The sequence below is a fragment of the Dromiciops gliroides genome, chromosome X (assembly GCF_019393635.1).
Source record: "Dromiciops gliroides isolate mDroGli1 chromosome X, mDroGli1.pri, whole genome shotgun sequence".
Lineage (NCBI taxonomy): Eukaryota > Metazoa > Chordata > Mammalia > Microbiotheria > Microbiotheriidae > Dromiciops > Dromiciops gliroides.
The window spans coordinates 80,367,247-80,436,363 of NC_057867.1; the positions used below are offsets into that span (position 1 = coordinate 80,367,247).

The 69,117-nt window shown below is 51.1% G+C and overlaps 3 protein-coding genes across 5 annotated transcripts; 2 read left to right on the forward strand and 1 right to left on the reverse strand.

Annotated features, from left to right (window-relative positions):
- Positions 1–477: 477 nt before the first annotated feature.
- On the forward strand, positions 478–17,326 carry SLC10A3 (solute carrier family 10 member 3). Of its 3 annotated transcripts, none has more exons than XM_043974126.1 (2): positions 478–560; positions 7,241–9,015. In XM_043974126.1, exon 2 carries the CDS (start codon positions 7,411–7,413, stop codon positions 8,839–8,841), a length of 1,431 nt encoding a protein of 476 aa, XP_043830061.1. In that variant the 5' UTR covers positions 478–560; positions 7,241–7,410; the 3' UTR covers positions 8,842–9,015. The 3 variants fall into 3 exon arrangements, 2 of the variants coding, with proteins under 2 accessions (XP_043830061.1, XP_043830062.1); XM_043974127.1 differs by lacking the exon at positions 478–560 and adding an exon at positions 1,182–1,304; XR_006353928.1 differs by lacking the exons at positions 478–560; positions 7,241–9,015 and adding exons at positions 1,193–1,304; positions 16,780–17,326.
- A 1,495-nt stretch (positions 17,327–18,821) lies between these two features.
- Positions 18,822–26,312, forward strand: UBL4A (ubiquitin like 4A). Its single transcript, XM_043974128.1, has 4 exons — positions 18,822–18,993; positions 19,288–19,393; positions 22,173–22,381; positions 23,561–26,312. The coding sequence occupies exons 1-4, from the start codon at positions 18,946–18,948 to the stop codon at positions 23,669–23,671; spliced, it is 474 nt and encodes a 157-aa protein (XP_043830063.1). The 5' UTR covers positions 18,822–18,945; the 3' UTR covers positions 23,672–26,312.
- Positions 26,313–32,331: 6,019 nt separating this feature from the next.
- PLXNA3 (plexin A3) lies at positions 32,332–60,328 on the reverse strand. The gene is made up of 33 exons (XM_043974770.1): positions 60,213–60,328; positions 56,676–57,355; positions 53,945–54,484; positions 53,490–53,672; positions 51,691–51,819; positions 51,497–51,597; positions 50,021–50,144; positions 49,747–49,903; positions 49,563–49,662; positions 47,661–47,775; positions 46,665–46,865; positions 46,125–46,221; positions 45,652–45,842; positions 45,419–45,564; positions 44,948–45,068; positions 44,343–44,479; positions 43,343–43,513; positions 42,989–43,082; positions 42,660–42,899; positions 42,413–42,556; positions 42,068–42,302; positions 41,735–41,877; positions 41,313–41,569; positions 40,968–41,034; positions 40,640–40,786; positions 40,354–40,513; positions 39,751–39,854; positions 39,300–39,396; positions 38,630–38,820; positions 37,782–37,951; positions 36,632–36,844; positions 35,813–35,963; positions 32,332–34,355 (listed from the first exon to the last, which is right to left on the reverse strand). Exons 2-33 carry the CDS (start codon positions 57,318–57,320, stop codon positions 34,260–34,262), a joined length of 5,667 nt encoding a protein of 1,888 aa, XP_043830705.1. The 5' UTR covers positions 57,321–57,355; positions 60,213–60,328; the 3' UTR covers positions 32,332–34,259.
- Between the last annotated feature and the right edge of the window lie 8,789 nt (positions 60,329–69,117).

Sequence of the window (69,117 nt, forward strand, 5' to 3'; positions counted from 1 at the left end):
GGAATCTGGGCAAGATCCATCTGTGCCAGAAAAGACTGACAAGATTAGAGGTTGCTAATTTTTGCCATGGGCCTCCCTTGGCTCCAGGTAAAACTTCCCATATTCCCTGTTTAATATGATAGGAAAAAAGTTCTAGTTTACTATGCATATGCACCAAAAATAAAATAAAGAGTAATTTTCCATAAAAAACAAAAACAACCCCCCCCACTATTCGGTACCTTTTTTTGGATCTCCAATCCCCAAATGTTTTCACTAGTCCTATTACTTTTGGAACATTTCAATAGGATGATATGGTTATCTTTCTAGTATTTCCCATAATTCCTCGACGACAGTTTTCTTGCACGCCTCGGTGGGATCCCGCTAACTCTGAGCATCTATTCCCGGGTCAGTTTCTATGGGGCCAAAGCAAAGTGCAGGAGCAGCTCGAGGTTGGAGCGCCCCCTGATGGCGGGTGGCTCACTTGCATTCTGCATCGGAGGAGAATGCAATCAGGGAGCAAAGGCTCGAGGGCTGAAGGAAAGGGATCTGAAGAAGGTAATTTTCAAGACAAAGTCACAAAGGTTTGTGAAAATGAGTCGTGAGGGCAGGAAACGGAAGGAGGGTGGCACTGGCCACTTAGGGAGTGCTAAGGGGCGGCAAAGGGGAGCTTTGAAAGCGCTTAGAGCTGAGGCGCAAACATCCAGATGCCTCTGGGGCTTCCTTCTTGGCGAACCCCTTCTGGTAGCCTTAGTCTCCTCCCGTCTAAAACTACATGGTCCGGGAATCGTCCGAGCTCTAGCGCTCGGAATCCAACCCTTACTGCCCCCGAACAATGGAAAGTAGGGAGGCCACGGGCCTCCGTCACAAGCCGGGGCAGTCTCTCACCAAAGTCGGCAAAAGGAAGCAGAAGCTTCTGGGGGAACGGGATGGACCGCGATTTTACCGGTTGTCCCGGTTACAGGCTCCGCCCCCTCCGAAATAGGACCAATTGCATTCCGAGTTCCCGAATCCGTTTCCTCCGGAAGGCTTGAGGGCCGGAAGCACCCGCCCCCCCCCCCTTCCCGGTCCTCTTTCTTCCGCCGGGTCTCAGACCTTCTTTCCGGTCTGAAGCGGCGCGAGGGCGTGGGGGCGGGGCCGTAGGCTTTCAGCCCTCGGTGGGCGTGGCGAGGGTGGAGCCGTAGGCTTTGCGCAGGGGCGGGGGGCGTGGTCGGGGCGGGCGCTGGGCTGCTCTGGAGTTGCCGCTTTGCGCTGCTCAGCCTGGCTCGGATGAGCTCGGCTCCGCCCCGCCCTCCGGCCGCCGCCCCGAGGCTCTGCCAGGATCTCAGGTGAGAGTGCGCAGCCCGGGCCGGGAGGCCTTGGCCTCTTTCATCCTCCGCCCGGAGGAGCCGGGCTTGCCGCCCCCGTGCCCGCTGAGTCGCGCTGCCCGCCGCCGGTCCCCGTTCTTCCCTTCCCAGCCGGGGCTCGGCGTTCGTTCGGCCCCGCCGCCGCCCCAGGCAGCCGCGCTGCAGTGCCTCCCCTGCGCCCCTAGCCCCCTGGCACGGCCCGCGCCACCTGTCGGGAACTCCGTGCCAGGGCCCCCCTCCCTCGGGCTCCTGGCTAGCTCGTTCTCCGGGAAAGCCTCTCTCGTCTTCCTCCAGTTGGGTCGCCGTCTCCTACTGTCTGTGGATCCCCTTCTCCCCTGCTCTCTCTTCATTGACTGGGAGTCTTGTCTGTGCCGGGGTTTCGGTCAGTGCTTCTTTTGGGTCCCTAAACGTGACGAGGCGGCCTTCTGGGGCTCATCTGCCTGCCTGCTGTGCCTGCCCTGAGCAGGAATGGGTGCTGGCCAGCTGCCGGGAGCTGACTTCTCCCAAGGCAGGTGGCTTTCGGACAAGCCCACGATCCTCAGCTCTTCTGCAGGAGCTAGCCTCTTTGCAGTCGCTCCTGCTTTCCCTACCTCTTTTCAACTAAAACAAAGGCCATTTCCTCCAGTATATAAAGACCTCTAGCGAAAACTGCTCGGGCTCATTTCAGCCCAGCCCTCAGTGTTAGAAAGTCTCCTTTTATCCCTCATACAAGAGCTCTAAACCTGTTTAGTGCCCCGGAAATATGGGCGAACAGCTGATATCCACAGTAATCCTTCCTAGTCTTAAGAAACCTCAAGAAAGGACCACTTTGCTTTCCTTCCCGTTTTCTAGCTTTTGGGGGGGAACTTTTCTTATTCTTGCTTAACTGCCACACCATTCCTTTTAAACTGCTGTCCAGGAATAGTTGGAGAAAGTGCTCCTCAAAGAAACCTCACTAGGGCTTCTCTCCTGAAATCCAGCCCTGGGAAAAAGGTGGATGAAGCATGGTGGAAACCTAATGAGGTTTTTCTTTTGTCTTCCTTTGCCACTCAACAAGTTATGCAAGGGATGTCTGTATGTATGTCAACACTGGCCTCACCCCATTTCAACAGCTGGGTGGAAGAAATGAAATTAGGCGATCCCACAACTTTCACCATATGACCCTGTAACACATCTTTTGCCCCTTTATTGCATGATTCCCTTCCCCTTCCCCTTCCCCCAAGTCCTTTCTGATGGGGGTGTAGAGTAGATAATGTAAATTAAGTTAAAATTTCCCTCTGAGGTTTCTGGGCTTGCGACATGTTGTATGTGAGTAGCCCTGGAACAACTACCTATCTAAGGTACTCCAAGTTTCTTTTTCCATAGTGAAGTGCTAAGAATAGGGCTGTCAGAAAAAACTATGGTGTGTTGGTGCAGAGCACTAGCCTAGAAGTCAGAGGTTCTGGGTTCAAGTTCTAGTCTGTCTATAGGAACTAGCTATCTCACCTTTAACAAATCCTTTTTCCTTTCTAGTCATCAGTTTTCTCCTCTGTAAACTGGGAGTGAAGGCAGGGACTGGAATGGACAACTGTTTTTGTTCCTTTTATTTTAAAATATTTATTTTTTTTAACATTAAAAATATTCAAGTTCCAAATTTTCTCCCCCTTTTACTACCCCCTCCACTGAAAAGGCAAGCACTATATCAATTATACATGTGAAAGCATGAGAAAACATATTAGCCAAAAAAAAAAGCAAGAAAAATAAAGTAAGAAAACAATACTTCAATTTGTACTCAGAGTTCATCAGTTTTTCCTTTGGAGGTGAATAGCATTTTTCATCATGAGTCCTTTGGAATTATCTTGGATCATTGTGTTGACCAGATTTGCTAAGTCTTTCACAGTTGGTCATCATTACAATATTGTTGTCACTGTATACAGTGATCTCCTGGTTCTGCTCACTTTGTATCAGTTCATATAGATCTTCCCATATTTTTCTGAAGTCATCCCCCTTTATCATTTCTTATAGCACAGTAGTTCTCCATCATAATCATATGCCACAACTTATTTGACCATTCCCCAATTGATGAACATCGCCTAAATTTCTAACTCTTATTTCAACAAAAAGTTGAAATAAGTATTTTCATCCTTATAGATTATTTCCCTTTCTCTTTGATCTCTTTGGGGTACAGACCTAGTGGTATTGCTGGGTGCAGTTTTATAGCACTTTAGGCAAAATTCCAAATTGTTCTCTAGAATGGTTGGACCAGTTCACAACTCCACCAGCAATTCATTAGTGTACCCATTTTCCCTCATCCCTTCCAGTATTTGATATTTCTGATAGGTATAAGGTGGTACCTCAGAGTTGTTTTAATTTGTCTTTCTCCAAATCAGTAGTGATTTAGAGAACTTTTTCATATTAGAGCATTTTTTCATATGACTATATATAACTGATGTATTCTTCTGAAAACTACCTGTTCACATCACTTGACAACTTATCAATTGGGGAATGGTTCTTATTTTTATAAATTCCCTATATATTTGAGAAAAGAGGCCTTTATCAGAAAAAAACTTCCTGTAAAGATTTTTGGTATTACTTCATTGTCTATGGTACCTTTTATCAAAATATAGTTTACCTGATCATCTCTTTTAATTAGGTCTAATTTTGCTTTTGCTTCATCTGAGATCATGATTGCTACCCCTGCCTTTTTTACTTCAGCTAAAGAATAATAGAATCTGCTTCATCTTATTTTAACTGAGTGTATGTGTCTTTCTATTTCAAGAGTGTTTCTTGTAAACAACATATTGTTGCATTCTGGCTTTAATCCATTCTGCTATCCACCTCCTATGGGGGGGGAGGGGCAGTGAGGGTTAAGTGACTTGCCAGGGTCACACAGCTAGTAAGTGTCAAGTGTCTGAAGCCAGATTTGAACTCAGGTCCTCCTGAATCCAGGGCCAGTGCTTTATTCACTACACCAACTAGCTGCCCCCTCTACTTCTGATATATGGGTGAGCTCATCTCATTCATATTCACAGTTGTGATTACTAACTATATATTTCCCTCCATTCTCTCTCTCTCTCTCTCTCTCTCTCTCTCTCTCTCTCTCTCTCTCTCTCTCTCTCTCTCTCTCCCCCTCTCTCCCTCTCCCTCTCCCTCTCCCTCTCCCTCCTTCCCTCCCTCCCCTATCCCCCCATAAAAGAAGTCTGTTTTCCTTCTGACCACTGCCTCCTTTAATCTGCCCTCCCATTTTTAATCCCCCCTCCCTTTCTCTTATCCTCTTTTCCTCTTATTGACCTGCTGGGTAATATAGATTTCTATACCTATGTCTGTGTGTGTGTGTGTGTGTGTGTGTGTGTGTGTGTATTTTCCCCTCTTTGAATACTTTTTCCCCTTTTTTGTGAGGCAATTGGGGTTAAGTGACTTGCCTAGGGTCACACAGCTAGTAAGTGTTAAGTGTCTGAGACCGGATTTGAACTCAGGTCCTCCTGACTCCAGGGCCGGTGTTCTATCCACTGCACCAGCTAGCTGCCCCCTATTCTCCCCTCTTTGAACCAATTCTGATGAGACTGAGATTCAAGCATTGCCCCCTACCATTTTCCTCTCCACTGTAAAACCTCTTCCTTGTGCACTCCTTTTATGTGAGGTAATTTCTCTCATTCTGCCTTCTTCCTCCTTCTCCCAGTGCATCCCTTTTTCTCACCCCTGCATTTATTTTTTAGATCATCCCAACATCATCCACTCACACCCATGCCCTCTTGTAAACTGCTTCTAACTTCCATAATAATGATAAATCTTTTAGGAATTACACATTTTATCTTCCCATATGCCACTCAACAAGTTTGACAGAAACTGAGCCCTATGATCTCAAGAACCTGATAAATGAATCCAAGTGTCAAATGTGCCCTGTCACCTGGCCTGGTATGAAAGCTTTTCCGAGTTTCACTTCCCAGGGCCCCCAGAATCATGTCATATAAATAGCTGTTTGCCATTCATCGGGCCCCCATCATTTGACAGAACTGGGGAGGCAAGCGAATAAGAAACTTCCCTTTCTCCGGCTGGGAGGGCTGCAACAACCTGAGGGCCTGGCCCTTTCTCTTGCCCCAGCTCAAATTTAGTGCTTTTAGGTCTTCAAGGGAGCCACTACTTTGTAATTCCAGACAGAAGGACATTAGCCTGAGTGGGTATGTCAAATATGAATTTGGCCACAGCCTCTAGCTTTGGTTGCATCACTCCTATGGTCAAAAACACACAGACTTAGTACTAAAAGGGACCAGAGAAGTCATCTGGTCTAACCACCTCACTTGATAGATGAAGAAACTGAGGCACAGACAGCTTAAGTAATTTACCTAGGCAGTAATTGGTAGACTAGAGTTTGAATACAGATCCCCAACCCCATGGTCTGTAGGCTAGAGCTTGGCATTCCAGACCTTCTATAATCCAACCCCTACTTCCGTTCAGCTTTCTTTCCCACTGTTTCCCCTACATGCACTCTAGTCCCATCCCTGCCCACTCTTCTCATGTCATACAACTATTAGTTGTATGGCCTGGTCCAGGAGGAGGAAAATGGGGGCAGCTAGATGGTGCAGTGGATAGAGCACCGGCCCTGGATTCAGGAGAACCTGAGTTCAAATCCAGCCTCAGACACTTAACACTTATTAGCTGTGTGACCCTGGGCAAGTCACGTAACCCCAATTGCCTCACTTAAAAAAACAAAAACAAAAACAGAAGGAGGAAAATGGTAATGATGGATACCATCCTGCACCGGGTGAAAGGGAACACTTCCTACTGTGTCTCCTGGACATGTGGGCCGAGCTGTCAGAGTGACAGCAGAGCCTTCGGAAGTCTGGGCTATCTTAGATCCCGATTCAATATGATCCTGAGCACAGCAACTCCTGGGGCTGAGAACAATGAATCCCTCCTTGAGGTGTGTGTGTGGGGGGGAATAAAGAAGCAGGCAAGGTGGGGAGATGGCCAAAGAGAATGGTCTGAGTTCGAGATATGGCTCCTCGGGATTGGGGGTGAAACAGCTGGCCACTGCTGGTGCCACCAACCACTCGGCTTTGAGGCCAGGGTGGAGATAATTTCTTCTTCTTTTTAAAAATTTATTTATTTTAATTACTTTTCCAATTACACGTAAAGATTTTTTTTGAGTTCCAGATTTCTCTCCCCCCCTCCTGAGGACAGCAAGCAATTTATATAGGTTATACATTACAATCATGTTAAACATATTTCCACATTAGGCATGTTGTAAGAGAAGAATCAGAACAAAAGTGAAAACACAAGAATAAACAAGAACAATAACAAAAAAGTAACAACAAAAGTGAAACTAGTATGCTACAATCTGCATTCAGACTCCATAGTTCTTTTTCTGAGTGTGGAGAGCATTTTCCATCATGAGTCTTTTGGAATTGTCTTGGATCATTGCATTGCTGAGAAGCGTTAAGCCCACCACAATATTGTTGATACTGTGTACAATGTTTTCTTGGTTCTACTCACTTCATTCAGCATCAGTTCACCTAAGTGTTTCCAGGTTTTTCTGAAATCCTCCTGCTCATCATTTCTTACAGCACAATAGTATTCCATTACATTCATGTACCACAACTTGTCCAGCCATTCCCCAGTTGATGGGCATTTCCTCGATTTCCAATTCTTTGCCCACAAAGAGAGCTGTTAGAAATATTTTTATACATGTGGGTCCTTTTCCCTTTTTTACAATCCCTTTGGGATACAGACCTAGTTGTGGTATTCTGGGTCAAAGGTAGAGATAGTTTCTAGGGACATCTGAGCTCTGGTGGCACTGTTCTTGGTAGTTGGAGGCACAAAACCTCATGTCTACAGTGAAGGAAGCACTGGAGAGCGGTGGCTGCCTTTGTCTTTGGCTTCCCCAGCCCGGCACTACAGCCTAGGCTTCGTGATGCACCCCACCTGCTGCTCTCACACTTCTCCATCTCTTCTCTCCCCAGGCAGGGTTGTGCTCTCAGCGTCAACAGCAAGAAAATTGGCGACTTCCACAGATCCATCCTGGAACCAACCAATGACACTTGTTAGGAGGCACTGTTGAGCCCCAGGGGACTGAGGCAACCCTCCCTTCTCTCCCCCTATTTGAGTGGATGGCCCCAGTCCTTGAGCAGAGATGGCATTAGGTGGTAGGAATGGCAGAAGCAGGGAAAGTACTGGCATTGGATGGGATCCTGTCTATTCATCTCCCGTAGATGTGCTCTGGTGTGCAGTACTGCTTGGCAGCCTACTCTGGGGGGCTCAGGGGGTACCAGACACTAACTTTAGCATGGCCCCGGGCACCCAGAGCCCATTCTCAAGCAGCAGGTATCTGAGCATTGGGGAAGATTCAGTCATGGAGTTTGAGTTCCCAGAGAAGACCAAAGGGATCATTGTGGTCTCCAGTTGTTACCCAGGCCAGACCAACAGGACAGCGTTTGGGCCTGTGCTGAGTGTCACCTCTCTGGACACAGAGGTGCTGAGCATTGAGAATGTGACTGCCCAGAGCTGGGACAATAGCCACTTTGTGGTGAACATCCAATCCGGCCTGGCAGGACTGGCGCCACTGCACATTCAGTTACTCGACCTCCAGAAGGTGCCCCCTATGTTGATCGAGGAGCGCCAAGATTTTCTCATCAAAGTCTCTCCCATGGAAGATGATGCTGACACTCACCAGGGTGGACTGGGCCGCTTCTCAGAGAGCCCAGTGCTCTACATGCTCCTTCCATTTGTCTTTGTTAACAAGTGTGCATTTGGCTGTAAGGTGGAACTGGAGGGTTTGAAAGGGCTGGTGAAGAGTCCCCACCCTGTACTGCTGGGCATTGTGGGCCAGTTCCTACTTATGCCCCTCTATGGCTTTTTGATGGCCAAGGTTTTCACTCTGCCCAAGGCCTTGGCCCTGGGGCTCATCATTACCTGTTCCACGCCTGGTGGGGGAGGAAGCTACCTTTTTAGCCTGCTTCTTGGGGGGGATGTGACTCTGGCCATCTCCATGACCCTGATCTCCACAGTGGCAGCCACTGGCTTCATGCCGCTGTCCTCGGCTATCTATGGCCGCCTCCTCAGTGTCCATGAGACACTGCACATTCCTTTCTCTAAGATCCTCCTGACCTTGCTCTTCATTGCCATCCCCATCTCAGCTGGCATGGTAATCAAATATAAAATGCCCCGTGTCTCCAGGGTCCTACTTAAGGTCATCAAGCCTTTCAGCATCATCCTCATCCTAGGGGGCCTCTTCCTGGCCTGCCGAATGGGGGCCTTCATCCTGGCTGACGTCAGGCCCCCAATTGTGCTCGCAGGGCTCACGGTGCCCCTGGCTGGCCTCCTGGTGGGCCACACTCTTGCGGCCTGCCTCAAGCTCTCCGTACCCCACCAGCGGACAGTCAGCTTCGAGGTGGGCGTCCAGAACAGCCTGCTAGCCCTTGCTGTGCTTCAGCTGTCTTTCCGACACCTGCAGGCTGACCAAGCCTCCCAGGCTCCCTTCATTGTGGCCCTCAGCAGCACCTCCGAGATGCTGGCTCTGGTCATTGGTCACTTAGCCTACAATAGCCTCTACTCCGTCACCTAAGGCTTCTCCCCTCTTCCTTCCCTTATCCGAAGTTATCTGATACCAAAGGCCTTTAGTCTCTATGCACTATGACCCAAAGTCCTGGTTTTTTTTTTAACCAGTGTTTTTATACTCCTGCTAGCCATGGCCTTCAGTGCCAAGGGGGAGGGGCCGGCGGGTGGGGAGAAGGGTTCTACCAGGCAAACGCATTTGAATAAAGAGAGAGAGAAGAAAGTTCTGAGCAATGGAAATTCTCTGCTATTTTGTGTTTGGGAAAGGACGAAGGCATGGGAGTGAAGGGGAAGGTGACACGGGTGTTGGCTTCTGACTTGCCTTTTGTGAAGTAGTTCTTTAGTTGCTGTTCCCAAGAATAGTGGGAGCAGAAAAGCCCAGCTGAAGCTGCCAGCACACAAACCTGTCCACGCGGGGTCATGGATTCCTGTTAGTCTACCCAGAGTCCCCGGGGCTGGCTCGTTTCCCCACTTAGCCATGTCTCACTGACCTGCTTATGCCCAGGAAACTTTGTTACTGCTTTATTTGGCATGTTTAAATCTTCTGGGACCACTGTCTAAGACCCAAAGGGGATCTTGGGGACCCATCCCTGTAATATGGGGAGCATAATACCCCATGACTTTGGTGCCTTGAGGAAGGAAAGGCAGGCTTTGGCTTCTTCCCACAGGCAGTGGGCAATGTCTTCAGGGATGAGCTCAGGTTATCAGAGAAATCTGAGGTACAAGCCCTCATTACTTCTGTGTATTCCACTCCTTATAGATGGGACAGTAGGGTCACACATGCACATGGTCATTGTTGTTAGGAGAGGAACACCAGAAATCTCACCTGCCCCATCCCTCTCTTCAGTAATTGTAACAAGGCAATGGAGAATAACAGTTGTCCAATTGGACTGGATCTGCCTGTCTGTGGGTGCACATGTATGCGTGCCTGTGTGTGTGTGTGCGCGCGCACGCGCGCACGTGCATGCCCCAGCTCTGGGGCAGAGAAGGTGGACAAGAGCTGAACAACTCGCTGTGCCACTCTCACATTAACTCCTGACAAAAGAAGGGTCTTGAGGTGTGCCAAGGGATGCAGCCTTGGAAGGTCCTGCCCTGACTGCCCCCAGTGTAGACACCCCCTCCTGCCAGAGTGGTTTGTTTCTGTAAGGGCAGGTGATAGCACCTTGAATTCCTAGGGGGAGGTCAGTCAGCGTTTGCCCATAGTGGGAGGGAATGGGGTTTGCTCTACCCACAATTGGGATCAAAGTCCCACCCTCCCAGTAGGACCTGTGCCCTCCATACCTGTAGTGGAGAAGGAGCTTGGGCAGGTGCCTGGGACTATCTCAGCTGTGGTGGCCACAGTCTGGCCTCCTGCTTCCACCATTCAGCCCAGCCCAGTCTAGCCCAGCCCAGCCTCACCTAGTGGCAGGAAAATTGTCAGAAATATTTTCTGGAAGACTGGCTGACTGTGCTTCCTTCAGTGTCTGACTGTTGAAGGGAATTTGTTTTTAGATCCATTTGTTCTTGTAGTATTTGTTTTTTAAACTCCAATGATTAAAGCAATTTTCATTGGATTTCTGTGGTTCATGAAGGCCCGTTGCATTTTTTTTTTGCAGGGCAATGAGGGTTAAGTGACTTGTCCAGGGTCTCACAGCTATTAAGTATCAAGTGTCTGAGGCCGGATTTGAACTCAGGTCTTCCTGAATCCAGGACCTGTGCTTTATCCACTGTGCCACCTAGCTGCCCTGCCTATTGCATTTTAAACAAGCAACAAAAGCCCTATGAACCTGAGAGACTAAAGCAAATTTAGTCCTAGCCCACAATAATACCCAGTACACCATGATACCCACACCGGGAAAGTGGTGGGCTTAGTAACTGTAGTTGGAGAGACCTGATATTGGCAGTACAGTTTCCAACACACCTGGATTCTCAGGTGGTTCAGTGGACATTGTTGCACCAGAGATAGGAAAACCTGACTTTGCATCTTACCTCAGACACTAGCTGTTTGGGCCTGGGCAAAGTAACTTAAAACTTCCCTGGGCCTCAGTTTCCCCATCTGTAAAATGTGGATAATAATAGCACATACAGGGACAGCTAGGTGGCGCAGTGGATAAAGCACCAGCCCTGGGTTCAGGAGGACCTGAGTTCAAATCCAGCCTCAGACACTTGACACTTACTAGCTGTGTGACCCTGGGAAAGTCACCTAACCCTCATTGCCCCACCAAAAAAAAATTAATAATAATAGTACATACATGTAAAGCACTTTACACACCTTAAAAGTCTTATCTATAAATGTTGTTGTTGTTGTTGAGTCATTCAGTTCTATCCGACTCTTCATGACCGTATGGACAACAGCACACCAAGCCCTTCTGTCCCCCACTATCTCTTGGAGTGTGTCCAAGCTCGTTTTAGTTGCTTCCATGACTCTTATCTATCTCATCCTCTGTTGTGCCCTTTCCCTTTTGCCTTTGATCTTTCCCAGCATCTTCTCATTGTGTGGCCAAAGTATTTCATCTTCAGTATTTGTCCTCCTAAGAAATATTGTTGCTGTTCAGTTGTGTCCAATTTTTCCTGACCCCATTTGGGGTCGTCTTGGCAAAGATACTGGAGGGGCAGCTAGATGGTGCAGTGGTTAAAGCACCGGCCCTGAATTCAGGAGTACCTGAGTTCAAATCCGGCCTCAGACACTTGACACTTACTAGCTGTGTGACCCTGGGCAAGTCACTTAACCCCCACTGCCTGCAAAAAAACCAAAAAACCAAGATACTGGAGTGGTTTGCCCTTTCCTTCTTTGGTTCATGTTACAGATGAGGAAACTTAAGCAGACAGGGTTAAGTGACTTACCCAGAGTCACACAGCTAGTAAGTGAATCTGGATAGGTCTTCTTGACTCAAAGCTTGGTGTTCTATCCACTGTGCCACCTAGTTGCCCTATTCCAATGAATAGTCAAAGTTAATCTCTTGAAGTAGTGACTGATTTGGCTTCCTTACTTTCCAAGGGACTCTCCAAAGTCTTCTACAGCACCACAATTTAATGGAAAACCATAGCTTTGATTATGAGGACCTTTGTCAGCAAGGGCATGTGGCCGCTTTTTCCTGTGCTGCCCAGATGTGCCCTAGCTTTCCTTCCAAGGAGCAAGGATCTTCTCATTTCACATAGACATGTTAGCTCTCATTATTTATTGTTACTGTTATGGGACTGGCTCCCTTGAACGGCTTGGTTTGGTCCATGGCACACCAAGCATTTTTTCTATTTGGTCTCCATCTAGCAGGGAATCCAAAATAGAATAGAGCCAGAGTACAAAATGTCCAATCATGGGACTTCCATCTTCCCTGGGCAAAAACGACATGTGTACATATAATAAGCAATACAAAACACACTGAGTGCCAAAGGATAGAGGGTCAGGACAAGGAAAACTGCTGAAGAAGCCAATCTAATCCAAGGCTCAGGTCATTGCTATTTCCTCTCCTGGACCAGCCAAGAAAGAGCCCTCTTCTGAGCCTCCCTGTTTCCTTCTAGTAACTCATACCAGCAACCATGGAGCCAAGCCCCAAGATGTGTTCTTACCACATCTTTCCCTGCTCTTCCTCACTGTGCTGGAGTACTGATTACTTCCAATTTATATTCAAGGTAATCCTACTTGTCAAGGCCAACCCCCCCCACCTAATCCCATTCTATCCTATTTTCTCAAGCAGATTGACCCCATTACCCTCCCCACTGTTCAGTCTCTTCCTATCTCCGAGTTCCTTCATTATGGCCTACAAACACACTTCTATGTTCCCCATCCTAAAAAAAGTTCTCACAAGATGCTACCATGCCCTCAATCTGTTTAATCTTGTATCTCTCTTCCTCCATGGTCAAACTCCCAGAGAAAGCTGTCTGTACTCATCGACTCTTCTTCCTCTCACTCTTCACACACTTGTAGTCTTGCCTTCCAACTTCATGATTCAGCTGAAACTGCTCTCTCCAAAGTTACCAAATCCTATGGCCTTTTCTCTGTCCTTATCCTTCTTGATCTCTCTTGATCAGCATTTAAGTGATTGCCCTCTTCTCTCTGAGTTTTTATAACACTATTCTCTCTTTGTTCTTCTACCTAGCTCCACATTCTGCCCCTAACCATGATTTTACCTCACGGCTCTATACTGGGTCCCCTTCTCTTTTCTTTCTGTACTCTCTCCCTGGGTGAACTCCCATTAGTCCAATGATCATCTCTGTATAGTTAGAGGTCTCCCTGCCTCCAGTCTTTCCCTATTCCAATCCATCCTTCACTCATCTGGCAAAGTAATATTATTATTTTTTTTTTTTGCGGGGCAATGGGGGTTAAGTGACTTGCCCAGGGTCACACAGCTAGTGTCAAGTGTCTGAGGTCGGATTTGAACTCAGGTACTCCTGAATCCAGGGCCGGTGCTTTATCCACTGTGCCACCTAGCTGTCCCCAAAGTAATATTATTAAAGGTCATGTCTGATTATGTAACCTTTGTGGCCTCCATAAACTCCAGTGACTCCCTATTGCCTGCAGAATAAAAAAAAATTTTTTTAATCCTCTGGCTTTCTTTCACAGGAGAATCAGGAACAACGTAACTCACATCCCAATGTTTGATAAACAAGAAAACAAAAAATTACTCAGGAAAGAACTCCCTATTTGATAGCAACTGCTAGAAAAAGCAGAGAGCAGTCTGGCAGAAATAAGGCTTAGGCCAACACTTTAAATTATATACCACAATACATTCTAAATAGGTACGTGACCTTAATATTAAAGATCATACTATAAGCATTGTTGACGGTGTACCATAAGTCAATACAACCATTCTGGAAATCAATTTAGAATTATGCAAATAAAGTGATTGTTCTGCTCATGCCCTTTGACCCAGAGATTTCATTACTGGGCTTGGACCCCAAGGATGACATTGACAAGAACAAGGTCTCCCTATACACCAAAATTTTTTATTTCTTTTTCTTTTTTTTTGTGAGGCAGTTGGGGTTAAGTGACTTGCCAGGATCACACAGCTAGTAAGTGTCTGAGGTCAGATTTGAACTCAGGTCCTCCTGAATCCAGGGCCGGTGCTCTATCCACTGCGCCACCTAGCTGCCCCAGACCAAAATATTTCTAACAAGACTTTTTGTGGTAACAAAGAATCAGAAACAAAGTAGATGCCCATCGATTGGGAAATGGCTAAAGAAATTGTGCTACGTGAATGTAATGGAATATTACTGTGCTATAAGATAAATACAGAAAAGCATGGAAAGATCTATTATGAACTGATGTACAGTGAAGTCAGCAGAGCCAAGAAAATAATATACACAAAAACTACAAACAATGTAAATGGAAAGAACCACACACATAGAAAAATCAAAAGTCAATGTTGCAAAATTATAAAGAGCCAGTATGGTTTGGAAAAAAAAGATATGAAAAGATGCTCCCACCCCACTCCTTTGGAGATGTGAGAGGTTCACAAGTTATATACATTGCACATGTTTTCAAAATTTTTCAATGTACTGATCAGCTCTGATGATTTTTTTGTCCTATTCTTTTAAAAAATACGATTTGTTATATGGAGTGGCTTTCTGAGAGGTGGAAAGGATACCAAAGGAGATTCAAATAGATTGTTTTTGTTTTTTTGAGGGGCAATGAGGGTTAAGTGACTTGCCCAGGGTCACACAGCTAGTATGTGTCAAGTGTCTGAGGTCGTATTTGAACTCAGGTCCTCCTGAATCCAGGGCCGGTGCTCTACCCACTGCGCCACCTAGCTGCCCCCCTCCCCCGCTTTGTTTTTTAAATAAAATTTCTTTTGCAAAGAAGGAAATAAAATTTAGTAAAGTTATACTTGAAGCTATGTATTGAACTTCTGAAACACAGCACCTCAGAATGACAACTTCCTTTTGCAGGGACGCAACATTCTCTCTCATCCCCATGCCTTCACACTGGCTATTCCCCATTACTTCTCATCTCTGCCTTTTAGAATCTGTGGGTTTTCTCCAGACTTGAGCTGTCTTTTTAAGCTCCACCTTCTTCTTTTTTTTTTAATTTTTATTTTACATATAAGGTATTTTATTTTTTCCGTTACATGTAAAGATAGTTCTCAACTTTTGTCTATACAAGCTTTACAATTTCAGATTTTTCTCTCCCTCCCCTCCCTCCCCCCTCCCCATGACAGCAGGTAATCTGATATAGGTTATATCTATATATCTATATACATATACCTATAGATATATATATATACACACACATATATATATACACATAATAACATTAATCCTATTTCTGCATTAGTCCTGTTATAAGAGAAAAAATCAGAGCAATGATGAAAAACCTCAAAATAGAAAAAAACACAACAGCACCAAAAACAAAAGAAATAGTATGGTTCATTCAGCATCTATACTCCACAGTTCTTTCTTTTTTTTTTTCTTGGATTTGGAGATTCTCTTCTATCATGAGTTCCCTGGAACTCTTCTGTACCATTGCATTGGTGAGAAGAATCTAGTCCATCACAGTAGATCAACACACAATGTTGATGATACTGTGTACAATGTTCTTCTGGTTCTGCTCATCTCACTCATCATCAGCTCATGTAAGACCCTTCAGGTTTCTCTGAACTCCTCCTGCTCATCATTTATTACATAAGCTCCACCTTCTACAAGAAGCTGTTTCAGGTTCCCTCCAATGCTACCAAAACTACCTTGCGTTTGTCATGAGGGAAATAGGTGATGGGGTCCTTGCATATTCTTCAGTAAAGAATTACACTCTTGCACACAGTCCAGTTAGAATTCAAATGGTCCTTTATTGGGCACTAGAGAAAGTGACAGAGAGGGAAGTGGAAGACTCCAGACTTCGCCTCAAGGGGAAGAGATGGCTTAGAGACATACATCTTCCTCCCTGAACAGAAGAAAGGCCAAAGCTTTTATAGAGGATAGATGGAGTGACCACCTTACAATGGAAAGTTCCTTTTGTGGGGGGAGGGGGGTTTGGAGGGGGAAGCTTGAATGAGGGAGGGTGGTCCTGACATCTGGAGTTATCTCTGTTCCCTGGCACTGTCCCAGGTAGTAGCCAAGCTTAACTGACTTTCTTGCTATAGAATTTTCTCTCAGGTGTTTCTATCCCGATATCTAGTTGGTCAGTTTAAACTTTTAATAGTCTCTTAATTCCTCGATATGTCCTAAACCCCATGTCATGTTCATTTTGTATATATTCTGTATACATCTTGTCAACCTGAAAATTAATGAAACATAACAGAATTAAGGTCTTTAATCAGGGCAGGGGAGCTATAATTTGTGATAGCACCATAACAGATGCTAGGAATACCCAAAGATGGGTTCTGGGGACAGGGTTTATATGGGCTAACAACAGAAAGCTGAGGCTGCCCTTGGGAAGAATAAGTTTCTCATGCTTTCATAAGGTAAGTTGTTTTATATAACAAGCAAAAGTACATAAAGAAAGCTTGGGAATTTCAGGAGGGAAGAGTTTGGGAGATCTAATAATCAGAAGGTAGAATTGACCGTCTGGTCAGCCCCAGGCAACTCACTGGCCTGGGAATGGAGAATGGGTGAGGATCAGCCAGTTCTTAGGAAATTGTTTGTTAATCCATGTAGTAGAGGTTTGGATTGGAGGTTTACATGGGGAACATGCATGGAAATAAGCTCATATGGGCCATCCCTAAAAACATACGCTGAAGGTTCCCCCTGGAGACTTCCAGAAATTGCAGGAATATGTATGCCACAGCACAGAAGGGCTAGTCCTTTGAGTTGAGGAAGCAGCTTCCTTATTGATCATTGAGGAGTGACTCATTAGATTTTTTTTGACTCATTAGATCTTTAAATGGATCCAGCTTCTTCTCTTTTCAGTCCATGTAAGTTTCAGGACTATCCTAGTTTTTCCCATGGAGCAGGTAGGGGCCATGAACAATAAGCTAGTGCTGGGGGTCATCTAGCTAAAAGAGTCTCTTCTGATCTGTGGTTTTTTGCCTAATCATAGGTGAGTGAATGGCAACGCCCATCCATCCAGCCCTGGAAGCAGCCTTCTGAATCTGAGATGTCAGGAGATCCTGGGTCCTAGATCCTAGGTGTAAGGCTGACTGGCAGCAAGGAGAATTTCTGCACTGGAGAAGATGAGCACTAACAAGAGGTAGAGACCAAACACTGAACTGGCTTGTCAAAAGACATGGGCTTGGAACCATCTAGGACAATGTAGAGTTGAGTCAAAATATGAAATGTATATTAAACAGTCTTACAAATTGCTTCAAATTATGTTTTGTTTCAACCTACCAGCAGAGTACAAGTTATTGTGATCAAGTTACTTGCTTATTAAATGTCTCAGGGGAAATTGTGTGGGGGTCCTTAGGTATTCCTCGGTAAAAAACTACACCCTAGCACACTGTCCAGTTAGAGTTAAAATAGTCTTTTATTTGGAGCTAGAGAAAGCAACCAAGAGTTAAGTTAAAGACTTTACCCCTGGGGAGGAGGTGAATTAGAAACATCCTCCTCACAAAACAGAAGGAAGGCAAAAGCTTTTATGGAGGATATATGGGGTGACTACCTGAAAATGGAAAGTTCCTTTTGGGGGTAGGGAAAGATTTCTGAGAGTAAGGAGGATTTTTATTTTTTTTATTTTTTTGAATGATGGTCCTGACCTCTGGAGTTATCTGTCTCCTAGCTCTGGTCAGGTCAGCTACACCTAAGTGACTTTCCTGCTATAGAATTTTATCTCCCCTGACTTCTTAGGTGTGTCTGTCCCGATATCTAGTTGGTCAATCTAAACTTTAATAGCCCCTTGGTTCCTCCATATGTCTGTCTTGTTATCTCGGCATCTTTGATTTTGCTTCTCACAGGGAAAACTTTTTTCAACTTATCCTAAGCCCCATGTCATTAAATTAATATGCCCTTGTAAGCACCTTTAGTGTTAAACGCTACTTTTGTGAGTGTAGGAAATAAATAGCTGTCCTACACCTGACTTATATGGTACATGGACTATCTACTCTCCCCTTTAGGGAGATCTTAAATATGAATGAGATGTCCAAATCTGTATCTCCAAATCAAACTTCCCCCATTTTTGACTGCTTGTTGACTATCTCCACCTGGATGTCCCACTAGCATCTTAAGTTCTCATTCTGCATCTCCGTCCCCCCCCTCCCCATTCTGTACCTGACTTAACTTTCCCATATAATCTGCCTTTTGGACCTGCCCATAGAGGACAATGATTCAGTAGCCTTGGGAAAGAGCAGCTGCCAACTGGCTCACAGTTTACCCAGCATTCCTCAAGTTCTTGTGCTCTTGCATATGACTTTGAGGAATAAAGAGTGACCCAGCTGGTCAGCAGGTAGCTCCCTACCCCCAAGGCTCCAGAGTCAGTTATCTTCCCAAAGCTCAGGTCCCAGCACGTGACAAGCCCCTCCCCCTGTGGCCTCCGGGACCGAATGCACAAACCCGTTTGGTGTTTTAATCCCTTTACAACAAAACCCCTCCAGCGTTTCCAGGCCAGTCCTCCCCCCAGGGACTGCTCCCCCTCTCCACCTCTGCCTCCCGGCTCCTCTGGCACCTCTCAAGCCCCAGCTAACACCCCACTTTCTTCAGGAAGCCCTTCCCGTCCTCTCTTCATCCCAGTGCCTTCTCTCGGAGATGATCGGCAATTTCTCCGGCCCGCAGCCTGTTTGCACAGCTGTCTGCCTGGTGTCTCTCCCGTTAGACCCAGAGCTCGCTGAGCGATCGAGGCTCCCCCCGCCCCCCGCCACCCCGCCGCCCCGCCGCCCCGCCGCCACGGGTTCCGGCCTCTCTCCTAGGGTCTCAGCCCCATTCCCCTTCTCGCCTCGTGGTTTCTCCCTAGAGGCCGGGCCGCCACTAGGAAGGGGACTGGGCCTTCGGCCCAGGCCGCAGCTCCCGGCCCTGTCTGGGAGTGCGTGGAGGCGCCGAACGCACCCTCCAAGCCTGAAGAGGGCGCTCACAGTCTCTCCGCAGCTGCCCCCTCCCTCAGTTTCACATCCGGTCCGCCCCAGCCCTGGCCCCGCCTCCCCGGCTCCCAGCAGCCTCGTGGGCCAGCCCCCCTCTCGCGCACTGTTGGTTCCGGCCGGGCCTGAAGTTGAAGCGGCGGACGGGGAGGTGCAGTCCAAGTCCGCTGGGAGCTCTTAAAGGCGCCGCTCCCGCCGCAATGCAGCTGACCGTGAAGGCACTCCAAGGCCGGGAATGTAGCCTCCAGGTACTCCCACCGCGTTCCGAGAACGTTGACCCCCCCCCCTCACTTCCCCCCCCCCCCGCTTCTAAGGGGGGGGGGGGTCGGGTGGCACGCTCCCTGGGGCTGGGGCTATTGGCTGGCCCAAGCGGCCGAGGGCTGGGCGGGCCGAGGGCGGGGCCGGGAGCCGGGGCGGGGCGGCCCCCTCCCCCCTCAGAGGAGCGGGTCGGGGGGCGGGGCGATCGGGGACCAGCAGCTTCCTCAAGCACCGCCTCCCTGCTCGCCGGCCCCGCCTCGTCCCGCCCCCCGCCCCGCCCCCAGGTGCCCGAGGACGAGCGAGTCTCCACCCTGAAGCACCTGGTGTCTGAGAAATTGAACGTCCCGGTGGTCCAGCAGCGGCTGTTGTTCAAGGGCAAGGCTTTGGCAGGTACCGGCCTCTCTCGGCCCCCGAGCCTCTTTGAGGCAATCGAGAAAGGGGGAGGGGAAGGAAGGAGAGGGGGCTGCCCTGGCCTCGCTCCAGCCTCCAGCCCGGGGTGCTTAGCTTCCTGTGGGGAAACATTGATTAAGTGACTACTGTGTGCTTTAAGCTCTGGGAATACAAAAAAAAGAGCCCCTGGCCTTGAGGGATCACATTGTCATGGGGGAGACGACGGCCCAACAGGATCAAGGACAAATTGAAGATAGTCTCAGAGGGAAGGAAGGCACTAGCTGGGGGGGAGGGGGGGAAGGGGGGGTTTAGCTGAAACTTCAGAGACGAGGAGGGACCAGCCTGAGAAAATGCCCAGAGCAGAAGGCTAACTGTCTTGTTCCAGGAATAGCAAGGAGGCCAGCCAGTGTTACTGGATCGAAAAGTACTTGGGGGGGCAGCTAGGTGGCACAGTGGATAAAGCACTGGCCCTGGATTCAGGAGTACCTGAGTTCAAATCCGGCCTCAGACACTTGACACTTACTAGATGTGTGACCCTGGGCTAGTCACTTAACCCCCATTGCCTGGTCAAAAAAGAGTAAAAAAAAAAAAAAAAAGAAAAGTACTTGGGAAGGGGGTGTGAGGTGTAAGAAGACTGGAAAGGTAGATGTTCTAAAGGGCCTTGATCACCAAACAGGATTTTATATGTGATCGTAGAGGTGATAAGGGGAAGGGATGACACAGTCAGAGCTGCACTTTAGGAAAATCACTTTAGTGGCTGGATGGAGGATGGATCAGAGTGGAGAGAGATGTTAGGCAAGCAGACCAGTCAGCAGGCTATTTACTGTAGTCCAGGTTTGAGGTGAGGAGGGGCTACTCCAGGATGAGGGCAGTGGCAGAGAAGGGGGTATATTCAAGAGATGCTGCAGAGGTGACATCACAGGCCTTGGCTACAGCTTGGATATAGGATGTGGGACATTGTAAGGGTTCCAGGATGACTCCTAGGTTGTAGGCCTGACAAGGGAGGAAAAGGGGAAGGTTTAGGGGGAAAGATAATTAATTCTGTTTTGGACATATTGGGTTTAAGTTGTCTACTGCTCATCCAGTTTAGATGTCTAACAGGCAGCTGGAGATTCAGAATTTAAGATTAAGGCTGAATAAGTTAATTTGTGAATCATCAGCATTGAGATGATGATTGAGTCTGTGGAAATTCATGAGATCACCAAGTGCAATAGTAATAGAGGGAGAAGAGACCTAGAAGGAGACCTAGGACAGAACTCCGAGGGACACTCACAGTTACCAGACATATCTTCGGTGAAGATCCATCAAAGGAGACAGAGAAAGAGTAGTCAGGTAGGAAGAGAACCAGGAGAGAGAGTGGTGTCCCAAAAACCTAGACAGAAGGGACTGTCGAGGTAGAGAGAGTGATCAGTAGTATTAAAGGCAGCAGAGAGTTGGAGGAGAATAAGGATTGAGAAAAGGCCATTGGATTTGGCAACCTGGAGATCATTGGTAACTTTGAAGAAAGAAGTTTTAGTAGAACAGTAAGGGTAGAAGCCAAACTGTAGGGGGTTAGGAAGAGAGTGAGAGAACAGAAAGTAGAAGCACCCAGTGTTGACTTTTTGTGGAGTTTAGCTACAAAGAGGAGTTACAGGATGATGGCTAGAGGAGATGGTTGAATCAAGTGACGGTTTGAGGGGCACATGTTTGTAGGCAGTGGGGAATGAGCTAATAGATAAGGAGAGATTGATGATAAATGGGGTCAATTTGTTGGAGTAGACAGGATGGAGAAAGTGGCAGAAGGTACCTGAATGATAAGAGATGAGGAAAAGAAGGAAAGAGGCAGCTATCAGAGAATGGCCTAACACTAGTTACAGATGGGATGAAAAGGTTTGGAAGAGCCAACATGCACAGTGGGTGAGTTGATAAGTGACGTATAGTAGGATTGCTAAGCAGCAGTGAGGGCCCAGTGTAACAAAATTTATTGTGTTTAGCAATCTTGTTAAGCTTATGAATCCCTCCTTAGGATAATGTTTTTAAATGCATAAAATAAAATACATAGGATTATTACAAAGGCAATAAGAGTTATCGAAATATTTTTAAAAGCAAGTTCCCAGACTCCAGGTTAAAAACCTGCTCTAGAGGGCAGCTAGATGGTGCAGTGGATAAAGCACTGGCCTTAGATTCAGGAGAACCTGAGTTCAAATCCGGTCTCAGACATTTGACACTAGCTGTGTGACCCTGGGCAAGTCACTTAACCCTCGTTGTCCCACCAAAAGAAAAAGAAAAGAAAAACCTACTCTAGGTCCTGGAACAGCTAGAATGCTAACTCCTTAGAGGCAAAGCCCTTTTGTAGATGTCCCTAGCACTGACAGTGCCTGACATATAGAGGTGAACCTAGTGTTTGTTTGATTGATGCATCAGAAACTGAAAACATGACCATGGGATTGAGCCACAATGGGAGAGATTCACATAATGTCAATGACTTCTTTCTACTGATCCTCAGTACTAGGATCTTTGACTTTCACAAATACCCTGATGTGTATGTACTCCCTGGGATGGTTAAGGAGCTCTGTGGAATTGATTGAGTGCCTCAATTGGACCTAGAGGCCAAGCTGGCCCTGAGAGGTCAGGGTATTAGGGTAGCACACGGGTAGTAACCTGTTCAACACTGAGGAAGTATATAAAGGTAACCCAGTGCCTATGGTGGGAGGGCTCAAGTTGGTTCTTTTGGTAAGAGACACAGGAGCCAAACATCACCTTCTCTTCCTCTTCCTCCTCCTCCTCCTCCTCCTCCCAGATGAGCTTCGACTTTCAGACTATAGCATTGGGCCAAACTCCAAGATCAACCTAGTGATCAAGCTTCCTGATGAGGGAACTGCTCGACATCTGTCCTCAAAGCCTCAGGCCCAGCCTCAACCACTCCCCACCTGGTTGCTGGTCTCTCAGATCTTGGCCCGACACTTCAGCACAGCTGATACCAGGAGAGTCCTTGAACAGCTGCAAAAGGTGAGATCTAGAGCTATGAGGGCCCTGTATCTCCTTAGCGTACACTAGTGCTTGCATACTACAACTGAAGTATTCAGCTAACTGGACGTCCAACCCTTAGTATCATGAGATCAAAAAGGCAGGGCAGGGCAGGGGGCAACTAGGTGGCACAGTGGATAGAGCACCAGCCCTGGAGTCAGGAGGACCTGAGTTCAAATCCAGCCTCAGACACTTAATACTTACTAGCTTTGTGACCCTAGGCAAGCCACTTAACCCCAATTGCCTCACAAAAAAAATTAAAAAGGCAGGACAGGAAGGAACCTTAGGTGTCTCATCTCTACAGAAGAGGATCTGGTGGTCCAAAGAGGACTTTGAACATGAGTCTTCTGACTCCAAACCGTTCACCAGCATTTGTTTTCTCTCCCTGCCACCTTTGCCCTCTCAATTGGGGAAAAAAAGGCAAACAGAACCCTTGAAACAACTGAGCCTTGTATAGAACCACCAAATCCCACACTGGCCATGTCCACAAACACAGCCTTCATTGAATGTTTGGGTTCTGTCTCTCCTCTCTCAGGGGATGTAAAGTAGGCTTCCTTGTGGGGCCTCTGGGATCCTGGTGGCTCATTATATCAATCAGAGGAGTGTAGTCTTTCAGGGTTGATCATTGTTACAGTGTTGCTGTTACTGTGCACAATGTTCGGGTTCTGCTCACTTCACTGTGCATCAGTTCATATAGGTCTTCCCAGGTTTCTTTGAAACCATCCCCCTAGTCATTTCTTAGAGTACAATAGTATTTCATCACAATTACATATCACAAGGGGGCAACTGGGTGGTGCAGTGGATAAAGCACTGGCCTTGGATTCAGGAGGACCTGAGTTCAAATCCAGCCTTGGACACTTGACACGCAAGTTGTGTGACCCTGGGCAAGTCACTTGACCCTCATTGCCCTGCCAAAAAAAAACAAACAAACAACCCACCATTACATATCACACCTTATTCAACCATTTCCCAGTTGGTAGGCACCCCTTTAATCTCCAGGTCTCCTTACAAAAACAGTTGCTATAAATATTTTTGGCTATATGGGTCCTTTCCCTCTCTCTTTGATCTCTTTGGCTATCCCACCTTCATTCCCAGTCCTTTGACCTGAGGTCAAGACCATGTCTTTTCTCCCTTCCCTTCCTGCCGTCCTACTCCTCACAGGACTATGATCGAAGTCTACGCCTCCTGAGCTTGGATGATATTGAACGTCTGGCTACCCGTATGCTCAACTGTACTGTGACTGAGCCTGTGGAAGTTGGCTTTCTGGACTAACTACCCCCATGCCTCCTCCCTGGAAAACAAAACAACACTAGGGATGGGTGGGGTAGTGGGGGTTGGTTTTCATCCCGAAAGCTGACCCTCTGTCCCTGCTCCCTCCATCCACCCCCAGTGGGTGTGGAAGGAAGGAAGACTGAGGGGAGTGGTGTTAGGCAAGGGGGTTGGTTTTTGTGGTGCAGAGTGGGATGGTGGTCAGGGACTGGCTACCGTGACACCTTCCCCTCCCCAGTTTTTTCCCTGGGATATGACTCCTAACCTTATGCTCTCACCATCAGACTCTGCATTGCAGACTTCATTGGCTCCTTGCCCCCAGCGCTGCTTCCCTTTGAGCACAGAATCATGGACTTTTTTCTCCAAGTGTATAACCCTGTTCCCAAGATGAACAAAAGCCAGCTCAGAAAGGGTGGCCTTACAGAGGATCAGAAAGCCTTAGGGGAAGGGAAGCCTTCCTTCCTCCAGCATGGTGATTATGAGAGGGCGCGGCCTCAGGGCTTGGGGCCAATCATGTACCTAGTTAGCCATCCCCTCTCCTTGTCTAAAGGTGGGGCCCTTCCTATATAGCTCTTCTCGCTGCTGCTCCCACTCCTGTACCAAAGGGGTCAGAGTTTGGGTGATGGGGCTGTTGTGAAGCTCAGGGTTACTCATTGCCATCATGAGGCCTCACCTGGTAGGTGGTCCTCAGCAGCTACCTGCCTCTAGTCCTATGAGGCAACAGTGGTGAGCACTTAGTTCCTCCTGCTCCTCCAAGTGAGGGGAGGTGGGGGTGAAGGAGGCCCCCCCAGGGCCCTCTCCTACTAGGGAGTGAGAGCCTAGCTTTTCAAACTTTGGCTTCCAGTTAATTCAATTAAATCTTTATCATGCACCTCTACTCCAAGCTTTTGGGTTTTTGTTCTCTGTGATTTCTTAGATGTAGCTTAACATCTTCCCACCCCTTTGATGGTCCCTCCACATGGTCCATGAATTGTCACCTACAGTAGGAGATGCCCGAGCCTTCAGTGATCTCCAGTCACCCTGATTCGCCTCTATTCATGCAAAACTCACGGTAGGGCCTGAGGAGAGCCATAATAGCAACTAGCCTGTAGCACCTGAAGGTGTGCAAAGCGCTTTAGAAAGCAGATCTCATTGGATCCTCACAACGACCTTAGGATAGGTGCTTTAAAGACGAGGAAACTGAGGCAGACAGAAGTTCAGTGACTTGCCCAGGATCATACTGGTAGCTGAGACTCTGGTACACATATGCAAAATCAGAGACCATTAGGGCCCTAATGGAGGTGATAGTAAGAGGCAACTGAGAAAGACTTAAATGGCCACAATGATAGAAAATGGGAGGTCCTGTGCTCACAGTTTTCAGTCCAATTTGGGGGAAGGAGAAAGATGATACTGGGGAATGGAAGAAAGAAAGGGAGAGGCCTGCCCCAGATCCCTGAGGCCTTGTGGGATGGGGCAGAGGGAAGGGGAGCATTTGGCTTGGCCTAACCCTTGGATCCTGGAAAGGAGCAGGGATGTGGCCGTTGTTCCTGTCCCCTCAGCCCCAAAGCAGTCTTCCATCTGTGTCCCAGGCAGCCCGGCCTAGTCCAGTTCTCCATCCTCATTAGGCTTCGATTCCACTGTGGGCTCCCCAAAGCAGGTCTTCTATGACTTGTATCCCACAGCTAGCCCCGACTGAAGGACATTGGGGTGAAGCTGGGGCCCAGGTATTATATGCCTACAGACTGTGTGTGCAGCTCCCCAGTGGCAGCAGAGAAGGCCCACTGCTCAGCTTGCCCCACTGGATCCCCTATGTCACAGGGCTGGCCCTGGCGACTTGGCAAATGCTGGCCTTGTGTGTGAGTGTTCTGGGATTGGGAGGGAGATGGGCCACGTGCCCGAGGGGTCATCCATCCATGCCTGTCTACTGGGCCTCTTGAATTCACCCTTCAGCCACTGGAGAGCAAATGGAGCCTGAGTCTCTATCACCACCCTCAGCTGGCTTCTGCTTCTTAGAGTGTTTAGGGTTCCCATGCCCTGCTGAACTCATTCCTGTGTTGTTGACCACTTCCATTGCTTAACCTCCTGCACCCTCCTGCTCCCCTTCCTCCAAGACTGAACTGGAATGAAGTATCAAAAGCCAGGATCTGTGCACAACCTCTGACACAGCAATAGTTCTATACACCCAACATAGAAGAAGAAAAAAATACGTATATATAGAGAGAAATCTTCAGCTCTTTTTGTGGTGGCAAAGAATTGGAAACTGTCCATTAATTGGGGGATGATTGAACAAATTAGAAATAATGATGGGAATGGTTTTAGGGAAGCCTGCGAAGACGTATATGAATTGATAGAGTGAAGTGAGCAGAATCAGGATAACATTGTATACAGTAACAAATATTGGCAGGATGATCCACGATGAAAGACTTAGCTACTCTGATCAATACAATGATCCCCCACAACTCTAAAGGACCCATGATGAAAAATGTTGCTCACCTCCAGACAGAACTGATGGACTCAGAGGGCAAATCGAAGCATTTTTTCCATTCTCCCTTCCCCCCCCTCTCTTTTTCTGTCTCCTTTCTATCTCTGATGTGAGATTTTGTTTTGCATGACTAAACATATTTGTAATGGTTTTGTTTTTCTTGTGTTCTCAGTGGATGGGGGAAGAAAGCAATTTAGAATGAAAATAAAATTGAATTTTAAAAACTCAAACAATAGTCTGGACCACCTCCTCAAACCATAGCCTGTGAATTCCACTTTTCTACCTCAATCAGCAAACTGGATCATGCAGCGAATGGGGGGGGGGGGATGGGGATCCTGAGCATCCCCTATAGAGTGGGTGGCAAGAAAGACAGAGGGAAAACTGGCCCTTCTGATCTGAAGTGGGGAGATGCGGGTGGAGAATTCCTATACTTCGGGAGTGATGGGAAAGACTGTCAGATAAAAGCAACAAAAAAGGATATAGTGTTCTTCAAAACCCCCAAGGGGGAGAGTATGAGAGAAGATGGTCAACAGAAGTGAGGACTGAGCTTGGGGATTAGCATAGAGGGCATTGAAGAAAAGCAGTTGTAATACAAGGTTGTGGGCAGAGACCACTCTAGCAAGGGGTTAAAGAGTAGTGATACCAAATGACTTAATCTGGAAATGTTTTTCATGATTGCACACATATCACATCAGATTGCTTACTGTATCAGACGGGAGAGAGGATGGAGGGAAGGATAGAATTTGGAACTCAAAAAAAAGTTACAAATTTTCGCATGTCATTGGAGGGAAACAATATTTTTCAAAAATAAGACTGGTGAGAAACTAGGTGAGCTAGTGACTAAGAATTTTAGAGGGCAGGGGAGAAAATGTCTGGGTTTTGACAGGGGAAACTACTTCAAAGGAAGGGCATGAGCAAGGTTGTGTTGGTGAATGAGAAAGAGCCCGTCAGACCCAGAGGACATGGCACAGGGAAAGAGCATCTATTTTGAAGGGAAAGGACCTGGGGTTAGGGCAAATTCTGCTATTTACTACCTGTGTGTGACCTTAAGCAAACCATTTCCTTTCCTTTGGCCTTTTTCCTCAACTATAAAACGAATGGGGTGGACTAGACAGCATCCAAGGTCTGTTCTAGCCCGCAATCTATGAAGCTAAGGCTGGGGAAGATCAATTAAATAAAAAACAGCTAGGTGGCGCAGTGGATATAGTGCCAGGCCTGGAGTCAGGAAGACTCATCTTCCTAAGTTCAAATTTGGCCTCACTTACTAGCTGTGTGACCCTGGGCAAGTCACTTAACTTTTTTTTGCCTCGGTTTTCTCATCTATAAAACAACTGGAGATTGGAATGGCAAACCACTCCAGTATCTTTATCAAGAAAACCCCCTGGGGCAGCTAGGTGGCACAGTGGATGGAGCACTGGCCCTGGAGTCAGGAGGACCTGAGTTCAAATCCGGCCTCAGACACTTGACACTTAACTAGCTGTGTGACCCTGGGCAAGTCACTTAACCCCAATTGCCTCACCAAAAAAAGAAAAGAAAACCCCCAATGGGGTCATAAAGAATCAGACATGACTGAAAAATGACCAAACAACAAAGATGTATTTCAGAACTTTGTAGCTGGCCAAGGCTGTGCTCTGTTGATACCAGGGAAAGTCTCTAAGCATCATGATGAGGTTTGGGCCTAAGGGCATATAGAATGAACTAGATGGATAGCTGGGGATGGGGTAATGGTGGGGAGGGGACACACAGAGTCCCAAAGTCCCAAACATTGGGCCTTTGAACTCAGTTCTCTGACTAAATCCAGTGTTCATTCCACTGTGCCAAAAAAAATCCCCTCCACCTTGGCAGGAGCTTTGGACCTCCCTTCATGTCTTAATCCTAGGAGGCTACAGATTGGAACATTCCTCCTAACTCCTAAGGCCACCTCAATATCTCCCACCCAAAATGTGGCTGAACCAGTTCCAGTCTGGAAAGCTATTTCAGGTGTGAGCAATTCCTTTTACAACTGAAAACCCCTCACAGTGTACATATATCCTCAAGGGCATTTTGGCCTGTGCAAGAGAGATAGGGGCCAGGAAGCCATTCTTCTAATATGAGTTAGAAGGGAGCCATGAGAAATTTTGCAGTTTTTTATGTAAAGGGCTCTGAACAGCACCAGCATCTTACATTGTCAGTACCGGCCTGTAGTCCAGCAAGAAGCCTCTGCTTGGACATGACTTCCATTTTACATCATACCCTTTCACTCAATACTGGGGGCAGGGAAGATTAGCCTGTTCCCCTATGGCAGGACTTCTTAAACTTTTTCCACTCTTGACTCCTTTTCACCTGAGAATTTTTTACTCACCCCTGGGTATCTAGGTATATAAAATAGGTATCTATCACCTTTTACTGGTGCCAAATTTTCTGACCCCACATTCAGTTATGAGACCTACAGTTTAAAAGGCTTTGTCTTATTGGATAGCTCTGATTTGGTTGGTTGGTTTATTATTTAGTCTCCTTTCTAATGATCCTGGCTCTGCAGTTCCTTCAAGTGATGTTTCTTCTATAGCATGATTTCAAATCCCTTCATCCCTCTCGGGATCACCATGATGGTGTTGCTGATCCCAATGATCTGAGCAGTTCAGAGGAAGGGCTGCCAGACAATCACCTCTTTGGAATGTGACCTTTGGCCCACTGATGGGTACTGTTAAGGGCTAAAATTCTAGCTAGTCTGTCTAAAATATCTAATGAGTGGTCGCCAATAAATTATAAGCTTTAGCAAGAGTTAGACTTTTAAGCATTTATTAAGGAGAATAAGAATTTGGTAAAGAGAGAGAAAAGCCTAGATTCCTATCTTTTAAAGGGAGAGGGCATTTCTAGCTCCCCTCTCCACCAGCGTCCTCAGGAAAGAGTGAGACTGAGCTGCCAGTCTCTTCCTTCCTCCTCCCACTAGCCTACGTCACTTCCTGATGCCAAAGAAAAGACTCCTGGTCTTGCCCTCAAAGACCTTCACTTCATGGGCTGAACTCTTCTACAGTAAGTCTCCAGCAGGTGACGTCATTCCAATCGTTACAGTACAAAAGCCATCCCTCACATTTATAGGGCAGCTTCCAGTGAGCTCAACTAGATTTGACTTCCATCTTTGAGAATCAGAGATTGTTAAAGGTGCAAAGGACTTGAGAGAGTCAAACACAGCTTGACCTTGAGGTCATTATGAGTATTCTTGGAAGCACTGCAGCCAAGGTCCAAGTCATTTTGCCCTTGACTCATGGGCACATGTCACAATCCTGTAACTAGTCATAAAGAACACACGATGCCAGGCAAGGTGAACTGTTCTTAGGCCTCAGCCAAGAGGTTCTATTTGTCATACTGTCCCAAGGTTCACTTTCTTAGAAATTGTGTGTTCTGCACTCATGGCCTTAGAAGGTGAGTACCTGGCTGCCCAGAAGTCATGTGTAGTCTCCACAATAATATCAGTCATCTCTCAAGCACCCTAATCTCTCACTTCTTCAACCTGCCCAGACAGGTGACCTTGCCATTATCTACAAATGCTTCACTTCCATGTTCAAGAACTCTAGAATTCCCTTCTCTGATCACAATCTGTTGTAATGACTCATTTTCCTTTGCCTCATAACCCCAACCCTGTGCTTCTCCCACCCTCCCCCCTTTGCCCCTCAGTTCTTTCCCAGGCCTTCACCCCTGCACTAACTGGCTGAATTCTCCCTTCCCCATCTCGACCCCTCACTGCACCAGCCTCTTCCCATGAGGCCTCTGGCCCCTTATCACAGCACCGGTCTTGCTCTGCCAAGCCCTGCATCACTTCTACTGTCAGCTGCCTTCACGCCTGCTCGTGCTACTGAAAGAAGCAGGAGAAAGTCACAAGACAGTTCTGACTGGCTCCATTACAGATGTATATGAAACAATCTCAACTGGGCCCCTGCTGCAGCAAAGCAATCCTTTCATATCTCCCTAATTAACTCACTGTCCCACTCACCACAGTGGTTTTTCCAAACCTTTTCATCCTGACTCTCCCTGTACCCACCCCATTAAATAAACTCCAGTCTCACAAATTCTAATTGGATGGAAGGCTTGGGAATGACTTGATATGTTCTGATGATCTGAAATGATGCAAAGTGAAGTGAGCAGAACCAGGAAGATGATTTATACCAGGGCTTCTTATACTTTTCCCACTGTCCACCCCTTTTCACCAGAGGAATTTTTATGCAACCCCAGGCATATAGGTATATAAAATAGGTATACATAACCTTTTACTGTTGCCAAATTTTTTGCCACCCCCACATTCAGTTACTCGACCCACAGTTTAAGAAGCTTTGGTTTATACAAAATAACAATATTGTAAAGACTAAGTAGGGCAGCTAGGTGGCCCCATAGTGGGTAGAGTACAGGGCTTGGAGTCAGGAAAACTCATCTACCAGAGTTCATATCTGGTCTCACTCAGACCCTTACTAGCTTTGTGACCTTGGGCAAGTCACTTTGCCCTGTTTGCCTCAGTTTCCTCATCTATAAAATGAGGAGGAGAAGGAAATGGCAAAGCACTCTGGTATCTTTGCCAAGAAAACCCCCAATGGGGTCACAAAGAGTCAGACACGACTGAAACAGTTAAACAACAAAGACTAAGTAACTCTGATCAAGATGATGAGCAAGCACAATTGCAAAAGACTCATGATGAAACATGCTGCCCATCTCCAGATATAGAGAAGCAGTGGCCTCAGAGGACAGACTGAAGCATATTTTCCTTTCTTCTTTTTTTTTGGACATGGCTAATATAGTCATTTGCTTTTTGAATGACACTCCATATTTATATTGAATTTTGTTTTTCTTGCCTTCTCAATGGGTGGGGTGAGGGGGTAGAGAATTCAGACTGAGAATAAAATTGAATTTTTAAAAAGTCAGTAACCTCAAAAATATTAATTCAAAAAAGACATCCTACCTCCAGACTCCAGGAATTTTCCCTGGCTTCCCCTCTTGTTCACCTCCAGAGTTCCTTCAAGGCCTAGCCAAAATCCAGCCTTCTATAGGAAACATTTCCACACCCTCTCATTCTAGATCCTTCCCTCTGCTGAGTATCTCCAATTTACACCATCTAGATTGTGTTTGTACATTGTTGCCTCGATTAGACTGGGGCTTCTTAAACTTTTTCTACTCCTGACTCCTTTTCATCCAAGAAATTTTTACATGATCCTGGGTATATAGGCATATAAAGTAGTTATACATAACCTTTTACTGCTGCCAAATTTTTCAACCCCCACATTCAGTTACTCGACTCTGTATGGGGTCCTAGCACACCATTTAGCTTTGTATTAGACCGAGCTCCTTGGGGACTGGGACTGTCTTGCCTTTTTGTTAATCCCTAGAGCCTGGCACACAGTAGGCACTTAATGTTTATTGACTATCTGCTCTTTGCAATGTCTTGCTGGGCCTGTTGACAATCATTTGCTGCCTCCCTCTCATTGCAGAAAGCACTGAGCTCAAGTGCTCTTTTTATCAGTTCTTTCTATGGGAGTGGATAGTAAGCTTCATCATTAGTCCCTTGGGATTGTCTTGGATCATTGTATTGCTGAGAGTAGTTAAGTCATTCACAATTGCTTATAGAGCTATAATGCTGTCACTATGCACAATGTCCTCCCAGTTCTGCTCACTTCACTATACATCAGTTCATGAATCTTTCCAAGTTTTTCTGGGATCATCCTGTTTGTCATTTCCTATAGCACAATACCATTCCACCACAATCATATATCACAGCTTCTTCAGTCATTCCTCAATTGATGGACATTCCCTTGATTCCCAATTCTTAGACAAAGCATTGAGCTCTGAAGCTGCTTGTTTAATTTCCTTGATCGTGTCTTACTGGTAGAACAATCTGAGGCCTAGTGGCTGAGGTGGTTCCATCTGCAAATGCAAGTAGAGTCTTACATTTGAAAGCTGTACCCAAACCACTTCCCAGACTGCAGGGTAGAAGCAGATGGTCCACTTCTGGCTGGTGTTTGGTGTGGTCCGCAATGTGGGCTGCCTGGCCACCACTGGATTGGGGTGGGAGGTCTCTTCAGGCTACATTCAGCACTGAAATGGGTCATTACTAGTGGTCTGGCCTCAACAGGAACCTCCCCTGCAACAAGGAGGGGGCCCCAGTGGCAATAAAACAGGCTTTCAACAGGACAGTACTTTATTACTAAAAAAAAAAAAATACTCAGGGTAGATCCCACCCTTGAAGGCTTGGTAACACACTGTAGAAATTGAAAGGCAGACATGATGGAGATAGTGGTCTTTTAGCACGTAACAGACTGAGGTGGCCAATGGCTTTGCAGAATTCCTGAAACCAGTCCCACCCCCCACGCCAATTAACTTCCAGTGGCAAGGTGTTCTCCTCAACACACCTTTATTGAGCACCTATTATGTGAGAAGCCCTACCCTGGGTCAGATTGCTTTCTTTGGATCTAACCCTAGTTAAGAGAAGGCCCCAGAGTTACTAATCCCGGCCTAGCGTATTTGTACCTGTGTCATTCTCCCCTCCAGACCCCCCTAAACATCTTGCTGTAACCCAGGGTCTATGCTAACCCCCAAGTTCCCAGAGGGCATGGATGAAAGGGGGCAAAATGCCCCCTCAATTAGCAGGGCTAAAAGCCACTTCTTTTCCAGGCATTTTAATTAGCAAAAGGAAATAATTACAAAATGAAAAAATAAAAAATAAAAAGCTCATGCGGCCGGGAATGGGGGAGGAGGAAGGAGAAGAGAGACAAAAGACAAATCAGACACTTATTTACAGAGTAGGCCAGTTGCTTGGCTTTGTACAGAAAACGTCTACACTTTGGGGCAGTGTACAGAATAAATTAAGGAATAAGGCACGGCCTCTAGAAGTCAACAAGCCTCTCTCCCAGCCCAGGCGTCCATGCCTCTCTTTCCCCTCGGGTACTCAGAACTCTCTCAGCCCCGGGGGCTGCGTTGGCAGGCCTCGGAAGGCAAGGGAAAGGCGGCACAGAAGCGGGTGGGGGCAGGGCTCACTGGAGGGGGAGGTGGCACCAGGTAGACCCTTGTTATTGCTTTGCTGGGTGCAGTGAGGAGACCGGATGCCTGGCACTGACTGGGATGTGGAGGACAGGTATGCTGGCAGAGTTGGGAGGGCCCTTGGAGATCTTCTCCCTCAATCCCTCAAGTTTAAAGATGAGGAAACAGGCCCCATGAGGGCAAGGACTAGGTCCGAGGGCTCCTTCCACTGCACCCCGGGTGGAAGGGGAAAGCTTGAAGCCAGGCCCTTGCTACCACCTTCCAGACTGGCAAGAGGCTGTGAAAGTTGCTGGCCCCGTGACCAGCACACACATGTACAAACAGGAGCTCCTGAGGTGACAGTCCCAGGAACAAAGCAAGAGGGGCCACGAGGGCCCGAGAACAGGACTAGGGGAAGGGGGGGAAGGGGGAGAAGGGGGAGAAGGAGGGCCGTGGCCCCTGGCTGGCCATCTCCACGGGGCACAGCACTAGCCACCCTCAGGTAGGAAGAATATTTACAGGGGTGGGTGTGAAAATTAAATAAATAGGCCAAGTCGGGGCTTTGGGGACGGGGTGTTAGAAATACAGGCTGAGGAGAGGTTCTGTTGAACACCACCTGGGATTAGCATACACAAAGGGGGTTGGGCAGAGATCAGAGCTTAGAGGGGGGTGGGAGAGTTGGGGGTCCATCTCTGGGGGTATTGCTGCTGTTGGCTGTGGGGGACCTGCCTGAATAGCGGTGGCCCCCCACCCCCCAAAAAAGAAAGGCACTAAGTAAAGCCCCTCCTCTCCACGAGGCTAAAGTTAGACACTGCCCCCCTTTGGTTTCTCAGGTGGGGGGGTGTGCAGGTCTACCCAGATGTGCCCAGCCTGTCTCCCCCTTCTATCTCTGGTGGGGGTGAGGGGAGGCCTGTCCATCTGAAGTCTCTTCTGGCAGTGGTAAGTAGAGACAAAGGCCTCCTCCTCCCCCCTCCCCCCCCTCCGGGTGGGCAGAGAGAAAGGGGATGGGATGCAGGGCCCCCCTGAAGGGAGGCAGGGAAGGGGGATGGGCTGTGTGTGGGGGGGAGTTGAGAAGGGGGGATGGGCTATGGGGGAGGGAGCAGAGAGAAGGGAGGGTGGGCTGCTGGGTTCCCCTCCCCAGCCCCTCAGTCCTCAGCTGTTGCTGGACACCAGGCTGATGACCTGCTCCAATTTGAGGCGCAGCTTCTGCTTTCGGCAGCCAACATCTCGGTCCAGGGCAGTGAGGATCTGTGGGCCAGACAAGACTGGGTGAGGGAAGGCCTGGCGCTTTGCCCAAGTAGCTGCCCTTCCTAAGCAATCCTGCCTTCTCTTCCTCTCTGGGGGCCCTCAAGGCTCTCCAGTCTCCCAGGAGGCCTCCATTTCTGTGAGGAGGTACCTGCTCTTTGCAGGCCAGAGGGGGCCTCCTGATCCTCCCCCACTCCAAGCAGTGGCCCCTTCCTTCCCAGTTCCTGCCACTATCCTTTGCTCCGCCCCCCAGCTGCCCTAGGCAGGTTCTGCTCTCCTCACCTTTCCCCTCACTCTCTCCCTTGACCAATGTTGGCCACTCCTGTGGCACATGAAGTGCTTTTTGTGCACTGTGTTATGGTGAGCTAGAGTGGAAGCATCTGGAGTGCAGGAAGTATCTCACTTTTGGCTGTATCCCCAGCTAATATTATGATGATTAATAAGCATGTATTAAGCACCTACTGCATGCCAGGCACTGTACCAAGTGCTTTACAAGTACTATCTCATTTGATCCTTACAACAACTCTGTTTATTATCCTCATTTTACAGATGAGGCAATTGAGGTAGAGGTGAAATGACTTGTCCAAGGTGATACAGCTGGTAAACGTCAGAGGTGAGGTTTGAACTCAGACCTTCCTGACTCCAGGCCCTGTGTTCTATCCACTGCACCACCTACCTAACTGCCTCTTGCATTTGCCTGTCTAATAGGTGCTTAATGAATACTTACTGAGTTGAATAGACATGCCTCTGACCCCTAAACCTTCAGCCCTGAGATCTCAGTCCCCTTCCCCATCCCCCATTCTCACGAAACTCCTAGAAATCTCCAAATTCAACGTGAACTCCAAATGAACACAGCCTCCCGACTCCCCGCTTCTGTGAAGGCCACCTCTGTCCTTCAAGCCCATCAGGCTCAGGGGCAGCCGGGCCAAGGAGCGCCAGATGTGTTCAGTGAGGAGTGTCAGGGCTACCCATGGGGAAGGCCACCTGCCTGCCAGGGCAGTGTGAGTGATATGGACTGGAGGGGTACCCTGTGGTGGAGTCCCAAGCCAGGCACCAAGCCTCGGATGCTCCTCTGTGACACCATATACAACCTCGCCTTTCCCTCTCTGATGTCACCTTTGTCTTCACTGCCTCAACATGGACCCTTCGCTCTGGCTACTGGCCAAGTTCTTCTAGTCCCTTCCAAGGCCCAGCTTAGAAACACACACACAGGCCTCCCTCTCTATGCTGATCATTGGCCCTTTTCGGCAAGGTCTGGGCTTCACTGACCCTGGGCTGTGACCTCAAGTTGCCCCATAACCCATCTTAGGCCCAGCAGGTCCCAATGAAGATGTGGACGCCAGAGATCCTGAAGTGAGAGAATACAGGGCTGGGGCTGTAGACCTGAAACCTCTTGCTTGAGGAATAAAGGAAGGGGTACAGAGTTGGGAGGTGGGCAGGGGCAGTGAAGAGTACCCTACCTCTTCCCGATACTTGTTGATGTAGAAGTAGAGCTCACTGAGGGCACTGAGGGTGTTGAAGTCATTGGCGTGGAGGCGGGACTGTTCCACAAGGTAGGCATCCATATCTTGGTCACTGATTGATGCCATCTTTGAGATATCTCGATAGTACCTGTCGAAGTGGAGGTCATAAAGGGAGGGAAAGGGGGGGGGTTCCTTGGGAGGTCCCTCCAGCTCCCTTCCAAACTTCCAGAACAGGGCAAAGAGGACAGCAAGGATCTCACTTGCCATCTCTCCATCACTGGAGCCACCTTCTCCTCAGCTGTTCTCCCTTATGACCCTTCTCTCCCTCCTCTCTGAGAGCCTGCTGTCACAGACAAGGATGCCCTCCTCCAAGCCCTCCCGCCAGGCCAATATTAGCCTCCATATACCTGTGCTCACACTCTTCTCTTTCTGTTCCAACCCTACCCGGATTTTGAGGCCCAGAACAGGCCTTACTTCTCTCTCTCCAGTCTCTGTGATTGATAGATGCTGCTTTGTAATGTTATGTACATATCTGATCTCAGCTGGACTAGAAATTCCCCAAGTGAGGCCAGGAGTACAAACAGTAGGTGCTCAATAAATGGAATCGACTCCCTGCCTAGCCCATTCTTCCCTCCTGTAGACCAGCCAGAGGCAGGGGGCTGCTCCCTTTCCTGCCCTCCTTCCCTGGGTATCTGTTGCCCATTCTGCTGCTGCCACTAATGGTTCTGGGGGAAAAACAGCTGGCAAATTGCTCTTGCCCCTGCCCCTGGTACCCAACTTGTAGCCTCCAACAGGCCCATCAACCACAGTGCCCACCTCTCTACCCAGGTCTTGTAGTTGGGGATATCCTTGGCATAGAGGAGCTTGTTGGAGGGCGAATCCTTGCCCAGCCGGTGCTCAGAGGTGGAACATGAGTCCATGAACGTCTGGGCCACCACCGACAGGCAGGCATCCGTGATACTGTTCTTGTGAATGTCGAACACAAACTGTGGGTTCTTGAGCACGTTCACCCAGAAGCGGAGAGGGAGGCTGGCAGGGAGTTCCCAAGGAATTCAGTGAGGGCAGGGCCTACTGGGTTGGCCCCTGTCCCCCTGCATCTATGGTTTCCCCAACTGGCTCTCCTGGTTCACATCCTCTGGACTCACCTCTTCATTCTGTAATACCCACTAAAGCTTTTGGGCAGATGCTAGGCCAAAGAAGGTATCCCCAACCCCTTCTAGCTTGGGGGGGGCGGTGTGGAATTAAGTGTTCATGTCCTTTCCAGTATAAGAGGAGAGGAATTCAAATAAACAACACTCTTTTCCTGAGCTCAGGATTTGAATAACTATGCAGCTAATTTCAAAATGGGCCTTAAATCCCTTCCTTCACCTCCGGCCAAATGAGCCTTCTCCCTAGTCCTCACACAAATGCTAGGCTCACTGCCTGCCTCCAAGCCTTTGCTTGCAGTCACTCCCCCTCTCTCTCTTCACTCCTCTAAAAAGCCTTCTGGAGTAGGTCATGGAATGCTACTAAGAAGTGCCCAGTTGATGAATAAAGAAAGAAGAATTGATTTCATTAGAGGTGCCCCTGGTTTTAAGCAAACCTACTAGATGAATGTTGGGCTTTCTTTAAACAGAAGATGTGGTCTCTGGAAGGCATTTGTGATGGGCTCTGCTGTGTGGCTAAGGACCCACAGCAGCTTTTCGCTTTCTGCCAAGCACTTGAAACATGCAGAGAACTCCAAGTGACACATGGTCCTTCTGGGGACACCCTCCCTGGGCAGGATGGGGTGCATCCAGGAGAGGCAAGGTGGCATGCAGAGGGCTGCCCTAAGGTCCTCCAGGAGGGAGGTTCTGCCCTCCCCTGAGAGAGCGGGATCAGCTGTCAGGCATTTCGAAATGTGTCAGATCCGACTTGTGTCTACCCCCCCCCCCCACACACACACACACACTGGCTGTGCAGCAGGGCCTGCAGGACAGGCAGGTACCAATTGCTTTTCCAGGTGTGCCGCACATCAGGGTCAGCAATCTGCTGCCGGTCTGCCTGCTCATCCAGGAAGTCGAACATGTACTTGATGGCGAGGGGCAGGGCCGAGCCCCTGTGCGCAGTGCTGAACACTGTCTCAAAGAGATCGTCTACAAACTTCTGCAGGGTGCCCTGGGGAGAACAGCACGGGATATGTGTCCTTGAGGTGAATCCAGGACGCCCCCAGACTGCAGGGATGGGGGGAAGAGCTGCAAGGGACCTTACTTAAGTTTTTCTTGCTCAAAGCACGTCCTTTGCTAAGGGGGGTAACAAAGGCCCAGGACGGGGGAGGGGCTTGTGTGGGGTCAAACACAGAGTGAATGGCAGCCATGAACAGAACAGGGGAACTGGTCATTGTTGCCACTCTGCTATCACTAGTTTTGTGATGTGCCCACAGACATCCCAGAGGCCCAGGTCACCCTGAGCTGCGGAGAGGCTAGGAGCATGTCATCAGCGAGGCCTGGAGCTTTGGCTGAAGCAACCAGTGAGAAAAGCCAATCTGTGCTGGGAATAATCTGCCATGTTACTACCTCTCATAGCCATGAGTGCCCTCCCTACTCCTCCTCTGGGGAGCCAGGTGACCCTGGGCCTTGGAAGGCTCTCTTCGGGGGCTACAGTTTTGAGAGTCTGACTCGGGACAGGATGGCCTAGTTTGCCCAAGGAGAGAGAAGATCAAGACTGGGACATACTGTGGCAGCTGAGGAAACTGAGGCCACCACTGAGTACCCAAGTGAGAGAAGTGGAGGGATCTGAAGCAGAGAGAAGTCCAGCCTATGGCATGAGGGCTCCCTCCTGGCAATGGGGACCAACCTTGGTTGCCAGCAGCCGCGTCAAGTAGATCTCGGACACCATCTTGCTGCCCCGGTCACCCTCCCGATGGTCGGCGTGGTCGTGGTTTTTGACCAGGTGCCACAGCTTTGTGCCCGTCTCCTGGTCAGGGGTGATCATGGGTGCTCGAGAGCGGAGACTGTCTGGACTGCTGGAGGTGCGGAGCAGGCTTTCTGTGGGGGAGGGGCGTGGCAGTGAGTGCTTGAGGGTGGGCCACACGGACAACAAGTCTGTGCCCCTGGGTCAAGTGTCGCCTTCCTCTCCAAATCAGGGCTGGCCCCCAAATTTCAAGGCTGTTTTTAGCTACCAAAGGTTTTGGGCCACATCGGATACTTTCCTTCTCTCAAGAAGAAAGCAAAGCCAAGCCATCACCTGTGTCAGAAAATCCACGTGGCCAGGCCTTTGTCTTAGAAAGGGAGGGAAATAGTGTCTAATACAAGGGCCAGCGCCATCTGGGTGACAGCTTTGCACAATCCATCTCAATCTGTCTCTGTCTCTGACTCTCTCCCTCTCCCTCTCTCCCATCTTCCCCCTTCTTGTGAAGCCTCAGTGGCCAAAGGCTGGCTCTGATACTTGGCAGCTGTCTGGGGAAAGGAACATTTGACAGAGAGGGCAGGTATAGTTAAGGTCTCCATTGGAGGCCCCTGCTCACCATAGCGGCTGAGGGAACGGGTGAAGGTGAAAGAATTAGCGATGTTGTAGGCAGACACTTGCTTAGGCACCAGTGCAACCGAGGAGCCGTCTGTCACCTGAGAAAGGAGCACAGGAGGATCAAAGACCTCACGTTGGAAGGGCTCTTGGAAATCATCTAGTTCAACCCCCTCCTTTTACATAAGAGGAAACTGAGGCCCAGGGAAGGGAAGTGACTTGCCCCAGGTCACATACAATTACTAAGGGGCAGAAGTAGAATCTCAACCCAAATCCTCTGACCCTTGAACTCTCCCCTGTAACAGAGGAAAGGAAGCTGGGGTCCAGAAGTTAGTGGGGAGGGGGGGCTTCCCTACTGGGAAGAAAGCACTGAAGGAAGACAGGGCAGAGGAAATCAAAGAGGGGGAAAGCAAGGGGCTGTGCCAGGGCCCACAGGAACAAGGAGCTAGGCCCACCTGGTAATGTGCCAAGGAGTTGAGTCTCTTCCAGTCACATTCAATCTTGGTGGTAACATCCTCATCCTGCAGAATGATTCGGGTCACCCGACCCTGACGCCATTCTAGGGGGATGAGGGACATAGCTGAATGGAGGAGGGGGAGAGCTGGGCCCATGCCCCTGGGACACACTGAGGAAGGAAGCCCAGCATTCCAAAGCTGTAGGGTCATCAGAGACATGTTTGCTAGATGAGGGAACTGAGGCCACAAAAGGAGAGTGACCTTCCCAAAGTCAATAAGAATTAGATATGATTCTAGAATATTATGTGCCAGGTTCTGTGCTAAGCACTTTGCAAATATTTTCTTAGTGGATGCCCATTTTCCAGAGGAGGAAGCTGAGGCAGGCAGAGGCTAAATTACTTGCCCATAGCTAGTAAGTGTTTGGGGCCAGATTTGAACTCAGATCTTCCTGAGTCCAGTCTAGTGCTCTCTCTACTCTGGCTATGTGGCGGCCAAGAGCTAATGACTTTCAGTCCTGGGCTCTTTGTATGTTCCCAAAAGGTGTGTGTGTCGGGGGGGGGGGTGCAGCCCAGGAGGGCTGGCTCTCGCCTTGCCCGCAGCTACCTAAATCCATGTCATCTGCCTTAGGGCGCTGGGAGTAGGGAATGCCCTTGTACACAGTGTCCAGCAGCTTGTCCTTGGCCTGGGTGATGGTGTCACAGTTGAGGACTTTCACAGGGACCTCCACATTGCCCTCACTCTCAGGACACACACAGTGCAGGGTCTAGGGAGGAAGGAGGGAGGTAGAAGGAGGGGGTCAGCTTTGCTTCTCTGACTCTTCCTCTCCCACCCCCCACAGGGCTCTCCTATGTCCCTCCCCTCCCCAGCGGCCAACAGCCCTAGCCCTCACCAGCATCTTGTAGTCAATCTGCTGGCGGATGAGCTTGTCCTCACTCAGGGAATAGCGGGCTTCCCCTGTGATAGCATCGATGGGCCCCTTCTCCATCTGCTGCTTGATGGCACAGAAGAGCATGAAGAGGGGTTCCCCTGCGCACTCCTGGTCCAGGGAGAAGCTCAGTGAGCACCACAGGAGGGAGCACAAGGCCCAACTCCCCAGGAGCAGAGCCTGGGAGAAGTGCTGCTTGAGAAGGGCCCAGGCCTGCCGGGAATCTTCCAGGACAGGGTAAGGCCAGCATCTCCCTCCCCTCAGACCGCTGAGGCCTTCAGAGGTTGCTCACCTTTAGGAAGCGGTGCAGCAGGAAGGTGAACCAGTTGGTCAGCATCTTTTCTGCTACTGATTCTGTCCTAGGAGATTCCATGGGGCAAAGGGAGGTCAGGGCCCCTTCTGCATAGTTGTGGGCACATATGTGTCCCCAGCAGAGAATCAGAGACAAGGGTACCCAGAGACTCCACCCATGAACAGGAAATACCTAAGAGCCAAGCTAGAGACTTGAGGTGTCCAGATGGTCAGAGACACCCAGCCCAAGGCAGAGGGATTCACGCACACAGTGATCCACAGGGCCACTGAGGAAGAAGTGCTGGGAATGGGGCTGGTGGAAGCTGGGAGGGCCGTGGGCACTTACCTCCGCAGCAGCAGCTTGGGGTGGTTCTTGCTCTCCAGGTTCTTCTCGATGAGGTCAGCAAGCAGCTGCTTGAGCAGGCCAGTGGCATAGTCCATACGGCCCTGCAATGCCACCATGGTGAGGGAGGCCACATTGCCCCGGTCGCGCATTGAGAAGCTCCTCTGGGCCTCCAGTGTGTGGATGAAGGTCAGCACAAAGGCACGGCTGTGCAGCAGCTGCCCAAACAGGTGTAGTGCTTTCTCCATGTTGGGAGGGGTCTGAGGAAAATGGCAGGGGAACAGAATGGGAGTTGGGGCAGACAGGATTGGAATCGGGGAGGCCAATGGGCAGGATTGGAGTCGGGGCGGGAAAGAAGGGGACCAATGGGCAGGATGGGAGCAGCACAGGCAGGATATCAGAGCTCTGCCCCAGGGACAACTCACATCCAATTCTTTAAGCACAGGATGCTCTTCAATTCCAGGGAACAGCACTCGCATGGCGTAGGTTTTATAGTCAAGGAAGGGGATCTTGACCCCATCCATGTTATTGGTCAGCTCATTGATATCTGTCTGAAGCTCGGCAAAGGCTAGGGGAGAAAAAGACAGCAATGCAAAAGGGCCCAGAGAGGTCCAAGCAAGGAGGAGATGGGGCTCGGCTAGAAGACTCTGCAGCAGCCCCTGCCCTAGCAGCTCTCTGCCTCATCTCCCCCAGCAGCACCTGCCCTCCCTGCACACACAGGAGGGCTGGAGGTCCAGCCCCAGCCCCAGCTTCGGTACCTTCCTTGCACTCCAGGGCCACGCGAGACTCCAGATTGTCCATCTGTAGCTGCAGTCGCTTGAGGGTACGGTCAGCGTCTCGGGTCTTGCGCTTGTAGGCGATGAGGACGGCCCCAATGGCGAGAAGCAGCAGCCCACCGCCTGCTCCCAGGCCAGCCATGGCCGGCAGGGTTAGCGCTCGGTCTGCATAGATGTGCAGTGTCCCTGGCCAGAACTCCAGGCCCCCCACCAGGATCTGCCCAAGAAAGAAAATCAAGGAGCATGAGACCCAGCTCCCCAGCCTGCCTTCATGCCTGATAAAGTTCTGGCTTTGCCCCCCTCCCTGTCCCCACCCCCTGCCCACACCATGACAGGCTGCTTGCCAGTCTGGCTCGGCGAATCACAGAGAAGCTGAGTGTCAGAGACAGTGAGCGCACATGGCTGGCCTCCAATCAGCACAGTGTAGTTGAGTCGGGAACTGCCTGAGGCCACTGGAATGAGGTTCTTTCCCTATGGACAGGACAGAAAGGGGAGACAAAGATGGGCCAGAGTCTCACCCTGCTGCCCCAGCTGGGCATGGCCACCCGGTGCCCCTGAAATCATCTCCCCACACCTTGAGAATGATATGGGAGCCTGGCTTGATGTCCAAGACGCCAGTGGGGCCGAGGGGCTCAAAGCTGGGGTTGGGGTAGTAGGTGAAGGCTGAGCGGTCCAGGGTCCGAGTAGCCTGCACATGATCTAGCAGGAAGCCAAACTCATCGGGATGCTCTCCTTCAGAGGGTGGGTGAGAATGCCCATAGAAGATGCCAGGGGCCTTGCAGAGCATGACAGTGTCATTGAGCACTTGGCAGGTCTGAGGGAGATGGGGAAGGAGAAGGTCAGAGGGAAGGAGGGAGCAGAGAGAAGAGGGGGTTTGTGGGGAGGGAGGCACACTGGACTCACATTGATTGTCTCAATGCCACGGTACTTGGCTCGGACTCGGGGCTCCTGGACTGTCAGCAGGTGGGTTCCCGTTACAGTGATGGTGGTACTACCACTGTAGTGGACAGGAAGGGAAAGAAGAGAGCTGAAGCCCCTACATGTCTGCCTAGACCGACCTAGGCCAAACCCTCACCATGGCACAGCATGAGCCTCAGCTGGGAGGCCCCTGCTTTAAGCAAACCCATTGCCCAGAGGGCACAGGAAGGTTTGGTCTCTTTGCCCTGGCTCCCACAGGCAGTGCGTGGCAAAAGCCAACTAACTGTGCGGAGTGGCCCATTCAGCTACGCCTGCTTGGGGAAGAAAAAAGATACTCACTTAAAGATGCTCCAGGCTGGCTCCAGGAGGGTAATGGTGGGATCCTGAGTGTAGGTGTAGAGCACGGCTGGACTAGAGATGTTAGCACGGTCGATGCGGACAGTGATGGCAGCTTGGCCAGGACCCAGGCCTGAGCTGGGAGAGATGCACAGGATTTCCTTGGCACTTCTCCTAGGGAGAGATGGAGTGGGTTGGGGTGAGGGGGACCAAGGCCCCAGCTACCACATGATGCTCTTCCAAACAATCTCTCTTCCCTGTGCTGGGCTGCTGATTTCTGGAGATTGCTACATGTATATATCCAGCCTTAGTCACTCTCCTGATATACTGTCCCACATCACTTACTGGACATTCTACCTGGATAACTTCTCAAACTCAACATGTTCCAAACTGAACTCAGTCCTCTTCCCCCCAAGCTCCCTCCATCACTCACGGTCGGGGGCACCAGGCCCATCCCGGACTGCTCCCTCCCCTTCCCTCTCCCCCTCCCAGAGAAGCAGCTGCCAAATTTCCCTCTTTCCATCTCCACAACATCTGGAGCTCCCTTTCCCTTCTCTTTATTCCCAGAGCCATAGCCCCAGGATAGGCCTTGGCACAACTTCAATGGCCCCCAGCTTCAGGTCTCCCCTTTCCATCTGTCCTTTACTCAGTAGACTCTGGTGACTCTCTCACTTGGCTCCTGTGGCTGTGCTCCCATGGCTAGGCCCAGGCTGGCCTGAGGGCCTGACACATTCTTTCCTCTTTAGAATTCTGTGATTCCTTCCAGATTCAGTTCAGGTGCCCCTGCTACAGGAAGCCCTCTCCGATCTCACCCTCCTTCCCCACAAACCCACCACTGCCTTTATTGGTCTGTGTGTTGTTTGGCTCACTAAAGACTAAATTCCTCCAGGGCACAAAGTATCTCTCATTTCTGTCCGTGCCTGGTGCTTATTAGCACATTGCCTGGCACTAAAGGCCTGTAGACTGAGCACTGCCCAGGAAGAGCCCTGCCCTTGGTTCCTACCTCACAAACTGGCATTCTCTGTTCCTCACAGCCACCGCCACACTGCTGCCTGCATCCAAGTGACTGCCGGAGATAGTGAGGTGGGTGCCCCCAGAAGCTGGCCCTTGGGTGGGGCTCACTTGGTCAAAAGTTGGGGTCTGCAGTGGAAGGAGAGGTCCTGAGAAGGAAAAGGGTCTTCCCCTTCCAGCCAAGCCTGCCCCAGAGCCCACCCTAGAAATCACTCAGCAGGACCTTTGGGGAAGAGAGAAGGGAGGGAGGAAGGAGGGAAAAAGGGAGGATTTTTTGGGTGTCTACTTTGTGCCAGGCACTGTGCTAAGTAAGCACTTAACAAATCTTATCTCATATGATCCTCCCAAATGCTCTGGGAAGTTAAGTCCTATTATATTCCTCATCTGGGGAACGGGGAAAGTAAAGCAGACAGAGGTGAAGTGACTTTCCCAGGATCACAAAACTAGTGGTCTGAGGCTGGATTAGAACTCAGATCTTCTTGACTTCAAGCCCAAGAGGTCTCTCCATGGTTCCACCTCAATGATTCAAAGGGGAGAAAGGCAGGAGCCAGGAAGGTGGCTTCATTCTGAGCCGAAACAATGGGCTAAAGGGCCTACCACAAAGGTGTAGAGATGCTCAGACTGGGTCCGGTAGTCAGCAGAGCAGTCACCCACACACAGCTCCACAGGCCCTGGTAGTGGGCTGGGCACCAGAGACTCCTCCATCTCACACACTATCCTGGTCAACAAGAAAGCAAAGCGAGTGAGTGGGTGCCAGGGTCTGGGACGAAGCAGGAAGACAGGGCCTGGCCACTTGGTGCTGGCCCCTAGCATTGCCTCACTCACCAATCCCTGGCTGTCTTTGCTGGTGGGTCGGGGAGTGGGTGGGTAAGTGGGGGATGGAGAGCCAGGGAGCAAGTACAACCCACAGTGTGCACACACCTCTGTGTATGCACGTGCCTTTGTGTGTGTGTGTGTGTGTGTATGTACAAGCCCGTGTATGTGTGTGTGTGCACACATGCACATATACAGCTTGAGGGGTGGGGACTGTGCTAAGGGGAACGGTCTGTGCACTCAGGCCTCACTTACCGTTCAGCACTGATGTATGCAGCAGGGATGGAATTGCAGCGAACGCCCGCTACTCGCACACCAACCTCATGGTATGTCAGGCCGAGGTTCTCCCCCAACACAGTCACCTGCGTGCCCCCTTCCTTGGGGCCCTTCACAGGGTAGATCTGTGGGACACGGGGGCAAAGCCAGGTGTGTGCAAGGAGCTCCTACCCCACCCCAAGAGAGGAGGAAGGCCTGAAGCATGGGCTGACCTTGGTAATGCGTGGATGGCTGCATCGCGGGTTCCTCTTGCTTGGGTGCATCCAGTTGCCCTTGGGCATAGGGCAGTGGGCCCGCAATTGGCACTTCTTCTCTGAAATGCACCAGCCACACTCGAAGCGGGGGTCAGCCTTCAGACACAAACCACAGCTCTCCCTCTGGGCCCAGCACTTGTATAACAGGGCTACGGGCAAACGGCCAAAGGGTGTGTTGGTGACAGGGCTGGGCACTCAGAGATAGCCCTGGGTAAGTTCAGGGGATGGAGGAAGGCGTGAGGGCAGTGGAGCCAGAGGGAGAGAGGAAGGAGGGGCCTGGGATGCAGGTCCTTGCCTCGAGCCTTCTCTGGGCCTCAGCCACCCCATTTTAGCACTTGAAGAGGTGGGTCTGGATGATCTCGAATGCTTTTTCCAGCTTTGAGCTTCTGGGCTTCCACAAGGGAGCAGGGAGGAGAAAGAGCTACTCTCACCTTTGAAGTTGTCTGGCTTGTCGATGTAGAAGTCGCCGTCCCACACCACAGAGAAATCTAATGTCACGGCTTCTTGGGCGTCTCCCTCATAGGAATACTGACAGGAGTTACCGTGGAGACGGATCAGTGTTACTATAGGGATGGGCCCCGAGCTCATTGGGAGAGGGGGCGGGGGAGGGCCGGACCACTTGGCGGCTTCCTCCCCTCTCCCTGACCATCCAGAAGGCTAAGAGGTTAAGTGCAATGGGCAGAGGGGAGGTTGGGCTTCCGGAGGCTTCTCCACCTGGAGAGGAGATCCCAGGATTCCCATGGCAACAAAAGCCTGGGCTGTATCCTGTTACCGAGCAACCTCATTCCACTCTGTTGGCTGTCTTATTTAGCCCCCCCCCCCATATACCCTCAACACTCCAGGGCTGAAGCAGACTGTGACACTGGTGACCTCCTTGGATCTAGGCTGGTCCTGTCCCATCAGGGCCCCTCCCCACCTCAGTCTTAGGCCAAGGCAGCAGCCAATGCCCTCCTGCTTCTCCCCTCACTCACCGAGGTGTTCTGGCACTGGACACTACTGCTGTTGAATCGGATGGCAGGCACCCTCTGCTGCCTGCCCTGGATGCGAAACACACATTCATAGTTCTTCTGCCCGGACTGGGGCTGGGGTAGGTTCTTGGCCCGAAGCGTGAGTGGCTGAACCACACCCACAGGGATCAAGATCTCCCCACTGGGCAGAATCTCTGGGCAGCCCTGTGGACAAGGAGCACACATACTGGCTTAGTCCCCCCTCCCCCAGCCTCCAGGGGCCATACTCCCCAGAAGCAGACACATCTAGTCTAACATGTAACACTGGAAGGGGGCAGAGGTGGAGAAGCCTCTACTCAGGGAGACCCAGCTGGCCACACTGGTCACTGGCCTCCTAGCTGGAAAGTCAGCAAGGCCATGGGCCAAAGCAATGGAGGAAGCTGAGGGCCCCTAGGGCCTCATTCTGTGAGCTCAGTTGGTTTCCGTACTGGGCTTAAATCGATCCCATCCCAGAGAGACAAAAGACAGAATGGAGCTCCGGCCACATGCCCCCTACTCCCTTTGGATCCCAGCCAGAGCCAATAGTCTGCCCAGCTGCTTCCTCTGTCACACCCACACACAGGACCTAGGCAGGCCTGGTTTTTTAACCCCAGGCCAGGGACACATGTCACACTCTATCATAGAGGATGTCTCCAGTAGGGCCTGGGGGACCCAGGATGAGAAGGCTATGTGCAACCCATCCCTCAGGGCCCCCCACTCTCTGGTGTTTGAATAACGTCAGGACACAAAGCCAGGCCCAGACAGCAGCTGAACTGAGTCAGCTCGACTCGAGGGGTGGCAGAGGATGCCTAGAGATGTCTGTGTACACAGCCCCCCCTCAAGTGCACCCAGAAGTTCTGAGAGAAACCAGAGACATTTCAACAAAGCCACTTGGTGGACAATAAGCTCTTGGATGGCCAGCCCTGGTGTGCAGGCAGTCATATCTACAAGGGGAAAGGCAGCGGGCATCATGCCTCTCACCTCAGTAGTATTGACCCGGCCCTCCTGAAAAGAGCATTCCCTGGCGTCGTCTGTGCACATATGGCGGTACTTACACCAGTGACAAGGGTAGGGGCTGCTGACACAGGACAAGCACCTGAGTGGAGAGATCAGGAGGGTCAGAGAAGGCAAAGCTATGAGCAAAGTGATCACGGCATTGAGCGCCCCCCCCCACCTTAGTTTGACAGCAGTGCAAAGGGAGGATCGAGGCACTCAGCTAGAGGTAGGTGGTAGGTGTAAGGGGTGAGTCACTCTGTGGCCCCAGTGACCATTCACACAAATAGCCCAGCTTGGGGGCCCAGGGAGGGAGTCCCAAGATCTCTGTGTTAGAAAGGACCTCAGCGACCTTCTAATTCAAACCAGAGCCTCAAAGGAAACCTAACTATGACATCCCTGACAAGTATTCCTTTAGCCTTTGCTTAAGTTAGGCAGCCAAATAGATATTGAGCACCTACCATGCACCAGGCAGTGTGCTAAGCACTGGCTGCTGGCCTGCATTTCTATAGCATTTTAAGATTTTCAAAGGACTTTACACCCAGCATTTCATTTGATCCTCACAAAAGCTCTTATAAGTGAGGAAACTGAGGCGGAGAAAGGCCTCCCCCAGCTAGGAAGTGTCTGAGACTCAGGTCTTCCTGCCTCCAGGCCCAGCACAGAGGCTTTTGGGAAGGTCCTCACTGCTAAGATTTTCCTGAATCGGTCAGGGACCATCAATTGCAAACTCTTCATTTTGCACAAGAGGGAAGTGAGGCCCAGGCCAGGGGAGGGGCTTGGCCAAAGGTGACAGAAGGCCCCTCACTGGGGCTTGTACCTCTGGGGCAAACGGGAATGATGCTCCAGCTTCTTCCCCATACCAGCCCATCAGATGCCTGGAGGGCTGAGGCTAGCACAGGACCCCCTCCCCCCACAATGGACAAGGTTCAGCTAGACAGTGCTTTTCCTCTCCTTCCCTCCCTCCTCAGGACCCTGTAGAAACAGGCCCATGAAACCAGGCAGCAGGCTCCTCCTGGTCCTGACGGCAAACCCCCAAGGAAGATCCAACTCAATATGTGACCTTGCCTCAAATTCTCCATTTGGTAAAATGAAGACGTCTCTGACAACCCATCCAGCTGATATTCCTTCTCTCCCTCACTCCTTCCCTGTCTGAAGCAGGCAGGGACAGACACTGGGGTTATACAAACTTCCCAGATGACAAAGGATGACCATTGGTTTGCAAGTTAATGGACCCACATTCGAATCCTACTTCTGACGCTCCTGAGCCTCAGTTTCTCCTTCAGTAAAATGAGGGGGTTAGACTTGGTGGCTTCTGAGGCCCCTTCCAGCTCTAGGTCTAAGTGTGTGTGTGTGTGTGTGTGTGTGTGTGTGTGTGTGTGTGTGTGTGTGTGTGTGTGTGAGAGAGAGAGAGAGAGAGAGAGAGAGAGAGATCTTGTGTCAGTCTCTTTTCCTCTCTGGACTTCAGCTTTCTCATCTATACAATGAGGAGGTTAGACTGGAACAGAAGAGTTTTCTGGGGGGATCAAATTAAAACGTAATTGGGAAGTAGTTAACAGAAGAAATCGAAATGCAACAGAACACAGATAATGAGAGTCTGTGGTTTTCTATGTCAGCTGTGTGTCTGTATGAAGACCAAAATAATGCCATGAATTGATGTGGGCTGGGGGGGGGGAGGATGGGGGCCCTGTGAGCTGGCCAAGTTGGGGGCACCAGCTTGCCAGCTGAGCTCTCCTGTTTACAGGTGCCTGGGGCTTCCTTCTGGGAGTCAGGATTCTTTTCTATCTGTGAAATGCATAACCTACAGCTGGGGGGGGAGTGTGTCACACAGGGAGGATCTGGGGTAGAACCCCAGCCTTGGCCCAGTCCTCACTCCTGGGAAGAAGAACTCACGACTGGAAGGTGCTGCAGTTGTAGAAGACAAAATCGGCCTGGGCAAACTTCAAGCCAGTCTCTTTGGAGTGGAGGTAGAGCTGGACAGTAGCAGTGGCACCTGTGGGCAGAGTGGGGGGCAGCCAATAAGTCAGGCAGCCTGCCGACAATGGTGTGGCCGTGACACCTGCTCATGCCCACTTACCACGCCCGCTGGTGATGGCAGGGATGTCCCGCAGGGAGGGGGAGAGGCACTGCAGCTGCCCAGGGGCCAGCAGGGATGCCTCGCTCTCCGCCATGGACTCAAAGGAGCAGCTCACTCCCCCACTCAGGTCGGGCACGTTCTGCACCAACAAAGTCACCTGGCGGCGGGGGGGGGGGGGGGGGGGGGGGGGGGGGCACAAGGACGGGAGAGCCAGGGTTCAGAGGGAGCCTAGGGCCCAGCCCCCAGGCCCTCATCCCACTGTCCTCTCCCTCACCTGCACCTCGGGCACAGTGACAGACACGTTGCTGGGCTGTACTGAGACATGGACGCACTCGCTGAGCACCTCGGTGAAGCGGTGCGGCTCCCAAGCCCGAGGGCACTCGCCCTCCCGGCAGCATCTGAACACGCGTGTGTGCAGGGGAAGGGGGGGAAACACAGCCTCAGACACTTGGACCAGTGCCAAGCTAGAACCCTCTGAGGCCTCGCAGTGACGGGGCCGAGCTGGGCCGAATTCGGCCTGTTCCGGGGCCAGCTAGGCCTGCTGACTGGTTTGGCGGGGGTGGGGATTGGGGGGTGGTATGGGAGAGAACCCAAGTCTGGCCTTAGCAGCCTGGGGAGAGAGGAGGTGGAGCTAGAGCATTAGGCAACTGCTCATCTCCCAGGGGCCCGAGAAGCAGACAGACGTCATCAAGGGATGGAGTTTCCGCTCCTGAGGTGGAGTGGAGGCCTGGGGACATGAGGACCAGACAGGCCTGTCCCAGGGCCTGGGGGAAGAGACAGAAAGGCAAGCCATGGCGGGGTGGGGTGAGGGGAACTGAGTCTTTTTCAAGGGTGGCATGTTGGTCTGCCTGGAGGGAGCTTTGCGGGGGAGGCCCCAGGCTAGATGGCTAACCCCCCATCCCTGCATGTCTGCCCCAGCCCATCACCCTTGGAGGCAGTGTGGAAGAACAAAGAGGAGCATGATGAGACAAATGAGGCCAGAGCCTATGGGCCCTGCTGTGGTCCTGAGTGGGTCTGAAAGGGGCAGGGGTGAGGCGAGGCACCACATCTCTGGGGAGATTGCCATGAATAGGCCTTTGTGGGGCTTTCCCTCCTTCCCATCCCTTCCCTCGCCTCCAAGCCACCGCTGCCAGGATCCAGGAGGCCAAAAATCCCCACCAAGAGCATGGCTGGGCTAGAAGGTGGGGGCCCAGCTGGGCTGAAAGGCCTTCAAGGCCCAGTTTCTGGGGCTTGGGTATAGGCCAAAAGGAGCCACACTGGCCCACGTCAACCACAAGGATGGGAGGGCTGGGCCTGGCCTCAGGCATTCACCAATGGCTGCTACAGGCCAACTGCTGCCTATCCCCTTGCCTCAACTGCCCAAAGGGGGCTGTGTCTGCCCTTCTTCCAAGAAGTAACCCAAGCAGCCTCCTTGGAAGAGGATGGGCCACTCGCTTAATATCAGAGGGAGGTAGACAGCAAAACCAACCCTGTCTGCCAGTTCGGGATGCTTCAGGGCCAGGGGAGAGAGGACCCCCTGCCCCTGCCTGGCTTCCTCTGTTCTTGCTTGCTTTCCTGCCACAGATCTAGGCAGGCAGGGACAAATGCTAAGGAACGTAGGTGAATGCAGAAGGAAGAACACAACAGGAGAGACAAGGGGAAGAAGGCCCCAGGCCCACAAAGGTCTCTTCTCCCTGGGCCCCGTGCAGCCTCCCAAGGAGGCAAGAGTACCCTCTTCCAATCCCTTGCCCCCTGCCCCGTGCTGGCTTACTTGTTATGCAGCACACACCAGCCGCAGTGGGGGTCCCCAGAGCCCAGGCAGGCCCCACAGTGAAGATATTGCTCACACGTCTCCACAGGGACCTGGCTCACCTGGGGATCAGAGTGGGGGGATGCCCTCAGTGGGACATCAACACCTGGCCCTTCCCGGCTGTGCCAGTCTCCTGCCCTCTCCCTTATGCGCACCTGCTTGTCACTCAGGAGGTAGATATACTGATGGTCTGGGCTAAATAGAAGATCTCGGAGAATGGGTCTCCCATCCGCCACAGGCACCGTCTCATACAGGCGTGCATCCTGGATGCCATCCACACGCACCTAGGCCAGGGAAGGCAGGGGGAGGGGCCTTGGATGAAGAGCCTCTGCCCCTCCCCCACCAGCTTCTTCCCCCCCCCCCCCCCCCCCCGTTAGGTTTGCTCAAGTTCTTAGCCCTGTTAACACTCTCACCTCAACTCCCAACCACACTCCCAGTGGGGGTGGGGGAAGGGTGGAAAGAAGCGTCTGTGTGATGCCAGGACTAGGCTGTTGCCTGGGCACAGAACATTAGCGCACTGCCAAAGTCAGGCCTCAACACACTGGCAGTGCCGAGGGGAATATCTGGCCCCTGAGGAAGGAACTACTCCTGGCTCTGCCCCTTAAGCTTCTCTACAACATCCCAGAATTCTCAGGAGGAGGAGAACGAACATGTGCTAAGGTTGTCTAGGAACCCCAGGAGGAGGAGGGATCCTATTAGGGTGAGGGTTCAGGAGGATCACCAGACTGGACAGACTGATCACAGTAGGGCCAGGGCCCTGCTTCCCACAAGTCCCTAGCCGAATCTCCCATCAGCCCCTAGCTGAATCTCAGTCTAGGGATTTTCCAGGATTCCTACCCCCACCCCACCCCCACCCTGCCCACCCAGGGGAGCCTTCAGCATTCCCTCCCCCAAGAGTGGGGAGGACAGAAAGGCCTTGAGACCTAGGGGGCACAGAAGGAGAAGCACCCGCACCCGAGGGTCATACTTTGGAAGGGGACTTTCACATAGAACAGGGAACTGAAGAAAGAGCTGAGTCAAACTGAGACCCAGAAGGGATGGGGAGGAGTGGGGAGCAGGTCAGGCTGGGCCTCAAGCCAAGGCCATTGGCACCTTTTCTGGACCTCCTTCTTGCTGCCCACCCCACACCTCTACAGACATAAGGAGGCAGAAGCAGGCTGGAAGGGAGGAATGGGGGCGCAGCAGGGGAGAACAGAGGAGCCCAAGAGCCCCGGGCCCCTAAGCGCTGCCAGCAGCAAGCATGGAGAGGGAGGGAGACTGACACATAGGCATGTAAGCGTAAGGACAACCTTAACTCCTCCCTCCATCTCCCAATAAAACTCCAAACTGGAATGGGCCTAAGAGGCTTCCCCAACCAGTCTCCCAGATGAATTTCCCAGAAGCCTCAGGAGGTAGGCAGGACCTTCAGAGAAGTGGAGGCACACAGTAAGGCAGCCATGAGTTCCTGTGAGTACCAGTATGGGAGTGGGAGGCTGGACTGTGTTAAAGACAGAACAGCAGCCCAGACAAGATGGAGATTCTGACTTACCCCCAGTCTCTCCTAGCTGTGGGCCTGTATGGAGATCCCCCTTGGTCTCCCTACTCCTTGACACTCCCTAGCCAGCTGTTCCTTTCTCTCAGTAACCTCATAGTCCACTTCTATCTAGTTGTTCTATGACTCACAGCTACTGCCATTGTGCTCCTCCCTTACTCCAGATCCTTCACTGGCTCTCCACTGCCTACAAGATCAAAACCCAACTCTTTAGTCAGGCACTGAAAGCCTTCCACTGATGGCTCCCTCCACTCCAGCCCAGACTGTCTACTCATTTTACTGAATACATGCCAGGCTTATCTATCTCTTGCCTGCCCCTCCCTGTCTTCAGGACTCACCTGCTTCCAGGGCCCCCTCCCCAACCTCAGTTCACCAGTGTAGATCAGGCCATTTCCTGCAGAGCAGACGGCCCCTGACCCCTACCTTCTTGAGGTTGCCATTGCGGGTGCCAATGAAGACGACTGAGTGCTGACGGTAGGTGTAGGCGGCCACACTGGCCATGCCATCTGATCGGTCCTCGAGCAGCGGCAGCCCTTCAATCACCTGCAACCCGCCCAGAGGCTGGTTCAGGACTAGGCCACAGAAGTTCCCATTTATCTGCATGGGCTGGAGGTGGAAAGAAGAGAGGAAGTTGGTCCTTGGAGGGGAAGAGGCTAAGACCAGTCTCTACCTTACTGAGAGAGCCTTGTGGCAAACTGGGCCAAAGGTCTCACCAGTGTCCAAAGTAAGTGTGCTTTTCCATCCAGATGCCCACCACCCCACCCCCCAGCCTGCAGCTCCTCCAATCGCTATACCCCCAACTTGAATGGGGGAGGGAGAGGTGATCGGACAAGGAGGGCAAGGAGAGGGAGAGGGAGGGATCTGGATCTCCTGCTCACTGTATTGATGCAGGGAAGTTCCTTATTCAGCAGCCAGGGCAGAGACAGTTTGCCCTCCCCACGGTAGCAGGACTGGATGCGGCGCCGAATGTGGGCATTGATGTCCCTGAGAGTAAAGAGGCAAAGCAGTGTCTGGCGGGGTGGGCTGGCACGGTTCTTCTGGCCCTGAGAGAAAATGGTAAAGAGCACATCCTCATCTTCTGACACCCCCAGTGTCTGGGCCAGCCGGGGGCCAGGCTTTGCCAGGTGGGCGCTCTGGACCAGGCGGAACTCCACACCATCTCTGGAACAGCCAATGGGGAATTCCACATAGGAGTAGAACTCTGAATCACCAGCACACATGCGCACAATCTTGGATGTAAAGAATTTCTCGCCAGCCGCATCTAGTAGTGTCTGCTGGGTATCAAGCTGTAGTGTCAGGAAGTAGACAAAAGACTCACTCCCAAAGCCATACACATAGTAAATGTCAAAGGCTGGGTACAGCGACAGGGTGTCTGAGGGGATCTTGATCTGTGAGGATACAAACTCATCCTGGTACACCTGAGGAAGGAAAGGGAAAGAAAAGAAAGAAGGGAAATGAGGAGGAGAAGAAAGGTGAGTCAACTCTGGCCCTCAGCCACCAGGCTTAGCTGATTGAGAGGGGTGAAATCCTCCCCTACTCCCTAGCTCAAAAAACTGCCCCTCCAAGCATGAGCCAAGATAAGTTCAAACTTCCTGCGATTTTCCCCTCTTACCTGACTGCACCCCCAGTATCAGCTGTTATTTAATGACTATAGCCTGACAGCTGAAAGGGCCCTCAGAGGCCATCGAGTCCAGCCCTTTCATTTTACAGATGAAGAAAACTGAGTCCCAGTGACTTGCCCAGTGTCACAGAGGTAAGTAATGGCAGGACTGGGACAAGAACCCAGGCCTCTGACTCCCAGGTTTACATACTACTTGCCTTTTGGAAAAGTTTAAGGTTGTAGAGGGGATAAGAAGCCCCAAGGAAGACTACCAAGGAATGACCCAGCCATGATGCAAAGCAGGCACATGCATGTGGACATGGGTGGACATGTTAGACCCAAGGATTCTTTTTAAATGTGAGCAATTCAGGGCCAACTGACTTCGTTGGGGTGACAAGAGGGGGCTTTTGGAATCTGGACATGAGGCCAACATGTTCACTGTCCTTTCTCAACCGAAGAACACCACGTGTACCTCCATTCAATGTCGGCTCAGTCCATTGCCAAGCTTTTATGAACTGCTTACTCTGTTCCACCTAGTGGGCTAAGAGCTGGGGACAGAGATACCGAAGCAAGAGTAAACCCTGGCCTCAGGAAGAATGGATGATCCTATCTCCAAATCCAAGAAAAAACAAAACAAAACTCTGGAGTACAGATGCTGAATGAACCATACTGTTTCTTTTGTTGTGGGTGCTGTTGTTGTTTTTTCTATTTTGAGGTTTTGCATCACTGCTCTGATTTTTTCTCTTGTAACAGGATTAATGCAGAAATAGGATTAATGTTATTATGTGTATATATATATATCTATATGTATATGTATAGAGATATATAGATATAACCTATATCAGATTACCTGCTGTCTAGGGGAGGGGGAGGGAGGGGAGGGAGGGAGAAAAATCTGAAATTGGAAAGCCTGTATAAACAAAAGTTGAGAACTATCTTTACATGTAACGGAAAAAATAAAATACCTTATATGTAAAAAAAAGAAAAAAAGAATGGATGATCCTAGAGGGTAGGTACAATTTTCATTCTCATCTAAGTCTCTGGCACAAGTGTTGACCAGCACAGGTCAAAGGGCGAAGTCTCGTGGCTTTCTGCCTGGCATCTGCCCAGGAGGCTCCCAGTCAGATCCCCAGTGTGTCTGGTATCTGCCCACAAGGCTATGACCAAAGAGCTTTGCCCAATACCTTGTAAAAATTCCAATATGGTTAGTACCTTCCCCCAATCTACCAGTCCAGTAATCCTGTGTGAAAAGGAAAGGAGCTGAGCCTTGGCTGACTTTGTGGAGGGTGTCCAAGGGGGATTGTTATTGTTGTTGACTCATGACCCCCTGGACCAAATGTCCATGGGGTTTTCTTGGCAAAGATACTGGAGTGCCTTGCCATTTCCTTCTCCAGTTTTATGCAGGCAGGGGTTAGGTGACTTGCTCGGGGATATACACCTAGTGTCTGAGGTCAAATGTGAACTCTGGTCTTTCTGACTCCAGGCCCACTTCGCCACCTTGCTGCCCCATAAGGGGGGGGGGTTACTAGATCATATATAAGATTATTGGCTAGGTCCAGGTTGGCCTCAAGGCCCCCTGCTCAACCACTAACATGGGCCATGTACTCATGTCCCACTGCCAAACTCCCAGAACCCCCACGGGGAGTGGGGAGAGCCAGGAAAGAGTCAGAGCATGTTGGAACATATCAACTGGAGCCACAGCTTGTCCCAAGGCTCAGGACAGCTTAGGACCTTGCCCACTCTTAGCCAGAGGGGCCAGAGGCCTCGGGTCCTACAGAAGAAAGAGCTGCTGGCAAATACCGACCCAACTCCCAAATGAGAGCTTGAAGAAGATTCACTAATTTCTAACTAGCTTCTCTGGGATTCTGGAAGGATACTGTCATTTGGTTAGCAAGCCCCCTCAACCCATCCCTGACCAACTAAGTCAGGCTCACCCCCCAAGCCTCACCCCTGCCATGATGCCACCTCTGTGGCCAAGTGTAGCCCACTCCCCAGACCAGGGAACCCACCAGGCTGAACATATCAGCGCTGTCCTCATCTCGGATGAGCTTGCGGGAACTGAGGGTGGGGAAGTACTCCGACTTGCCGTCGATGGCTGTGCCAATGAACAGCTTGCTGGGCTCCGACCCCTGCTCCACAATGACCCCAGCCATGGTGTCGGGCTCCTGGGCCCCTGACAGATAGTGTTCTTTGCGATGATGTGGCTCACCCAGTTTAAAAAGGTCATCGAGGCGAAGGAACTGGCAGATGCCCTGCCAGATGCTGCCACAGGCCACCAGGCGCCGACTGGCATAGTCAATGAGCAGCAGTTTGTTGATGTTGTCGGTGGGTACCAAGTGGTGGGTGCAGACCCGCATGCTTGGAGGGGGATAGCAGCGAGCATTGTCTTCAATGGGGCCGGTGATGTGGGCACGGAGCTCTGTGAGGTTTGGGGACAACTTGAACACCCGGTTCACGGCCCCCACAAACACTTCCCCTGTGCCCCGGTGCACAGCTAGGTGGGTCAAGGTGGTGTCAGCTGCAGAGAAGGTATGGAAGGGCCTCATAGCTGATAGTACCTCGTGGGGAAGAGGCAGGAGCAGCAGCAACAGGAGTAGTGGCAGGATGGGGGCTGCTGCCTTCATACATAGCACTGCGGGGCCCCCCAAGGCCATGGCTGGTCCTGGGCGAGCTGAGTCCTAGTGCAAGACTTGGGGGAAAAGGGAACAAGGTTGGGGACCATTACTCTCTCAGACATCACACGGCCATATCACTGGCTACCCAACTAGCTGTCCTCCATCTACCCTCCTCCCCAGAAGCAAGCTCGGCCCCCTACTAGTCACACAATCTAGTCTATCACATGCTCCGATGTGTCCAGAAGAGCAAGGGTCTGCCTTGAATCCCCCTGCCCCATTCCACCCACATGCCAGACTCTGGAGGAGGGGAGAGAACAAAGGGGAAGGAAGAATGCAGCCTGGCCACTGAGTGGGCATGAGAAGGAATGGAGGAGGAGAAAGCAGCGAGGCAGAGGAGGACAAGAAGGGCCCTCGGTGCTGATGGATCTCTCAGAGATTAGAAGTGCTAGAGAAGGCCGGGCTCCTGGCCACGCCAGGCAGGCAGGCAGGCAAGCATGCCAGCCAGGCAGAGCAGCTGTAAATCACCCTCAGCCTCCCAGGGAATGGGCTACAGAGATGGCTTGTTACCATACCAGGCCCCAGGGGAGGCCACACCCAAGGGGGCCCCAAAGCCCTGGCCCTCCCAAATGGGAAGAAGGGGCTCAGAGCTCCCATCTGCCTCTACTGAGTCACAGGTGGGATGAGAGGGAAGAACAGCAGCACACAGCCCAGCCACGTCTTTTCTTAGACAGTGGCTAAGGCTGGCCAGCTTGGGGCGGGGGACCTGGCTCGGAGCAGAGCTCGAGCCCCCACTGGCCTCCTTCCCTCATCAAGCTCCCGCAGGGTGGAGCCAAGATGGAGGCGTGAGACTAGATCTCTGAAGCCCCTATTTCTGCCCCCAGGCCCAGACTACAGGCCAGGAGCCCTCACTTTCCAGAGCAGAGAGCTGAGCTATGGTCCCCCCATTTCCCATTCCAGCCCCCAGTCCCTGGAGTCTTCCTTCCCGATTCTCTTTCCCACCACTTGCAGCCCTCTCAAGCAGCACAAAGAAGAGCATGGCTGGGGGGGTGGGGGGGCCTTTCCTTCAGCCACAACGCATCAGGTCGGTAAATCTCACACATACACACAGCGTCACCAAGATACACAAACACACAGCTCCGACACAGGAGAGCGTCACCAAGACAAGAAGGCAGATTGGCAGCAGGAGTATGGACACGGGGCTCCAAATCGAAGGCAATTGTTTTGGGGGGGTGGGGCGGCTGGGGGAGGGTTATAAGAGGCGACCGGCAGTCCTGCCCTCCTGAGATGCAAATCACTCCAAAACACCAGGGGAGGGGGGCAGCTGTGTGTAATGGGAGGGAGTCAGGGAGGTACAGCAACCTCCCCCCTGGCTGTTCTTCTGTGCCAATCCCTCCTCTGTCCCAACCTTGGCTCCGTAACTCCCTAAATTCCCAAGCCTCTCTCGTATTCTCCCTAACCACTGTGAGTGGGCACCCCCTCTTTTACCTTGGGTGGGCACCATTGCCATTTAGTGGGCTTGAAAGCGTGACAAAGGGGAGGGATGGCAGGCTGTGGAAGGCACTGTTCATTGTATCATTATATTTGGGGACAGGGGATGTGGTCCATGAGGCATGACTGACTGGAGGTGTCAGAGCCAGAGAAAAGGCTACTGTTTGGCCCAGGGGGGCAGGCAACCTTGCCCCTGCTGCTGAAGGCCCCACAATGAATCGTGTCCACTCCTTCTAGGCCACACCCACTCCACGGGCTGGAGATGGAAGAAAACAGCTCCAGGAGCACTGGCAAGGGAGTGAGAAGCATGCCACTGATTCTGCCCAGACCCTCTGTGGCAGAGGTGGGCAAAGCCCAAGCTGATAACACAGGTGGGGGGGGGCGAAGGGGGTGCTACTGTCTGGAAGCAGGAGAGCCAGGGCTCTACAGCTAAGCTCCAACGAGGCCCAGGAAGAGTCAAAAGGGGAAAAGAAGAAGAAAAGAAGCCAGTTTCCAAGATAAACATAAAGCAGGCTGCTTCTGGGGAACAGAGGATAAAGCTGCAAAGCTGTGGCCAAGATTCAGACTATCTGTGTTTATTCTTCACCGGATCAACTCCCTGGAACCCCCAAATGACCCCCCCCTCCTGAAGGAAGGAATTCGGCCCAGAAATGAGGCACATGGGCCCTAGCAGGGAGCTGTATAACCTGGGGAGGGGAGCCATGTGAAGGCTCTGTTGGGGGGGGGCAGGGGCGGGGCTTGGGTCTGACTGGGCCTCGTAACCCACTGGCTCCTATTATCTGACAGCTTCTCTTCACCAGGGAAGGGAGAGGTCAATTACACAGAGCCCAGAACCCTCCCCCTCCCCCCCAATACACACACCAAGCCTTCCTCTGATAGGACTCCTATGATCCAAGATGCCTTCCAGATCTAGAACAGATGAACATACAGAGAGCTTGCTACACCTTCTGCCCCAGAAACTCAGACATAAGCAATACCCTGCTCCCCCCATCTCCATACATCCAATTCCCTCTCCGCACACAAAGAGCCCCAGTCCACAAATACCCAAGCTTTTTACTTCTTCACCCAAAGTACTTTCGGCCTACTTTGGGGTCTCTCTCCCCGTCTCCAGAACAGCACAGAGCCAGCACATCCCCCCCCCCTCCAAACTAGCCCAAGTGATCACATCGATCCAAAAGTCCCCCTCCCCATAGGAGGGAGGTGGAAAGTCGTGGATTCCAGGGTCTTCGAGGAGGGTGAGGGTCTGTTGCCCCATCACTACGCTCAGCCCTCAAAGAAAATCTCACCAAGTGTGGGGGAAAGGGGGGGACGGGAGTAAAGGCAAGCTGGAGCCGCACCCACATCTTCCTTCCCCAGTAGAGGCAGACAGGTGACTGGGGATGGCGCGATGAACGGGGATGGGGAGGCGAGGCCCCCTGATCTGCGGGGGAGGGGGTCACCTACCTGGAGCTGGATGCAAGGAATGGGAGGGCAGCACCCCTAAAGCTTACAGCGGGGTCCCCCAAAACTGATTCCCACAATGGTCGGCGGGAGGGGGCCCACCAGCTCGAACCAGGCCCCAGATGTGGGACAAACTGACCGGCCGATGGGGAGGGGGCGGGGCCAGGGGGCGGGGTGTGCGCACCCGCGCCTCGGGGCCCCGCGGCGGCGGCGCCCCGGCCCGGGCTCTGTGCAGTCGCTCAGCCGCCCAGTGGCTGCGGGCAGGCCAGGGCAGGCCGGGGCAGCCCCTCGAAGGCCAGTCCGTGGCTACCGGGGTGCCGCCGCCGCCGCCGCCGCCGCCGCCCACACACTGCGCCCGCCGAGCCGGCCCGGGCCTTTTAAACCCGGAGTATACCATCTGGCCGGGAAGGGGGGTGTGGAGCTCGAAAAGCCGCCCTGCGAGGAGGAGTCAGGGCTGCAGCGCCCCACCCTCAGAGACCGAGCACGAAAATTCGGACCATGAATTCTCGTCGGGCGTCCCCAGGGAGGGGTATCCCTGGACTCCCCTCGGCCGAAGAAGCTGAAGGATCTCAGCCCAACCCCCCTCTGGGCTTCCAGTGGTCGCGTCTCCATTGGCGAATTCTCTCTCCCTCTCCCTCTTTCCTCCCCCTCCCCGCCCTCTGTTCCCCCCCCTCCCTTGGTGGAGCCCGCACGGTAGGCAGGCAGGCAGGCTGGCTGGCTACTAGAGGCTCACCTCACACACTGGATGGAGGTGTGCGCCCCGTGCTTGTTGATTGTGCCTGTGGTAGCCACAGACAGTTTTAAGTCCCCAGGAGCGAGAGAGGCTGGCACAAACTTGCCTCCTGTTGCTCCTGATGGTGTAGGAATCAGACTCCACCTGCCAGGGCCCCTGCCTGGGTTCCTTCAAGAGACCTTTCCTCATCTGCCCCTCCCCCCAAATGCATTTCGATTTATTTTTGCATGTATCTTGGTATTTTTTTTAAATATTTGAACATGCATGTTGTATCCACCCTTCAACTAACCATGTCCAAAATAGAATTATCTTTCTCCCTAAACCTTCCCTGTTATTATTGAAGGTAACACCTTCCTCCCAGTCCCTCAGGCTCCCAACCTTAGGAGACATCCTGGAATCCTCACTCTTGCCAGATCTGAGCTGTTCCAAGGCCTGTCCATTTCACCTTTGTAGCATCTCTAGAATATGGCCCTTTCTCCCCTCTAACACTGTCACTACTCCGGGGATTATTTCAGTAGCTTGCTTGGCAGGGGAGCGGTGAGGAGTCTGCTTGCCAATCCTTCATTCAGTCACTAAAGTGTATGTTTAACCATCTCTACCCCCCCCCATCCCCCATTCATTCAACTCCAGTGGCTCCTTATCCCCTCGAAGATCAAATAGAAAATCCTGTTTGGCTTTTTTTTTTTTTTTTTGCAGCCAATGGGGGTTAAGTGACTTGCCCAGGGTCACGCAGCTAGTAAGTGTCAAGTGTCTGAGGCTGGTTTTGAACTCAGGTACTCCTGAATCCAAGGCCAGTGTTTTAACCACTGCACCATCTAGCTGCCCCCCTTGTTTGGCTTTTAAAACCCTTCACAACCTGACCCCCTCCTACCTTTCCAGTCTTGTAACAGGTTATCCTGAGGCCCCCCCCCCCCATACTCTTTGATCCAGTGACACTGGCCTCCTAGCTGTTCCACAAACAAGACATTCTATCATTTGACTCTGGGCATTAGCTCCAGTAGTCAGTCCTCCATGCCTGTACTGCTCTCCCTCCTCTGCCCTACCTATTAACTTCCCAGGCTTTTTTTTAAAGTCCCTACTAAAATCCTAGCTTTTAATGGAAGCCTTCCTCAACCCTCTTAATCCTAGTGTCTTGCCTCATAATTATTTTCTATTTACCCCGTCTATAGCTTGCTTTGTCTGTTTGTTTCTTCCCCATTAGATTGTCAGCTCCTTGAGGGTAGGGCCTGTCTTTTGTCTTTTTGTATTCCTAGTGCTTAGCACTGTGCCTGGCACATATTAGGTGCTTAATAAATGTGTATTGATTGATTGATGTGACGGGATACAAAGACACAAGGCAAAAACACTGTCCCAGCTCTCCAAGAAGTAACATCAAATGGGGGAGATGAGATGCCAACAATGATCTACAAGCAAGCTAGAGGCAGGCTAAATCAGAGGTAATCAGCTGAGGGAAGGCACTAGCAGTAATGGGGTTCAGGAAGCCAGGAGACAGAGCTGAGGAGGAAGAGCCTTCCAGATATGGGGGCCAGCCAGAGAGAATGTCCAAAGCCCAGAGATGGAGGGTCTTGTTTTTGCAGAGTAGCCAGGAGGCCAGGGTCACTGTATCAGAGTGTGTGTGTGTGTGGGGGGGGTGCATGAGGTTTAAGAAGACTGAAAAGGTAAGGGGGGCCCGGGTTGTGGAGGGCTTTAAAGGGTAAACCCAGGCAATAGGGAGTGGATTGAATGGGGGGTAGAGAGCTGACAAGGTCAAACTTCCTCTTCAGGAAGAGTAAGCTGAGTGGATTTTGCTCACAGGAGCTGAGGATGGACTGGAGTAGGGAGACACTTGAGGCAAGGAGGCAAAACATCTGGCTTTTGAATTGCTGTCAGCCTGGGGCGCTGGGAGGATAGCTGGTGGTCCCCTTAATGGTAATAGGGAATCTGGGAAGAAGTGTGGGTTTTCAGGAAAGGGCAGTGAGTTCTGTTTGGGCCATGTCTGAGAGAATGATGAGACAACATAAGCTCCTTGAGGGCAAGGATGGTTGCTTTGGTCTTGCTGGTACCTTATTGAATAAGTGCTTGGCAGCTGCAGAGGTAAAGACCCTATGTCAGATTTCAATATGATGCTTAGTCTTGCTGAGCTGTCCCCCACCTCCTCTTTTTTTTTTTTTAGTGAGGCAATTGGGGTGAAGTGACTTGCCCAGGGTCACACAGCTAGTAAGTGTTAAGCGTCTGAGGCTGGATTTGAACTCAGGTACTCCTGACTCCAGGGCCGGTGCTCTATCCACTGTACCACCTAGCTGCCCCCCCTCCCCCACCTCCTCTTTATTCTTTGTGATAAGGGATTGCTCTCTGGAAAGGGGAGGAGGAATGGGCAGGGATACATGGGGAAATGTAGATGAGTTTGAAAGAAAAAAGAACAATACAATTTATTTTTAAAAAGAAATGCTTGGGGGAGGGCAGCTAGGTGGCATAGTGGATAAAGCACCGGCCCTGGATTCAGGAGGACCTGGGTTCAAATGTGACCTCAGACACTTGACACTTACTAGCTGTGTGACCCTGGGCAAGTCACTTAACCCTCATTGCCTTGCAAAATAAAACAACAAAAGTAATGCAGAATTCAAGAAATACCACTGCAAAAAAGAAATGCTTGGGGTCAGTTAGGTGGTGCAGTGGATAAAGCACCGGCCATGGATTCAGGAGGACCTGAGTTCAAAGCTGGCCTCAGACACTTGACACTTACTAGCTGTGTGACCTTGGGCAAGTCACTTAACCCTCGGTGCCCTGCAAAAAAAAAAAAAGAAAGAAAGAAAGAAATGCCTGATGGCTGCACATGTATAACCTATATCACATGGCCTGCCTTCTCAGGGAGAGAGGGTATTTGAACTCGACATTTTAAAAAACAAATGTTAAAGATTGTTTTTACATGTAATTGGGGAAAAAAGAAAATAGTAAAAAAAATAAATCCTTGATAGATTGGCTTGGTTGATCAACCAATGCGTAGACTGACCCCAAACTGGAAGAACTGCCAGGCCATTGGACAACATAGTCAGGACCCAAAAGGCCCTATGAGGCTCTCAGAGCCTTGGGCGAAATCTAAGAAGGTCAAGTTCAATAGAAAGAAATGTAAAGTCTTGTAGGAGTTAAAAAATCAGCTTCACAAGTACAAGATGGGGAGGCCTGGTGAGAAAGACAGCAGTGGGTGTGAAAAGGAGAACAAGCTTAGTGCAAGTCTGCAGAGTGGAATGTGGCTGCCAGGAAAATGGAGGTCAGCGCTGTATTGCCTATGTCCTCCCTGTCCATCCTCATCCTGAGTTTCAGAAGTTAGAGTGAGGTCATAGAAGGGTGGGATGAAGGGAGAGATGGGGAGCCTAGAGATGAGAAGGTGGGGGGAAGTGGGGATGACAAAAGTGTTTGGAAAGGCTAGGCCTCCGAGAAGAGATGAGCCTGCTTCTCCTGGGTCCAAAAAAGCAGAACCAGGGGCAGCAACAGAGGGGAAAGTGCATGGAGGCAAGCTGCCGATGCCCCCTCCCCCCAAACACAGGCCACTACCCATATACAGTGATAGACTCCCACCCACACATCCCCCCCAAACATCCATCCATACACAGCCATACCCCCCACAGCTCCATCCAGTCATAGACCCCCCCAACCCCAGCCCCCAAGCCACAGACACCCCCCTCACAGCCACAGGCACCTACCCACACATCTACCCTCCACATGCATCCATACACACCTACACCCGCCCCCCAGCCACAGACCTCCACTCACACATTCTCCCCATCCCATATCTATCTTCCTCCCTCGAGGCAAGGCAGTGTAGTGGGAAGAACCTAAGTTCTAGAGTTCTAGTCAGGTCTATTACATTAAATTGCTGTGTGACCCTGAGCAAATCCTGTGCTCTCTGGGCCTCTGTTCTCTCCTCTAGATCATGGAAGAGTTGGACAAAATGACCTGACAAGTCTCTCCCTTGTCTGAGGTTCAGGAATTCTGCAATTTTATGATTCTTCCAACACAAAGCCCCTCCCCAGTTCAATTCTCTGACCCCCCAGACAATACCCACTCCAACCCAACCAGTTATATGCCTAATTCATTCAAGAGATCAACAAGCAGGCTTTTGGTTCTTACAGGAGCCAGAAACAAAGGCAAACCCCCCCCCCCCCCAGCACTGATGTGACTCTGATGTAATTCCACCCAGCCTGGTGCCAGACTTCAGTCTGAGTGAGGTGCTGAGTGTCTGGTCCCTCCCTTAGGTCACTGAGCTCTGCACCTTGGAGGGGGGGGTTGGGGGGACTTCCTTCTGCTATATAAGGAGATCCAGAGTAAAGCAGTCCTCCACCAACTGCCCCATTGAGGGGCTTCCAAGGGAGGTCACAGGGCTTTCTCTCCATAGTTCAAACTCCCAGTGAAGCCCTCCTCCTGGCTCCCCCCAGATGCTAACACCTCAACAGATGGGGAGAGGAGCCAGGCCTTGGTTTCTGGGAACCAGCCCCCCCCCTCCAACTATTCCATATAAGGGAGCTGGGCTGTAGATGGAGCTCACTCAATTAGCAGCCACCCAGTACCAGGCCTGGTCTCCATGGTGACGGAGATGAACTACAGAGCCCCAGGCTTAGCCAAACCCACCAGGCCCCAGGTCCCAGCCCCCAGCCCCAGCAATGACAACTGCAACCTCCAGTGGGCAGCTAGGGCTTGAGTGTTTATTCTGGGTGGGATCTTGTAGTCTCATTTCTGGGGGGTGCGGAACGTTCCTTCTTTCCCTTCTTCCCCGTCCCAGAGTACCCCAAAACAGAGAAAAGGTTTATAAGAGCTGGGAGAGATGAGCAAGGTCTCCCTCTGAGAGGAAGAATGTTGTCTGGGAAGGGGCCGATCTCTGCTGTGGCTCCTGTCAATGAGATTGGGGTGGGCCAGGAGGGAGGAAATGGCTGACCCTGGTGGGGGGGGATAATGTAACTGAGGGGAGGAGGACAGATGTAGCTGGACGGGCAGATACATAGCACACATACATCTAGGAGCTGGACTTCTGAACCATCTGGGACCCAAGCAGCGTTCACCTTAAAGCAGCATCCTGAGCAGCTGGGCATGTAGGCACCCTGCCCCTTCCCAAAGGCTTTGCTGGCTCTCCCTGGTGGGGGAAGTGGGGCACTTTCCTGGCCAGGTACCTCTCCCCCTCTGTAACCACCCTCCCAGTGCCTGAAGCTGTGCATTGAGAAGCCAGTAGTCTGTTCTAGCTTCATGGTGACTTGCAGACCTTGGCTAAGTCTTTTCCCCAAACTAGATGATCTCTAAGGGCCATTTCACTTGTGGCCACTGTTAGAATGTTGTGATCCTGTGTGTGTGCGCGCGTGCGCGAGTACGTGCACCCCCACCCCTTCCCCCAAAGTTCCAGTTGCATCCACAATCCTTAACCTCTTTTCCAACCACACTCCCCCCCCTTTGTGGTCAGCTCTCCTCACCCCCATTTACTGGAGGGAATTCCGGAGCCTCCCACCCCCACCTCAGAGGCCTAACCACAGCTCTGCTAAGAGGTGTGTCTGGGGATAAAGGAGAGTGATGGGGGAGGATGATGAATCACAGCCAGAGCTGGGGGAGGAGTTAGCAGAGCCCTTTCTCTGGGTCACCTGGGGCAGCAGGGGGAGGGGGAGAGGGAGGCCTGAAGCCCAGCTTCCTTCTACCACAATCCTCTTGGGGCTTGGAGGCCAGAGCTCAGGGAGAAGGAACAAGATGGAAGAACTTCTCTTGTCTTGTTGCCCTCCCTGTAGCCTTTGCAGCTGTCTATCACCCTCTCTTGGATCCTCTCCCGACATCCCTCTGTCTTGGTTCTCTCCCTACCTATCTGACCGATCTTTCTCACCTTCCTTTGCTGGCTCTTGAGCCAGGTCATGTCCACTAACCATGGGGGTCCCCCAGAGCTCTGTCCTGGGCCCTCCTCTCCCTTGAGACTATTTCACTTGGTGATCTCAGCAGATCTCATGGAATCCAGCATCATCTCTATGCTGAGGAGTCCCAAATCGATAAGTGATTTTCCTAAAGCAAAGAATCAATACCATGACCCACTTAATAAACTCCAGTGGCTCCCTAACACCTACTTTGTTGTTCAGTCATGTGGAATCTGTGGGCTTTCTTGGCAACTAGGTGGAGCAGTGGGTAAAACACTGGCCCTGGAGTCAGGAGGACCTGAGTTCAAATCTCATCTCAGACACTTACTAGATGGGCAAGTCACTTAACCCCCAATCGCCTTAAACATCCAGGGCCATCTCCAGTCATCCTGATGTATATCTTATCTTGCCACTGGACCCAGACAGCTGACCTTACACAGCCCTGCCTTACTTAAATCTAATTCACTGCAAGTCATGACACCACCTCGATGTCACGGTCCTCTTTAAGAATGAAGAACACACACACACACACACACACACACACACAGGAGTGGTTGGACATTTCTTTCTCCAATGAATTAAAGAAGACAGAGGTTAAATGACTTGCCCAGGATCACACAGCTAGTACGTGTCAATGGCTGGATTTGAACTCAGGTCCTCGTGAGTCCAGGCCAGGACTTTATACACTGATCCACCTAGCCACCCCTATCACCTGTGGGATCAAATATAAAATGCCTTGCCTGGCCTTCATAACCTTTCCCTGGGCCTTTCCAGTTGTTTTACACCTTACTCCTCTCTCCATAACTCTTTGAGTCAGTGACACTGGTCTCCTACCTGTTCCCTGAACAAGACCCTCCATCTCCCAAATCCAGGCATTTCCCCTGGCGCCCCCCCCCCCATGCTCTCCCTTCTCATCTCTGCCTCCTGGCTTCCTCAAGTCCCAGCTAAAATCCCACCTTCTCCAGAAAACTTTTCCCCATCCCCCTTAATGCTGGTGCTTTCCCTCTGTTGGTGATGGCCCATTTCTCCTGTCTAGAGCTTGTTTGCACATAGTTGTTTACCTGTTGTTCCCTCCCCACACCCCACATTAGACTGGGAGCTCCTTGAAAGTAAGAATTGTCTTTTGCCTTTCTTTGTATCCCCAGTGCTTGGCACAGAGCCTGGCTACTGGGGGAAGCCCAATGGGCAAGAGTAGAAGGCCTGCTTCCTTCCCTGTGCCAGCCTCCCCAGCACCTCCTCCCTTTCCCCCAGCCCAAATCCAAAGCATACCTGCTTCCTCCTTCTCCCCAGACCCACTGGCTTAGGGAATTAGAGGTGGGTTCTCTTTCTCTCTTCCTAGCAGTGAATCTTAACAACTGTTTGAACCCCCTCCCCATTCCCAGTCGGCAAACCACCAAGCACCCAGAGCTCAGCCAGGGGACAGAGGGCAGGGGCCAACCTGGATGCTGATTAAAGAGATTGGCATTGGGGTGTGGGGGAAGGAGGTGTCCCCAGAGCCTAAGCTTCTCGAAATAGCCCCTTGATGCATGGTGCTCCCCCCTTCCTCCCCTCCTTCCTTAGCAGGAGACTTTGGTGTGAGAGCTGGGTGAGAAACAGCACTGAAGGTGCAGGGTGAGAAAAACAGGCTCAGAGGGATGGGGGGAGCAGGGAAGTGGGCAGGAAGAAGCAGGCAGCAGGCTGGGTGGCAGCTGAGCAGCACAATGAAGCCTGGAGAATTTGCAGATCCATGCTCCCTGCTAGGCTCCCACCGGCCACCCCTGCTCCCCAGCACAGTCCTAGCCCCACAAAGATGCTGCCTTGCTCCAAGCTACCTTCCAGCCTGCCCTGCCCCAAGAGGGGAGACTTAGCTCAGAGAAGCACTTAAGGGCACAGCTGGGAAAGGGGGAGAAGGGGGAGGAGGGGAGGGGTCTGGCTCATTAGGGGAAGGGCTAGACCTGGGGGAAAAAAGAGGCAGGGGGAGGGAGGAGGCACCCCTATCTCTCCCCAACCCCCATGCCCCCAAGTGAGCTTTCCTTCCCTCCAGATTTCATAAACAGCTGAAATCTAATACCTCCAAGACGACTTTATGGGCTCCAGATGTGGCCCTAGCTCCCAGCTACAGAATGGGAGAAGCCCAGGCATGTGCTGAGTGTGCACAGAGGGGCGGGGCTTGGCTGGGGCCACAAGGGCATGAGAGCTACAACTGGGGTGGGGTCTGCAGAGGTTGGTCAAGTGGGCAGCCTGGAAGCTGCTAGCAGAGGGACTGGATGCTAGGGTATGGAAGGGAAAAAGAAAGAGGGGGCAGACAGGGCAGCTTTTCTAGACTGGCTTCAACTCT

Bases quoted from the DNA above. Each gene is read 5' to 3' on its own strand.
- SLC10A3 (XM_043974126.1), top strand. From the start codon at position 7,411: ATGGCATTAGGTGGTAGGAATGGCAGAAGCAGGGAAAGTACTGGCATT.
- UBL4A (XM_043974128.1), top strand. From the start codon at position 18,946: ATGCAGCTGACCGTGAAGGCACTCCAAGGCCGGGAATGTAGCCTCCAG. The intron at 19,394-22,172 runs GTACCGGCCTCT...TCCTCCTCCCAG, and splicing joins CAAGGGCAAGGCTTTGGCAG to ATGAGCTTCGACTTTCAGAC. The intron at 22,382-23,560 runs GTGAGATCTAGA...TACTCCTCACAG, and splicing joins TCCTTGAACAGCTGCAAAAG to GACTATGATCGAAGTCTACG.
- PLXNA3 (XM_043974770.1), bottom strand. From the start codon at position 57,320: ATGGCCTTGGGGGGCCCCGCAGTGCTATGTATGAAGGCAGCAGCCCCC. The intron at 50,145-51,496 runs GTAAGCCAGCAC...ACGCGTGTTCAG, and splicing joins TGGTGTGTGCTGCATAACAA to ATGCTGCCGGGAGGGCGAGT. The intron at 42,303-42,412 runs GTGTGGGCAGGG...TTTCTTGGGCAG, and splicing joins CTGGCAAGCAGCCTGTCATG to ATCCTGGTGGGGGGCCTGGA.